Here is a 72089-nt window from a genome sequence, read left to right on the forward strand (position 1 = left end):
ACAGAGAGAGTTGGCACTGACTCAACACCTGCACCCTTTTCCCAGCCTATTGAAGAGTTTCAAGTTTTAGGATGCATAAGGATTGTCTCTTTCTGATGTTTTGCAGGTTAAAAGGGGCAAACCTCATGTTCTTCATGGTTTATTATTCATAAACACCCTTTTTTTTCTTGTAAATTAATTATATAAAATTATGTTTGTGATTTGTATCAGATTGAGGCTTTGAAGTCTATAGGAGTTACTGAAGTGGTTCTGGCTATTATAAAACTATCAGCCAAAGGTAAAGTTTGAAGCTTTTTATTCCTTTCTTTTGTATATTATTCAATTTATGCAAAATTTAATATTGTCATTATTTTTCAGGCGATGCTTAACTTTTTGAAGGATTTTGAGGTGAAACTTGGGATAAATATACTGTGTTCACAAGAGACTGAAGCACTTGGAATCGCGGGCTGCTCGCCTTAGCCCGAGACAAGCCAATCGATGAATCTGGAGAACCGTTTTTTGTTCGTAACAGTGATGTCATCAGTGAATATCCCCCAAGATGATTGCGTTCCACCCAATCTCACAGTGGTGAAGCTTCTATAATGGTTACCAGGGTAATTTCGTGATTAATTGTGGTTATTATTGTGGTGATTCTAATTTTTAATTATGTGTATAGGTGGATGAACCTTCAAAATATGTTGTGGAGTTACGGAAGAATCAACTGGTCAAATTGAAAGATTAGTTGAAAAACCAAAAATGTTTGTCGGTAACAAGATTAATGTTGGGTTCAGTTCTTGACCAAATCGAATTGAAGCCCACTATAGACACTTAACTTGACACCTTGTTAAGCAACAACTTAGACATGTCTATTTTAACTCTTTATATATATATATATATAGTAAGGTTATAATAAAAAGACAATTTCATGAGAAGTGTAGGAAACAATATAGACCCTTGGATGGATTATAACACACAAGGATAGGATGGTCCATAGTTTTTTTATTATTTTTGGAATTAAAATCAGTAGGTTAAGACATGCCTTAAATTTTGGTAGCTTCCATATTACTAGTTTATTATTAATTATATTTTAAAAACCTTCCAAGCATCATCATCTTCATCTGCAGTCATCTTCCTTCATGGAACTTTTTGCAAAAATAAATCGACTTATATATAACCAAGAGAAAAGAAAAGAAATTATAACAATAATAACTATAAAATATTGATTTAGTTGTCTATTTGCGTCACGTCCTTATTTCTAATGCACACATGAAACAATAAATAATAACTTATTTTTGGGATAAAAATGTTGTGATTTTATTGTGCTATGTCATAAGTCATAATAAGAAAACAAAATTAGTGATCCTTTATTGTGTTTTAGTTTATAATCACTTGTAGTTTCTGTAATTTATTTTGTTTTAGTTTATATGGATCATGGATAAGTTCATACTTTATTATCATTGTGTTTTAGTTTGTTATCGGTGTGTTTTAGTTCTAGACAAATGTTCATGATGATACACAAATTCTTTTAGTTATTTATGTTGTGATGGTCAAATGAGAACACAATATTATTTAAATATTTAGTTGTTTATTTGGGTGTTTTTATTTTTTTATGTTATAGTGTTTTTTTTTTTTGAAAATTTTGATTTTATCTATTCTAGGAGAATTAAAATTATTAATTAAAATTGATACTTTCCATAAATAATATAACATACTAGACGATTATGTCATTGGTGTGTTATAAAACAAGTACAAAAATATAACACATCATAAATTAGATCAACTTTCCATTTTGACCATTGGATAACTATATCTAATGGTCAAGATCTTTTCCTACACTTCTTAGACACTTTGTATTTTTTATAATAACCTCACCCTATATATATATATATATATATATATATATATTAGGTTCATTTCAGAAGTTTTCTTAGCGCGAGAAGTGCGAGAAGACATTAGAACCAATCAAATTTTTTTTATATAATCATTAATTAATCATAGGGGTATAATAGTAAAATTTTTAGATTTTGTTTTTGGTAACTAGCAAATGTTGTAGGGAGTTTCAGATTGTAGTTTTTTTATTTGTTCTTTATCAAAATTTGCTTTCACAATTTTAATGATTTTATCTTGACTTTACGCAACATGTTCGTTTACCGCAAATAAAAATAAGATCAAAAAACATCAAACATAATTATATCATATTATATAATTTAACATGATCATGTACATTACATACGATCCTCTTAAAATAATCATTCACTAAACTTTTATACTAAACTACCTATTTATTTTTTATTAGGTTAGGTTGTGAAGTGCTTATATAAACTTAAGCTTACATAACTCATATACATATACATACCTACACATATGTATGTATCATAATAGCATCAACGTAATCGGTGCTCGAATTACACAATTTTAATTATAAATACATCGTAATAACAAGTCATAAGATAACATGTCGTTTTTACTATTTACCTACACATACACACCACAAAGCATATATGATATATGTTAATTCGGTATATGATTATAATGCTCCCTACTATCCTACTCAATGTAAACTATTAATTTTAATACCACCTACACTGTACATATATGAACCTACAGACAACAAAATTTACACATACACAATTCAAAATATCACATACACAATACATATGAACCTAAACATGATGATAAAGTTTACACGTACACAATTCAAAATACCACCTACACAAAACAAAATAAACTTTTTTTTTCACATTAAACTACATATAATAAATAGCGGATCATGCTAATAACCTACAATTATAAAATCTAAAAAATATATTCATGATACCATCTACACAATATATATATAAACCTACACAGTACAAAATAAAATTTACGCAAGTTACATAATTTAGTGTAGGACATTCTTTTTCAGTGGCAACTTTCATGAGAAACTAATATAAAGCTACACAATTCCTACACGGTATTTTACACAATTCCCAATATTTAAACTAACAAATAATGTTAAAACCTAAAGAAACATGTATAAAATGTAGGGAATCACCACACAATACACAATTATACATACATTTATTCCGCCTACACATACAAATTTGAATTCAGTAGGTAAGTACACATTCACAAACCCCATACACAGATTTGTATGTTTCTAAATTTGATGTGTAGGTAGTATAATCCATAATATTCAACGTAATTCTGCAAAATTTATGTGGTTTATTAACAAATACTAAAAAACTTACAAAACCATAATTCCCAAAAGAATGATAATTTTATTTACACAATTTTAATGAAAGAAATAAAATAGGAATAATCATATATGACTTTGTGAACATTGATTGATTAGGCATAAAAAATGAAACTGCGAAATGCATTAATGGTTTGGCTTAATGAGAGCTACATCACAAAAGACATATGCACCCTTTTAAATTAAAATTATTTCATAAATATGTATTTTTAGTTACGGATTTGTCATTTCTTTTGTAGACCATTGATTAAACACAACCAATGTAACTTCTCGCTATAATATGACTTCTCGCATGATTCATCCCCTATATGTGTGTGTGTGTGTGTGTGTGTGTATAGGGTAAGAATCCACCATTGGGTTTTTGAGAACTATGAGAACCAATATGGGCCACTAACTAAATAAATTTAAGGGATGGATAATGGTATTTCTGTAAATAAAATGAAATTGAAGGGGCAATGATGTAAATTCATTTGTTATGTTTACAAAGAGATCTCAATCCAACTTTGAAGAACAAAATCACTATCTTCTCTCTCATGCATACGATTATACGAACAACCACATGCTAGGGTTTCTCTAATAATCACCTCATCGATATGTTGAAACCATCTCAGGCTAGAGGTTAGCCGGAAATAGTTCACCGGTGGAAATGGACGGGATGGTTTAGGTGTTTTTATAGCGAGATGTTGCGGAGTTCGATTTGAGAGGGCAGGAAGATAAGAGGCATACTGGGAAGATTAATATGTCGAGCTTTCAGGTACGATCTTATACTTAATCTTTATATGTTCGTTGCATAATCGGGATCTGGAAGGTTTTATTATCTGGAATTTTGAGGGATTAATCGAATTTTTGTAGATTGGTTTATCTGAAACTGCGATTTTGTTCGTGTTAAAAATCTTCCGGTGTTCCACCGGTTCTCGCTCTCGCTCTGGTGATTTTCATAAAGTTTTTCATTTATTAATTTAATTATTATAATTGAACTAGAAATTGAAATTTTTAGCATATTGTATTTCTACTGTTGCTAATTTTTACATGCATTCTTACTGAGATGCGGTAACTTCTATGAATCAGATAACTGATTTAGTTGAGTGGTGTTGTGTGCATCTATTAAGTGGTGGACACAGGGCTCTAATATCAAACCCTACATAGATATGTTAAGTAGCATAAATAAAGCTTTAATATCAATTCAATAAGGTACAATGAGCCACATACAAACTGAATATTGAATATACATATATGTATATATATTGAATAAATGTAGAAATAAATATATATTGAATATAATGAATTGATTATTGACTATTGAATAAATGGTTGTTTATAACATCATAAAAGCTATACATATATATATATATATATATATATTATGTTTGGTTTGTAGCTTGTGTATGCTATACATATGCGTATAGTGAGCTATAAGTTTTGTTTGTGCACATACATATAATAAGTTAGTGTTTAGTACTTATAGATTTTGTATGTTGTCGTTATATATATAAAGAGTAACAATTATAAGGTTAAAATGTTTGTACATATGTGTATATTCATCAATTGTTATGGTAATTGTAGATTGTGTATGTAATACATATGTGTATAGTGAGTTTTGTTATATTTGTACATAGTGTATCATACGTTGGTATTTGGTACTTGTAACTTTTGTATTTTGTACTTCTATGTATAATGAGTAGTAGTTATAAGGTTAAAAAATGTGTGTACATATGTGTATAATTATAACTTGTTATGATAATTGTAGCTTGTGTAAGTTATACATATATGTATTGTGAGTAATCGTTTAGTTTGTACATATATCTATAATAAGTTGGTGTTTGATACTTGTAGCTTTTGTATGCTTTATGTATATGTATGATGGTAGCAACTATAAGATTAAAATGCTTGTACATATGTGTATATTGATAAATTATGGTAATTGTAGCTTGTGTATGTTATCATACATATGTGTATGGTGAGTAATTGTTCTCATTGTACATATGTGTATAATAAGTTGGTGTTGGATACTTTTTGGATATGTGTGAGTTTGATTTTTGCATAGGGTGTTAATAGATCAAGTGTGACATAATGCACATATATGCATAATTTCCATTGATATGATAAATCAATAGTCCTACTAAAAATGTTTTAATAAATATAATAAATTTATACAAATGTATAATTGCTAATACACATATAAGGTAGTGTTTTGGTATTTGTAGCTTTTATGCATTCTACTTATATGTATAATGAGTAGTAGTGATGCAGGAGCATCTCTTAATTTAAAATCTGATTTTTTATTATCTTTTATTATTTTATGTTTATCTAGTTTCCATGTTTATCTTTTCCTGTCTAGTATAAATAGGATTAATTGTAAACGTTTTCATTAGTTTTTTTGATTGATTATGAATTAATAAGAACTTTGTTCTTGGAACCTTTGGTTCAATTATCGTCTTTGATTATCTTAAAGTGTCTCGAGCCATTGATTGCTTCCGAAACTGCATCAGTTGGTATCAGAGCTTTTGGTTCTCAAATGGCTCGGCATGGAGGGGAATACTTGCTTGATCGTAGAATCGCCGACAGAGGAAACGATAGAAGTGTTTTCTATTCACGTGCTCGTGTTGAAGATCGACGTCCTACTCGCAGAGTCCCCAACCGAGGCAATGGTGGAGTCTATTCTGATCCACGGGATATTAAGATGATCAAACGGCTCCGGAAACGAGTCCGTGATATGGAAATAAAACAAGAGATCAAACGGCTCCGCGAACGAGTCCGAGATGTTGTGTTACAAAGGGCGATGCAAGATAAGGAAACCGAATTGAGAACTATCGTCTGGGACGATGTGAACGAGGAGGAGGAGCATCCTTTCAACCATCCCCACCCTTGGTTCGATGAACCGATCTATGAACTTGAATCTGGCCAGGAGTTCTTGCCGGACGAAGAACCTTGGTACGATGAAGACGGGTCTTGCCCTGATGAAGAAGAGTGCTTGTTGGTGCATATGGTTCTTAACGATTATGCCATTCAAGAGGCCGAACAAAACGAAGATGGTGAGGATTGCATGTATTCCAAAAGAAACGTAAGTGTTGATGATGAAGTGGTTTCCAAAAGTTTGCTTTCTACAGATTGGTGGTGTTGGTATGGAAATTTCCTTATGCCGCCGATTGTTATGGAGCCGCCAACTGTTATGAAAGTTCTAAATAATTGTGAGATGAATCTGGAAGCTCCAGTATTTCGGCATTCGATTACGAGTGAAGGCTTGCAGGTATTATCTCCTAAATATGTGGAAATTCAAAATGAAATTAATTTTGAAATTAATGAAATTGATTTTGAGGTTAATGAAATCATTGATGGAGATATGGGTGCGATTTTGCGGCCACGTGGGGTAAATGGAATTGATATTCAATTTAGAGGAAAAAATGCTCTTGTTTACGATAATGATTACCATCCATATTTGAAGGACATTCAATCACGTGGGACTCTCAAATGCATGGAATCTTCAAATGGTAGTGAAGTCTATGTGGGGTTAAGCCTTATAACTTTGGCTCAACAAAATGCATATGATATTCCTAATGGTGGGTTTCATGGGAATACGGCTAATAAAAGGCCTAGCCCATATGAGTTAGAAAAAAAGAGCACAAACCATGAACAATAATCACGTGGATGTTCCTTTTGACCCAGGTGATAAAAGTTTAGAGTTGGATGAGATGAAACCTGAAGTTGAACCGTTTAGGTGGGTCGTGATAACACTGAATGAGAATCATGTTGTCAATGATTTTTGAGTCTTTTCCGAAGATGGGGAGAAGGAAGTGGAGAGAACCGGCAACCCGATAAACCTAGGCGGTACGAATTTAGATCCGGGTGAGACGACCCGTAAAGTTGAACAGTTTGGGCGGGTAATGGTGTTGATAAATAAGGAGCGAGTTGATGTTCCTTTCGATCCAAGTGGCTTTGGTTTTAAGGCAAAACTCGAGGACGAGTTTTTTCGAAGAATGGGAGTATGATGCAGGAGCATCTCTTAATTTAAAATCTGATTTTTATTATCTTTTATTATTTTATGTTTATCTAGTTTCCATGTTTATCTTTTCCTGTCTAGTATAAATAGGATTAATTGTAAACGTTTTCATTAGTTTTTTGATTGATTATGAATTAATAAGAACCTTGTTCTTGGAACCTTTAGTTTAATTATCGTCTTTGGTTATCATAAAGTGTCTCGAGCCATTGATTGCTTCCGAAACTGCATCAAGTAGTTATAAGGTTAAAAATTGTGTGTGTATATGTGTATAATGAACAATTGTTATGATAATTGTAGTTCGTGTATGTTATACATATGTGTATAATTTCTGTTTGTACATATTTGTATAATAAGTTAGGTGGTGTTTGTTTTTCACTAAAAGCACTTCTCTACCTCTTTTGTCTGCGCCGCGCAGACATTGAGCTCTGCAGTTTGTTTGTTTTTTAGAAGATATTTCATTTAAAAATGTCTGCGCGTCATCTTCTCCTAGAAGTATTGCCCCTGTCACTTCTCACCTCTTCTTCTCTTCTTATTTCCATTATCAACAACACTAGCAGACCTCCACCCTCCTCCTTCTCCACCCAAACCCTAGCTGACTCCACCCTCGACACCACCGCCGGCCTTCCTCCTCCACCGCCGCCGTCTATCTCTAAAGATCCGTCACAGTCCGCCTCTCTCTCTCCAAAGATCCGCTGCCTCTCTCTACAACACAGATCCGTCACCGTCTCTCTCTCCAACAGGTTATCTAATTGCATGATTAATTTGTGTGAATTTGAGTTTGTATCTGTGTTGTGGAAATTAGGGCTAATTGTATCTGTGTTGTGGAATTTGAGTTTGTATTTGGGGGAAGACGGGTTAATTGCTAAACTAAACAGTTGAGGTAATTCAATTGTTGTTTGTGTGTGTTTCACCATAGTCATCCAAATTTGTGTGTGTTTCCCTCTGAGGAAAATCGGGAACAAGTCTGTTAGGTTATATTATTTTTTGGATTCCAATTTGTATCTCTTTCAAATAATAATAATAATAATAATTTCAGTTTATTTTAAAAGTCGGCAGATGTTAAAAAACAAACAGTCTTCTTGTTGCAGACTGCAGAGATTTGGTCCACCTCTTCTGCTCCAGATGTGGTCCGCAGACTGCAGACATTTTACCTCTGAAAAAACAAACAGCACCTTAGTATTTGGTTCTTGTAGCTTTTGTATGTTGTAATTATATGTGGGGTGAGCATATTAGTCGTCATAACCTTAACTGAACCGTAACTCCGCAACTGACATAACCGAACCGAATTTAACCAATGGGTCAGTTTAATGAATTTTTGAAAACCGTCAAATGCGGGTCGATTTTGGTTAAAGGTAGTTACAAAACCACCATAACCGAACCAACCTATTTATTTAAAATATTTTAGTATGATAGCTTATGTGCTTTGTTCTGTAGATTGATTGACGTGTTAATTGTTTGGTAAATTATACATATTGATGCATATATGATGTGTTTTTATGTTCTTATATGCATAAATTTTTGTGATAACATGACAGAAAATATATAATATGTATGTAGGTTTTTAAGCTTGTGTAATAGTTATTATAGTAAGTTGTTTGGTAAGTTATACATGTATGTACATATATGATGTGACTTTATATACATATATGCATAATATTTTTAATAAATGATTGTTTATAACATGATAGAAAATATACATATGTGTATATAGGTGTTTAAGATTGTGTAATACTTAGTGTAGTTATAGTTGTTTAGTAAATTGTATAAATAAGTAGTTAACAATATGATGTGACTTTGTACACTAATATACATAATATAAATGTTTTTAAATAATTAACAATAAAAATGACTTTTTTATGCATAGGTACGTATATGATTTGGTATATACTCATACATGGATGTTTGTACATATATGTATAATAAACTATCGTATATGTATAAAAATATTATACATACATGGATGTTTATAAAAATGTTGTTAGTGAGTTTTTGTTTATTAATTAGGTGCACATTCAGAAAAAAAGAAGCCTCTACGTAAGTAGTTAAACATCATGTTAATTATATATTAATGGGAATGGTTATGATGTTATTTATATATTAGTGTTAATGATTATTTAGGTAAGAAAAATGAAAGGATAGCTATGAAACGAGCATGCAAATTTTCTAATACATATAAAGACCCAATTGAAGTTGAAGACGTTGAAGACATAGTGACAACAAACTCAAAATTACAAATAATAACACAAGGTAATTCTTAGTTATATATATATATATATATATATATATATATATATATATATATATATATATATATATATATATATATATATATATATATATGTGTGTGTGTAATATGTTTAGCTGCACAAGGTTAAAAGCTATCAATGTTATTATATATTGTTTGTATATATGTGTATAACGATGTTTTGTTTTGTAATTGTAGCTTGTCAATGTCAGTATGTGTATGTGTACCGGGGCGTAATAGTTTGTCGACTGTGGAATCATCACCATGAGGCATATGGAAACATGGATGGGAAAAAAGAAGTTAAATGGGATTGTGGCTTCCTAATTCAAAGAAGATTAGAATAAAACTTGAAACTTTTCTAAAGAATATGCGGTTGCTATTGTTTTATTATAATCAAGTAAAGAATGAGATAATTTTAAAGGAAGCAAAAGAATTGGCATGTCAAAAGAAGAAATATATGATTTTTGTTTTAATTTTGTTTGGAGTTTTATGCGTCGTGCTATTGTATGTTTAAATTTTTCATTACGAAATCGATCGCATAATTGCATATTTTGATTATGTGGTACTAAAATATACTGATGTGATTTGATGCATTATATTTTAATGAATTGTTGTTTGTTTATATTTGTTTGATTTTTGGTACATTGTGAAAAGGTCAAGCGTGACATAATATACATATATGTATAATTTGTTAAATATATATATATATATATATGTATAATTAATATAAGTTTTACACTAGCCTATTGTAATATACGAATATGTATAATTGGTTTCACCAATGCTATATGCCTAATTCGTATCTTCGTGACACCTTTATCACATAACTAAAAAATAGAAAACATCATATTCTTATCTAATGACCATCACCTTCTTTTGACAAACAATAAGGTTTTAACTTTATAACAAATAATCTGACTCAAAAGTTAGAGAAAAGTTAGAGAAAAATATTTGTAATCGAAGTCTAACTTGAGTGTTTATCACTGCAGAAATATAATATACACATATGTATAATATGTATAATATACATATATGAATAATCTATATAATATACACATATGTATAATCTGTGTAGGATTATAATATACATATAAGTATAATGTGTATAATTTATGTATCATAGCATAACTTTATTATTGATAGAAACATAAAAGCATCATGTTCTTGCCATTAAAATGCAATAACTTAAAGTTGAACACAACACTTGCTAGACATAGTAGTGTATAAGTTAAACATCAGTGTAAAACATTTTCTCCTTACTAGTTTGTTACAAAAATTACATTTTATCTTCTTCTTCTTGCTCTTTTTCTTAGTCTTCTCACCTGGACCATTTGAATGTTTATTTTTTCAACAACCTTTCATCCGTATTCATTTTGGTGCTGTAATTGAGACTTTTGTGTGTTTTGTATGGTACTTCAATTGTATATGCTTTGTTGTATAGAGGCTCAAATGGGAATTCTTCAAAAATATTATCCTTTCTTTCTCTAGTTTTCATATTAAGTTCTTCAAGTTTATTGGTAGTGTATCACATCATATTAGTGCACATCTGAATATTATCACTAACTCGATGTCTGATTATCGATCTTTGTCTTTGGTCGGCATACAACCTGTTGAATTCAAAAACAAAATTTAGTTAAATAACCTCATAAATATACAAAATAAATGAGAGTAAGCATATAAAATATAATATACATAAATATACATATATGTATATTATTTGATAATTTTAAACCTTGTACCCCTAGACAATTTTTTTTCGAGTGTTCTAGGTGACAAACAAGATAACTATGTATAACATCTGATTCCTCTCAAGAAACAGTGTAAGTCGAAGTAAAAGTTTTGTACATGTTCTTCTAGACTACAAAAGAAATTTTTTCTAGTGTAAATCTCGCATGTCGTTCAATAGGGAACGGTGTCTTGAATTTTGGTTCGATCTTTTCTAATGAGCGAAATACAATAAAACATAATATTATCATAAGAGAGAGTAACAAAAGCAATCGTAATTAAAAATTACCTTGTTCAAAGTTGTTGGCCTCTTCAACCGAATGAGATGATGTAGAGTTTGACTTTGGTTGGTCAATGAAGTTTATGAGGTTAAACATCGGTCGGCTGAACGCTTGTTGGATTTGGAATATGAGGAATAGACTTGTGCTTTGTATGTAGCCTTGGGAATTTGTTTCACATCCATATTGCATCATCTTCAATCAATTTTTAAAAAATTCAAATTTTATAAATAATATACAAGATGAACAAAGCAAAATATAACTTCTTTTCTCATATTTGACACAAATTATTTGGTCAGAACACAGGAACAACATAATTATACCTGTTTTGGCCCGACCACCAGACCCATTTAAAACACACCATTTTTGCCACATATATAGAGAATAATAAAATTTCGAACAGAATGTATGTTGGGTCAGCCGATGATATTATTTTGACCTGGCCCGTTACCCAACCACCCAACATAACCCCACTTAGTATGACCCGACCCATTAACCAGCCCACCCTTCTCGCCACATCTACCAAGACTCATATTTGAAACACTATTAATACTAACAAAAATTATAAAAAAATAAAATATCACACAGAAGGTCATCTCAAAATAACCCTACCTATATTAACCCGACCCGACCCGACCCGTAGCCCAACCAACCCTTTTTGCCACACATACCAAAAAAAAACACATTTGACACTAATATATAAAAAAATATAAATAGAACAAAGTTTCACAAAGAAGGTGTATTGGGCCAGGCAAACATAATTTTGTTTATTTTGACCCGACATATTAGTCAACCCGCTCTTTTTTCACATCTACCAAGAACAGTATTTGACACACTAATTATTTAAAAAAAAGGAATAAAATTTCACACAGAAGGTGTATCAGGTCAGTCCAACATAACCACACATATTTTGACCCGACCCGTTGCCAACCTGTCAGTTTTGCCACATCAACCTAGAATCATACTTGACAAACTATTACTAAAAAATTACCTTGTTCAAATCATACTTGACAGACTATTACTTCGAAATTGAACAACGATTGTAGCTTCAAATATACAATTAGTAGGAAAAAACTAATTAATGTTCTAATTGAAGGTCAAATCGATACTTGAATCATATTTGTTTGAAGGTTACCACTTACTAGATTAGAATTGAACAGAGCAAACACGAACAGTAACTACTACGATTTGAAATCTGATTGAACTTTGAATCAATTTGAAATTGAACCCTAGTTGCACAACTGAGACTTGATCTCAATTGTGTTGATGTGAATCGTGATAGGAATATGGAATTCCCAAAATTCTATTTTGATGTTAAATTCCTTTTCTACCCTTAAAAGGAATTTTAAATCCCCCATCTTCAAAGGAAAGTTAGTGGCTAAATAATTGTTCTCAAAGTTCTCAATTCTTGAAAGGTTCTCATATGATCCCAATCTTATATACACACACACACACACACTAGACGGGTGCCTGCGCAATGCAGCGGGTGTGTTTGAACCTATTAATCACGTAACAAATATAAGTATTTATGGTTTGGTTAAAACCTTGAAATCGTTTAAACCGGTCATTGGTTTGACTTCTTTTTTCTTTTTCTTTTTTTAATTTCGGTTTGTTGGTCGGTTTCAAAATTTTCAAAATGTAGTGAACGGTCGGTTGAATGCATTTTAATGTTTTTTATTATTAATTATTAGATATGTTTAATAATATATATCAGATATAGTTAAAAATTTAATTGAACATAATCTTTTATTACAAATAACTTGGCTATACAACTTCAAATTAACCTAATTGCAGTATGATTCATTTTGTGATATTTGTTATTATTTCACGTCCTAGATCTTCCATTAATATTTATCATTTATGTGGCAAAAATTATTATTTTTTATTTATGATCCTCTCAAGTATTATATTATGTTGGTGTTTAGTTAAAACTGATGGTACATTTAAATTAAAAAATTATTTTAAACTATATTTATTATTAAAGTATTGTGAAACCAAACTGGAACCAGGCCGTTAGTAACGATTTGGTTTCAACTTTCAATAGTTGAGTTTGGTTTTGGACAACAAAAAAATAAGTATTAACGGTTGGGCTCACAAGTTTAACTTAAAAACCATCAAAATCGACACTGAACACCCCTACGTAACATATTAATTTATTTAAAATGAAAAAAATTATAACAATATCATATCCAAATTAAAAATAATAAAATGCTCGTTTTTATGGTGTAATTTTTTTATAAAAATTTTAAAGGCTATAGTCGTTTTAAAAACATGGATGAAAAGTTAGTTTACAACTTAATTTATAAACATAATATAATTAAAGATGAGAGACCAAACTTGTAAGTTGAATGAATTGTATTTAAAAGACAAATTTACCCATATTAACACATGTATCTCATGCTTTAAGTGCTCTAAATTACTTAAAAATAGGTGACTTAATTTGCCTTGTTTGGTGTATTATATATAGTTTAGATATATACGATTGGGATCATGAGAGAACTATTTTGAAATTGAGAACTATTTTGGACCACAAAAAACCCAAAAATAAAAAAAATCATAAAACAAAAAAAAACGTGAAAATAAAAAAAGTAAAAAAACTAAAATTCTTATTTATCATCCCCGGTTTCATAAAATAAATAAAAAAACATCTTGGTTTAGCAAAATTATACATATATGTATAATATGTACATATATGTATATGCACGTTTTTTTATGCACATGTGTACAATTTAAGGTAAATGATAATATGTACATATGTGTATATTACGTAACTAAAGACTAAATGAAATTATACATATGTGTATAATACGAAGTTTTATTTATTTATTTTTATTTATTTTTACACTTGCTACGTCATCCCTTTAACTGCCTTTCGGCAAGGTTAAAGCTAACTGATTTTGGGCAAGATTAAAGAATTTATTGGTTTAAGCTTTCCCGAAACAAGGGTACAAGAAAAATGTATTCCATTTATTTGCAGAGAAAGTAAGAGGTCATAAAATTTTAGTTTCGAGTAGGTTGTATTACATTTTACCCGTGCTGAGTTTTTTATGGGAAAGGATTTTGTTACTTTCTTGAAAAATCATCACAAGCTCAAAGACATCTTAAAATCAAATTGGAATCTAGAAGTAAAAAAAAATTGCCGATGAGCTACTGGGAAAGACTCTTTTAGTTCGTTGTGACCGTGTGGTCAAAGCCGTACGTCATGAAAAGAGAAAATTGTTAGCATGGCCCTCTCATTTAGAGATTTATTTTTTAAGTTTTCATACTTCTTTCTCTCACTTGCGTTTAATATTTTCTTGAAGTGCTTACGTCTAAGTTTGTAAACGAATTGAGCATTCAGTGAATCATCATTTATTTAATAAGTGAACAAATACGAACACCGAGTTTAGTTTATTTAGTTAGAGGAATGAACATGAAAACATGGCTCATTCATTCGTTTATGTTCTCGAACATTCGCTCCTTTTGAATTTGTTGTCCTTGTTCATTCTTCACGTTGATTTCTGTTAAACTAAGATTTAAAATAACAAACTTAAAATAGAAAGCCAACACTGTAGATGTGTATCATTACTTAATATGTTATGAATATATATCTTTTGTAGTTCACTGGCATTCAAATCCAGTATCAATATGAATCATGTGAATATTTGAAGAAAATGGATAATTTAACATTAAGGATGGCTAGGATAGATTCGTGTCTCTGTGTAATCAAATTGGTGACACTGTTGGGAACGCTTTGGAGGTAAAAGATGTCATAGCAAATTTTTAACATCTAAAACAAAATATATTTTTTTGCCAGTAGAAAGAATGATTTTATAGCTTATATAAAAGAGGAACAAAACCTAGGAAGTTTTGAGTTATTAAAGTAATGTATTGCTAAAACTATTGCATCACAATGAGAACAACATAGCTCCTAAATCCAACTATAAGCATACTAATCTTAATTAAAAGAGCCCACATTTAAAAAAATATAATGAATGTAACAAACTATATATACGTATCAAATCAAAACAAAACTCGGTTGAAATGAAACAAATCATTACAAAATATAAAACATCAAAACTATAAAAAATAAAAACTTAAATAAACCCCCATAACACGGGGGGCTAAAAGCTAGTATAATGATATTTTTAGCTAGCCAGAGTATATATAGCCAATTCAACGATAATAAAAAGACCACAAACAGAAAACTAGCCTTCCTGAATTTAAGATCCTCCAAGGGAGCACCAGCTAAGTTTAGTAATTCAGATCTAGTATCATATGTTGTTAAATACCGTAGGTAAGTACTACGTTTAAACGTAGTTTGAATTAATGGTAGAAGTGTTTTCTGTCGCTGATGATATCCTCGAGCAGATACTGTTAAAACTGGATGTTGAGGATTTGATACGTTGCAAGAGCGTATGCAAGTCATGGCTAACGCTCATCTCTCACCGTCGTTTTATCAAAAACCAACTAAACTACAGTTACAACACTGACCGCCATAATAATAAATATGGACATAGAAGGATTGCTCTGGTCGTGTCACTCTTTGGGTTTACCTTTATTGACCATTATGGACCTTTTTGTTATATAATCGGTTCTTCCAATGGCCTCGTATGCAACTGTTACTCCAATGCTGAAATTATAGTAATTAATCCCTGTACTGGAGTGCATAGGAAACTGCCCCAACTCCCTGGTTACACGCCATCATCTTTTTGGCCATTGTGTTGCGGTTTTGGTTATGATTCATCAAGTGATGATTACAAGGTTGTAGCGGGAATGAGGAAAAGTGAATATGTGACATGTTTTTTTATGTTAACTTTGAAGTCAAATGTTTGGAAAGTTTTTGCTGATGTCAAGTACATGTTTAATAGCAGAAATGGTGTCTTATGCAATGGTGCGCTTCACTGGGTTATGTTTGCCCAGACTCACAATACTAGTAATGGTGATGGTAATAACAAAATGAACAAAAAGGCGGTGATCCTTTCTTTTGATTTATCCCAACATATTTTTAAAGAAATCCCGCAACCTGATGATGATCCATTATATCAATCACTTGGTGTCGGTGTCCCGAAAAGGTATTGGAGGTATATGACCGATATGAGTTTGGGGATTATGGGAGAATGTTTATGCATATTTCCTTTTACATCGATTCCCAGTCATATCATATGGGTAATGAACAAGTACAATGTCAAGGAGTCTTGGGGGATTGTGGGACCACATGATTGCGAGATATTAGAGTGTCAAAGTATGCACTTAATGACAACCTTAGAGCTATCCAGTCCAAGTCGTGTCGATTTATTCACCATTTTCGGTAGAAGAATGTGCAGGAATTGTGAATTTATTGGCACCCCTGTGTTTGTGCGCAGCCTCGTATCCCCTCATGATCCGTTTTTGAACTCGTGAAATCAATGCTCTTTTGTTTCTACTTTTGGTACGTCTATCTTACACGCTCACGGCTTGAAATTAACACTTAAATGACACTTGTAGCTGCGACTTTTCAGATCAAGCCAAATAACATGTCGTGCTTCTGGAGCCAAGTTGAGTGCTTGAAAAACTTAAATTTTTTGTTCCTTGCTGTTTTGAAGCTAGGCATTTTAAATGCTCGTACTCTTGTTTAAGTTTTAAGAGTTTTGTGTTTTAAGGTTTTCAAAGTTTGTTATGGAGCCTTATTATGTGGTTGATGGTATTAAATAATATTTAACTTTATGTATCATTTCGAAACTCGAAAAATTAATCAACATATTCACATTCCTTAAAGGTTTTCAAAGTATGTTTCACAGAAGTTTGATTTCTTCCATTCTGTTGCAGTGTATGTTCTCTATCCCAATGAATAAGGATGTAAACAAGATGAGCCAAGCCGATATAGTTAAGGCTTGAGCATGATATGGGAAGCTAGGGCTTGAGTTCGTTTATTAAATAAGCCACAATAAATGCTCGAGCTCATTTAAGCTCAGCTTGATTTGAGTTTTTAACGAGCCGACCCAAAATTGAGTAGCTCACAGCAGCTCGGCTAGGTAATTAACTCTTATTGAAATTATATTGCATACAATATAGAGGTACTGTGATCTTATATTCTTATTCATGCTACGATGTGATATAAATTGCATTGTTTTAACTTGTGGATGTGGTAATTTTCATTCATCAGTTTTTCATGCTACAGGACAAGATTCCTATGGTGAATCTTGTTGCTCCTTTTGCAAATGATGGAATTAACATCACTATATGATGGATCTCACCTGAAGTGTAAACACTTTTAGGGAACATAGAGTACCGTGTGACAGAAGAAGTTTGATGGACCGGTTAACTACCAAAACAAGGGCAGCATGCCAACTAATTCCCCAAAACTGCAGGTTTGTAACTTCTGCCAGTTGTCTTGTTTCCACAGTTTGTCTGAATTCAATATTCTTTCTTGTGCGATGTGATATAATTTTGTTTGTAACTTCAGTATTTAATTGCAATCAAATGTCGAGTGTAATGGTTTAAAAGGTTACTCAATTGCATACATATGGTCAAGAGCTAATGATAATAATATTATTGTCACAACATCACTATGTGTATACAGTTTGTGATTGGTCTAATGATAATACTATTAGGCTGAGGGGTGTGGAGCGCTAGGAGGGGCGCAAGAGGGCAGACGCTCGCGCCCCGGGGCGCGAGCACCACACCACCGGGGCGCGAGAGGGGCGCGAGAGGGGCGCGAGAGCGGAAAACGAGGCAGTCGCCAGGAGGCTCGCGGGAGCTGTAGCGCGTGAGGGCTTGGGGAATGGTGAAAATAGCCGTTGGAGACCATAAAATGAGCCGTTGGCTCTTAAATTTAAAAAAAAAAAAAAAATTTCTACTCCTATATATTACCAAACTTACCCATTTCTTTATACAACACTTCCTATATATTATCCATTTCTTTCAAACTTTTTTAAAAAAACCTTTACAAAATCCTATATAATACCCCTAAATCAACCCATTTTTACCATATCAAACACAACTTCAATCTCCAAACAACCCATCGTCACTTTTAAAAATAATGTCGTCGTACTCGTCTGATTCCGACTCCTCCGAAGAGGATGATTTGCTTCTTCATGTAGGGGGAGTTTTGACCGCAGCCGTGGTCAATCTCTTGCCAAAACTACCAAGGTGACATTCCGCCACAACCGTCCACAATCAGTGATCAACAAAAACTTCATAACATAGCAAATATCAAGAGCCGTGAGATACACGGGGATCTTCGACACGAGTTGGTTGAACATTTGTGGGCGAGGCGACCAGATGATCTTGTATTAGATTAGTTTTATTATTAAATATTATTGTTTGTTTAATTTTTAGTATGTTTTTTTTTATTATGAATTTTCAAAAAAATGTGTGTTTGTTTAAATAATTTCTTGTTTTTTTAATAATACGTTTTTTTAATACATTTATAAAAAAATAAAAAAATAAACCGCTCGCGCCCCCTCTCGCGCCCCTCCACACCATGGCCCGGGGCGCTATCACCACTACCAACACCCATCTTATCAAGTTTCTCTCTCTGCCACACGTCACAATATTATTGGATGGCGCCCCCACTCACGCCCCCTCTCGCGCCCCCCCACACCCCTCAGCCTTATTGTCACAACATCGCTATGTTTAAGTAACAAGAAACATCTAACCTGGCAGATTTCATGATTTTTTACTGTACATCATAGGTGGTTGCAACACCTCGTGTCTTTTTAATAATCATTATAGGTTGCATCATATTGTAAGATAATATAAAATATTTCATAATCTTACTATACTACTCCTTCCGTTCCATTATAAGTGATTAAGTGTTCATGTTTGAAAAACACAAAGTTTAAGGTGGATTAAATGATTGCATTTTTTCTTACCAAATGACAATAATGTCATTGAAAAGTGGGTCCATCAATATTGTTTATTAATATTAGTTATGTGTGTTTAAGGGTAAACTTGGAAATTGACTAATAAATTATGAAAGTGGACACTTATAATGAGACAAATAAAAAAGGAAATGTGAACACTTGTAATAAGACAGAGGGGGTATTAAAGCAAACTCAATATCCACAGGACATTATTCTAGGGTGTCCACATCATTGTCACCTCAAAGCCAAATCACCTATTTACTTTTATACTCTTGCCAAATCCCATAAACTATATTTAAACTTAACAGTTTTTAACCATAACCATTTAATCTCTCTTTCTATATCTTCTGCTTTATTCTTCCAACCTCTCATATATTCCGGCAATCCAGATTGGTATTAATATTTTTCCGGTAAGGTTATATTTTATAGTCTAATGGCCGATTTTGTTATATGTTTTTCCGGCAAAATTATATTTGTTTCCGGTAATGTTTTCCTCTAACGTTTTAAATTTATTTTCATTGTTATATGATTTTCTTATAATCGCTGTAAAACAAAAACGACGGTGTAATTGATATGTGGACGTTATTACGGTCTTCTGGTAAGTTTTTCCGGTGATGTTTTATATCTATAATAATCGTGGTTTTATATTTATTTTAAGGTTTATATTTTTCCTGTGATTTTGTTATACATGTTGTTCATTTAGGTTCTATATCAAAATCGGAGATACCATGGACATTATCATTATTTCATTTTTTCGGTAAGGCCATTAAAATTTTCCGGTTATAAATTATAATTCAAATCTTCCATAATATGAATATTAATATTCGACTTTATCATTTCAAGTTATTTTCCCAACTGATATAAGCTAATTTCACTTTAGGTTCTAAATCAAAATCAGAGATACCATGGACATTATCACTATTTAGTATTTCCGGTAAGAGCATTCAAATTTTACGGTTATAAATTAAAATTCAAATCTTCCATAATATGAATATTAATATTCGACTTTATCATTTCAGGTTATTGTCCCGACAAATATAAGTTAATTTCACTTTAGGTTTTAAATAAAAATCGGAGATACCATGGTCATTATCACTATTTCGTTTTTCCGGTAAAACCATTCAAATTTTCCGGTTATAAATTATAATTCAAATTTTCCATAATATTAATATTAATATTATATTAATATTAATATTAATATTCGACTTTATCATTTCAGATTATTGTCCCGACTGATATAAGCTAATTTCATGGATTGAGCATTAGTTAATAATATGTATTATTTTTGTTTTTTTAATATTCATGTATATTTTATTTTTAATATTCATGTATATTTATTTTCACAATATATGTAAGTTAAATGATTATGTTATATTCAGGATATGAATTTTAATTGATTATTCTATAATAAACTATGTACCGCCACCTCATTTCTATCCTTAATTACCCACAAAACCACAAACTTACAGGCAACATGTAACATCCTGTTTTCTCATTTCAGTTATTAAAATAAGTTATGAGTTATTATGAGTCGGGCTTGTGTTGGGTTAAATAGATATGAGTTATGGACTTGGGTTAAAAAGGAAAGAAGAAAGGATCATGGGCTTGAGCCCATGACCCATCATATATAAATAATAATTACTCCATAATCCATTCATTTTACATATTCCATAAACCACCCTAAACACACACTTAAGCTCTCTCTCTAGTTTCTCTCTTTTTCTTAGTCGAACCAAGAAGGAAAACCAAGCACCGACCCGAGGTAATGAAAATATGATAGTGTACGGATCTAAACCCGCTAGATTTAGTCGCGAACGACGAGCCTTAGGGGTCACCCTAGCTCAGATCTGGATCGAAAGGGACGAAAAAGGGTGAAAAACGGTGCGAAAATACGTTTTTCCAACCACCGCCCGTTTTTCCGGCGATGATGGCGCAAGAAAAGCGGCGCCGAAAAAGGTGTACGAGTTAAGGGAATGTCAGAGAATGTTTCTGACATTCTCTGACCTAACCCTAATTCGTTAATGGAAGTTTAACGAACTAGCCTTATTTCGTATTCAAATTCGTTAAGGAAAGAATGACGAACTAGCCCCATTCGTTAAGGTCCAATTCGTTATGAGGACTAGCTCGTCCCAATTCATTATGAGGACTAGTTCATCATAAGGTCCAATTAGTTATGAGGACTGGTGCGTTATAGTAGCCAACTCGTCATGAAGGCAGATTCGTTATGAAGTAACGAATGATTTCATTCGTTATGAGCCCCCATTCGTTAAGGACTGGATAACAAACTGAAGTTTGAAGAATGACAGAAAGGTCACTGAACATAGAATAAAATGGATAAATTACAAAGAAGCCCTCGAACTTTTTAAGTTAGTGAATAAAATAATAATTAAAATGCTAATGGAAAATGTGTTAAGACAGTTAATGAAAATAAAAGTTTTTCAAGCTGACCTGGCAGCTCGACCCAGCCAGGGGCTATGCCTCTTGGACCCTGCTAGGGGCTGCCGCCCCTAGAACCCCACTGCCAGGGGCGCTGCCTCCGACCCCTGTTCGTTGAGGGTAATAATAAAACCAGAAACACGATATGGATAGTGATAGTTAAATTGATACGTGTAATTGTTATACACTTAGTCGTGCACAGCTCAAGAAAGGAATAACCATAAACAGTGAACGTAACCGCATTCAGGTGAGTTTCTAGCCCCATTCCTTGTTATGTTTTCGGGGCTGTGTGCATACTTGATGTGATAGTTAATACACTTACCTTAAATGGTAAGTGTATGCCATGTATGATTTGTATGTTATTTATGTATATCTTAAATGTGAATGAAAGCTTGTCGGTGCATGAACGATCTTCGGATATTGCATACACTGCCAAGTGATGGTTTGATGATATGATTGTTGTATATGATGGATGGATGAATGAGGTATGTACGTATGAAACTTACAATTATATATATAGAAAGGTATGACATGATAGTAGAGAAGAAAGGGAGACCAGATCCTAATAGTATCCGAGGATGGAGGGTACCGGACCCTAATAATATCCGAGGATGTAGGGCATCGGACCCTAATAATATCTGAGGTATGTAAGGCGAAATGCTCTTTATAAATGTAAGGTTAGTTATGAATATATCGGAAGAATGATGCACAAGTTAAGTATGTAATGCGTACCTTCGGGCACGTATATTGATGTGCAAAACGCGTTCTATAAAAACTTAACCTAACCTAGACACTCTAGTTTTAAATTTATAAATCTAGACTACCCTAATGCTAGACCACTAAACAGGCAAGTGCACCTATCAACTGTAGTAAAGCCTAATGAAGTCCGGATGTCGAACCCAAAGGACACTAGCGACACCTAAACTAGACTCTGACTAATAACTTAAATAAATTGATTTTATTGGTTCTTGTGTTTTTTAATTTTTAAAAATAAACTAAATAATACTTACTCTAAAACTAAAAACGAAACTTTATATAAATTGGGTTTAACTAATATGCGAGAAACGACTACCTAGGTAATGGAATCCTACAGGTTAAAATTAATAGTTAACGAACTTGAATGGTTGAAAAACAATATCTTAAAATATATGACACTAAAGACCACTAAAAAAAACTAGACCGCCTCCCGGCGTCACCAACGACACCCTATAACTCTAATGACATGTGAAGCTCAATTTTTAAAGGTTTGGATCACCTCCCGGTCTCACCTTGCCTAATAATACTATGGTACCCACAATCCAAATCACCTCCTAGTCTTTTCGGATACAATATATATTAATATAAAGAGGGTATTAATAATTAACTTAAACACAACTTGTATCACAATAATCTAAGGGACCTAGGATAACTCACTCCCGTGCAATTTGTACCAAACTCGCAAAAGACAAAGATGACACAACACTAAATTGCCTCCCGGCCTCTATAGTGAAAGAACCATAAAATCTAATAAACTTTTATATGACTGTACGTGTTTGTTGAAGACACGTTTTTCGGCTACCCAATAATATCTAAATCCTAATCAATGTTGGAGACTCGCGACCATCACAATTCCTATTTCTATGTTTCCCGAACATGTATGCATCTCCCCAAGAAAATATTCTAGGCGTCTGGTAATGAAGGTAAAAGTTAGAGCACTAGTGTGTTACTTCTTCGTTAGATGGAGATTATTCTTGAAAACGACAGTAAGTTTATGAGTGTTCCTAGTCGCGTTACCGGTATAGTTAACATTTAAATTATTAAAATTTAAGCTGGTTTTAAATTAAAATTCTAAAATTATCCATATTTACTTAAAACACCAGTGTATTACATGAGTTCATTTTATTTTCTCTTTTTTCCACCTTAATCACTTCTCTTTCACAATCACTGTCAGGTCAACATCACCACTAGTCCACTACTCACTCCCTCCATGATGTCTCAATTGTTTTAGCCTTTTAGGTATCACTTTTGGGTTATAACTCGAACACATATTTTTTAAACAACTTCTTTGACATTCAAACTAAGATGATTTATACAAACATGACAAAAATTTTGTTAGGGTATATACGCATTGTGTTATTTTGTTTCTTTTTAGGGTACAATTTGTGAGTGTTCTTGATGCAGAAGATCATGATAATATCTTTTACTTTTTATTTCAATTGTATTTTCGGTTTTTTAGAACGGCTTCAATTGTATTTCCTATTTTATGTTATTTAGTTTCCTAGTTATACTAGGTTACTTAATTGTAAGTTGAGCTCTAGGTTTATCGTTTAGTTAATTTTAAGCTTTTAATATTGAAAAGGACACATTAGTGGTATATTTTAGTTTTAATTTAGGCGGTGGTATTAGAGATGACTATGACTAATGAATAATGATAGTGCTTAAACGTAATGAACATTTATTAAAAAAGTTAGCATTTTAAATGTATAAGAGTATGACAAATTAAGACAAAGTTATTTTAAATGATTTACAAGCTATACAGCATCTCGTCTAGAGAAGGCTCACTAACACTGTATTCTCGGGTTTAAAATACAAGAAAAAAAATAATAAGATTGGATAGGAGAAGAAAGGAAAATAAATTATATACTTAAAGGAATTCTCGAATTAAAATAAAATAAAATAAAAGAAACTGTTAATTACATTCTTGAGTTATATCAGAAGGAAATGATAGAGAAAAGAAATGTAACTTTACAATTATATCCTCATAGCAACATGGAAAAGAGAATTGAGATATGATAAATTAGTAATATTGTAATGAGCTATAAACTTTCCTTCACAATCATGCAATATTTGAAATGAAAGTTTTTAAGGAAAAAATGCCCAAGTTTTCTTTCCATTCTCTTTCTTTTCTTTTAATGAAAATACTCAAGAATGAAAAAAGAAAAATTTTCTTATCTTTTCCTTTTCAAACCCTTAAATAAGAATGTAGCGTAAGGTATTGAGGGTGGATCCAAACCGCTATTAAAAAAAGAAGCAAATTTATCCTCTTGTTTATTTATACCATATATAATGTACGAGATGAGGAAAACCTAAGCCATTGTGATTTTAAAGAATTTACAAATTATTAACATATAGTACAACGTACAAAACATGTTGAAGAAGAGCAAAATAGTATTTCAAACATAAAACCCAAGTGAATATTCAATTCTTTGAAAATATTAATATTTTTTCATCCTCAACTTTACTATGACTTTTGAAAAATCAAAGAGTACTTGCAAATTTAGTCTCTCATCCTTTACCACATACTGTTTTTTTTATATTAGTTTTAATTTTAAACCAACTGAACCTCCCTTTTCAATTTTTAAACGACCGAAATTTTTTCATACGTTAATATATATTTTTTAAAGTTACACCATAAAAACGAGCATTTTGTTCTCTTTAATTTGAGTATGATATTGTTGTAATTTTTTTAATTAAAAAGAATAGCATGTTACATACGAGTGTTCATAACTTAGTTTTCACGATTTTTAAGCTAAACCTGTGAGACAAACCGTTTGTATCTATATATTTTTGACGAAAACCAAAACTAAACTGTTATAAATTGAAAACAAAATTAAAGAAAAAACCAACTGTGAAACATAACCAATATTCAATTTAAATAATTTTAAAATTTTAAACCAAACCATAAACATACATATTTGTTACATGGTCCGTATTCAAACACCTGTCACACAAAAAAAAATCAAGACAAAATGGCAAGACAGGTTCTTTATGTTTTCATGGTTTTTCAATAGTCGTCCTTTAGAAAACTTAATGATTGAAATCATATTCTGTGTTCCAAAATGTTTCAGATTATGTCCTTTTCTACTAACCCAGTTAAATTTTTTCGTTAACTTTGGTCATGTGCAAAGCATGTGAGGGTAGTGTTGTAAATTTACATATTTATTTATTATTAGAAATCTATAATATATATAAACAAAAACATAAAAATCATACGTGTCGCGATATGGTCGTTTCCCCTTTTTTGGAGTCACCAGATTTGCTTGATTTTTAAATGGAGGTTCTCATGCATTTGACCCGAATTCATGGGTATGGGTCTTACCAAACCCAGATATTCCTTAAACGAGTTATAACGTCTCATTCAATAAAAAATTATTCTCACCAAATTATTGATGTAAAAATCCTATAAAATAAGATATACTAAAAATCAATATTTTATTTATTTTAAAAAAGATATATATATATATATTATTTAAATTAAGAAACCAATTTTATAGTAAAAAAAATAAATAGGTCATGGGTCTCATCAAACCATAAGTATATTATTAACCTTCATAAATATTATTTATAATTAAAAAAAACCAATTTTATACTAAAAAAACGGGTATTAGGTTTCATCAAAACCATATAACTTTTAATCCGGGTTATAACATCTCGTTTATTTGTGAAACAATTTATCATCAAACCATAAATATAATATTATTAACTTTCATACAATAAAAAAATATAAATTCAAAAAATAAATAACTATTAGAACAAAAATATAAAACAACCCCCGTAATACAGGGGATAAAAACTAGTAAATTAAATAAATATATATAAAAACAATTAAACACACACTCTCTCTCTCTCTCTCTCTCTCTCATATGCATCATCATCATCTTCTTATCTATATCTCTAACATCGAAAACCACCACCACCCAACAAGCACCACATGCCACCGCCACCACTTGCCTTCGCCACCACCACTCTTCACCTGCCACAGCGACCACCAACCAAAAAGCCTCACCGTTAAATCTCTCTACAATCTATATGATAACGCCTCACCGGAAAGCCGAACAGTTGTCGCAGGTGATCCAACAACTGCTCAAAACCAAAACCCAATAAAAAATCCAGAACCCAGAACCCAATAAAATATCCGACATACTAATCGGTACCGGGTGTAAACCCGACCCAGATCCATCTTCAAAAAACATCATATTCCAGTATGCGAACGACCACTAAAGACGATAATCTGTCGCCGATCTCCTATTATCAACGGTGTTATATATATCAGCTGCCGGAAATGGGTTTGGTGAGAGTCCGAGAGAGTGGGTTCGGGTTATGAATCTCTTCAACGAATCCGCCGTTGAATCGGAGCAAAAAACAGATTCGGTGAATCGGCCGCATATGTAGCACCAGTTGTGATATGCGTGGTGGTGGTGATAGGCGGATATGGTGGTGGTTGCTGGACGTTGGTTGGTGGCAGGACGAGGCGGGTGGCGGTGGTGGGATCTGTGAAATATTTTGGAAACACATATTATGATTTCAGTCATTAAGTTTTCTAAAGAACGACTATTGAAAAACCATGAAAACATAAAGGACCTGTTTTGCCATTTTATCAAAAATCAAAAGGAAAATGTTGGCCCACCGAGTGGCTAGACCCCACCTTGATAGTCGTTATGAATTTGCAGTCGTTTATGGCCATGCACGACTAACAATAAGCAGAAATACGTACTACAATAATAATAATAATAATAATAATAATAATAATAATAATCTTTGTAATTTTGGATTATTAGCATTCCATTCCATTCCCAAATTAACGTAACAATTTGCATTCTACATTCTACAAACTCACCCTAACCAGTAAGTAATTAAGCAGCAGCAGATGATGACGACTCCAAGTGAGCATATTCGCCGCCGAACAATGCCGTCGAGTCCGACTTACAACTAGCTTACCATCATCACAATCGCCACCTCCAATCTCAATTCACGACGACGTTAACCTCACAGACTTCCAAACCCTAGAGCTTGAGAAACTCGCAACAGAAACCAATAACCGCCTCAAAATCATTAAGGACTTCCAAACCCTAGAGCTTGGGCAGTACCCCCCAAAACAACAGAAGACAACAAACATTTTGGATCAAGTGAATCTCCTTCGTAAAAGTTTCATATACTGCGAGTTCTCTCTTATTGATCGTAATGATGTTAACATTGCGTTTAAGCTTGCAAAAGAAGCAATAGAATCTCACATAAGCAAGGTGATACCAACTCAAGAACAATTGGACAATTGTGTGATATGCTTAGATGATAAGCCTATACACCAATTCTTGTCAATTGAAGGTTGTACACACAGATACTGTTATTCTTGCGTGAAGCAACATGTTACCAAAATGCCCTCATGAAGGTTGCGGGAATGATTTGAGATTTGAAAGCTGTGAGAAATTCTTGAACCCAAAGTTTACTGAGATGTTGAGACAACAGGTGAAAGAAGAGTCAATTCTGGTTACAGAAAAAGTTTACTGTCCTTATCCTAAATGTTCCACATTGATGTCAAGAACTGAAGTTATTGGGCTTCCTAAATTGGGTTATGGATTTGGAGCTAGAATGTGTTACAAATGTCACGGTATTTTTTGCATTATTTGCAAGGTTCCATGGCATAATGATATGAACTGTGCAGAATATAAACGAAAACACCCGACACAACTTGTGGAAGAATCGAAGATCAAAAGTATGGCAGCAAGGAATCTGTGGAGGCAGTGCATAAAATGCAAACATATGATAGAATTAGCAGCTGGTTGCTACCACATGACTTGCAGGTACATTATTTTCACCAGTTAATCTTTAAAATCCATATGATTACTATATAATTGCAATGATAATCTTTAAACAATGTTGATGCGCGTTAAAAGCATTTAATATACTGTTTAGGCATGTCCCTGACCCGTCTTGAAAAAACCTGTTCCTAAAGTTGTTTTTACTTGTAACATAAGTCCTCTACTAAAAACAAATTACCTAACAGTTTATGTAACGTTATTCAATGAGTTAAAGTGTTACTACTGAGTAGTGCTGCACAAACCGGCTAGTTGAAAACCAGTTATATTCAAAACTGGTTAGTGGTCAACGGTCAAATAACCGGTTAGACCAGTTAATCGGGTCGGTTACTAATCAGTTTTGAGACAAGAAATCCTTACCTGGTATAAACGGTTTCGGGTATAACCGAAATGGTTATCCAGAAAAAAATTGGTTTTAAAAAAACAATTAGAAAAAAAACCAAATAACCGGTTCGGTTAACCGGTTTCGGAGATCAATAATATAAACCGGTTAGTGGTGGACCGGTTACTAACTGGTTAGGATTTCGGGTTGGAAATGGTTAGGAACCAGTTAACCGGGTTGGCTGTGCACCTCTACTACTGAGTGAGCAATAAGGATCATAGATTTTATTCTAAAAAGTTGGCCTGAAAGTGCAACATGATCTTATGCCTAGTTATACATGTTAGGTAAATGTGAATATGTGTGTGATAGGGTTTGATATGTTATAGATTGAATTTAGAAAAGATAGTAGGGATAAAAAGGAAGAATGGTTATATTATCGAAAACGTAAAGAAAGATTACAAGATATTCCCGGGCCTAGCCCTCTCTCATCGCATACGCGGGAGCCATGGCAATGCCATATTCAACAATCAACATAAACCTATTCCCCTCTCCCTATTGGCTATTGATGCCTATTTATAGAAATATAATTACACTTAACCCCTCCTAAAATAGCCAACTGACATTTAGAGTAGAAACTAGATACGATTCCTATCAGTGTGTCTAATGCTTTACTGAAACAAGTGTAATGTATTTATTTTTATTTTCCAAAAAGTAAAAATGTGAGTTGATACTTTTTGATAATTAGTTTTTGGGGCGTCGAATTTCAAAGATCTTAAATGTGGCAATGTTGTTATTGAATGACTTTCAAAGTTGCACAATTGACAGTTTTTTGTTTGTTTATTTTTGCAGATGTGGATATGAATTTTGCTACACGTGTGGAGCGGAATGGAAGAACAAGAAGGCTACATGCAATTGTCCTCTTTGGGATGAAGAAATCATCGTGGAAGATAAGTTAAATGATTTTAAAGATGAGGAAGCATGTGCTGGTTTTAAGTATCATCTCAACCATCAGAAACATGCTAGCGAGATTTCTCAAATGCCGAAGCGCCCGTATGGTGAAGGCTCTTCTTCTTCGAAGAGCGAAGTTCATCCAGAGTTATTTAAGGGTTACTTTAAAGGTTTACTGAGTGAGGAAAGAGTTCACGGTCCTAGTTCAACAGTAATAAAAGTGACTATGGCGGGAATTGGTGTGGCCATATACAACTCGAAGGATGAGCTGATTTTTGAGCTGAGGAAGCCCTTGGATTTGATTCAAGGTGATCCGATTTGCACGCAGTGTGTGGAGGGGCAGGCATTGATTGAGGCTTTGGACGCTGCAACTGCTTTGGATCTCAACAGAGTTGTATTTTATTGTGATTATTCTCCTCTCTATCACTTTGTGAGTTGATTTTCCCCTCAATTGAATAATCATCTTGATAGTACTATACATGATCTATTAGACATATTTATAAACTTAGCTTTAATTTATTATGTTTATGTATTTAAGTTTATTAATATTTGTAAGATTATGCAATTATATTAGGTAGGTAGAATATGACCGTTTATGAGTATTTACTGTTTAGCATTTGGCGGTTTATTGAAACTGCTTTTCGATTGTATAACTGTCAAAAAATGTATGTATATCTTAACTAATGGTGGCCGAGAATAAATCACCAAGTTATTCTTGTTAGAAACGTTGTTCTCCTCAGGGGATGATTTCTGACCGTATGGTGCCATTTTTTATACCAAGAAATATCACAGAACACGATTGTCACGATTTTGACAATCGAGCAAGGTGAAGAACTGGAATATAAACAAGACAATAGAATACAATAATTTTGTGATGCTTACAAACTCTACCGTTTACAAACCGATGATAATTGGGAATTTATAGGGTAGGAACCGGCGTGTTGAGAAACGTCACATCGTTTCACAGATACCTTGTTAAATAACCCGTAACCGGAAGATGCGGTTTGCTTCATAACCCATCCAATTACAACATTTAACACATGGGTTTTATTAATAACTAAAGGCTTAATTAAAGCCCATATTGAATATAACTTAAACCCAAATACTAAATATTGTTTTCAAACACAAACTTTATTAACAAAAACAACATGCAGCAGCCCATTAAAGCAACCAGAACAATAATTAATGTTTAAGAATTTAATAAACTTATTCGTTTAACCAATATTTTCCAGTATTTTTTGTTTCATTCAATCTTGTGAGAAGTGTGTTTGATATCCAATATGGTTATCATACAATTTCAGGTTAGTGGACGGTGGCCACCGAAACAACAGAAGACTAAAAACATTTTGGATCAAGTGAATATCCTTAAGAAAAGTTTCATTGATTGCGGGATCTCTCTTATTGATCGTAATGATGTTAACTTCGCGTTTAAGCTTTCAAGAGAAGCAATAGAATCCCAAATATGCAAGGTGATACCAACTCAAGAACAACTTGAAAGTTGTGTTATATGCTTAGATGATAAATCTATACACGAATTCTTTTCAATTGAAGGTTGTACACACAAATACTGTTATTCTTGTGTGACGCAACATGTAGAGGTGAAAATTCTTAATGGCGTGCTACCAAAATGCCCTCATGAAGGTTGCGGGAATGATTTTAGATTAGAAAGCTGTGAGAAATTCTTAAACCCAAAGTTTACTGAATTGATGAGACAATGGGTGAAAGAAGAGTCGGTTCTCGTTTCAGAAAAAGCTTACTGCCCTTATCCTAATTGTTCCACATTGATGTCAAGAACTGAAATTATTGGGCTTCCTAAATTGGTTTATGGATTTGGAGCTAGAAAGTGTTACAAATGTCATGGTATTTTTTGCATTATTTGCAAGGTTCCGTGGCATAATCATAATGATATGAACTGTGCAGAATATAAACGAAAAAACCCGACACAACTTGTGGAAGAATCGAAGATCAAAAGTATGGCAGCAAGGAAGAGGCAGTGCATAAAATGCAAACATATGATAGAATTAGCAGCTGGTTGCTACCACATGACTTGCAGGTACATTATTTTCACCAGTTAATCTCTAAAATCCATATGATTACTATATAATTGCAATGATAATCTTTAAAAAATGTTGCTGCATGCTAAAAGCATTTAATATACTGTTTTAGGCATGGCCCTGACTCGTCTTGAAAAAACCTGTTCGTAAAGTTGTTTACTCTTGTCTATGTAATAAGTTAACATGTTATATATGGACTTATCACGGGACCGTGTAATTTACTCTTGTCTATGTAATAAGTTAATATCTGAAACAAATTTAAAGAATTTTATTTTTATTTTCCAAAAGAACAAATGCTAGTTTTTTTTAAGTTAACAATATATTATCCTATTTCGGATATTATTATTATTGTTATTATAAATTTAGAACTTAATACTTTATGAATGAATTTCAAACTTGCAGAAAATGATCATTTTAGAGGTTTATATTTGTTTTATTTTGCAGATGTGGGCATGAATTTTGCTACGCTTGTTGGGCGGAATGGAAGAATAAGAAGGCAACATGCGGTTGTCCTCTTTGGGAAGAAGAAAACATCATGGATACCGAAGAGGAAGACTATGAGAATGATGAGTTTGAGGATCCGCTTGACGAAAGTTGGTATTATATGTATTGGTAAATTGACTTGGTGATTCTTGTTTGGGGGGGGGGGGGGGTGGTTGTTTATACTGAAAGAAATCATCATTCTGATTAGACATGATGGACGACTCATGGTACATTTAGCTTTTAACAAAAACGATATTGTCGTAATATCGCATTAATCATACAGGATTAGGCGATTAGCCTTGACAACATTCACATTGAGGTGTTTAAATGTTTTGAGGGATAAATGAGTTTACATGTTAACAAATTTGTTTAACAAACGGCTTTTGATTAGAAATCAGACGGAGTAAAGGTTAAAACGGCTCGATGTCTAGGATCAATACATATATTTAATTTAAAACAACCACTGCACTGTAATTGTTATTGATCTTACTTAACTTGTAAGTCGAATTACATCAAGAGATTACCTTTATGCTGAAATCATATTTCAGTATTTGATTGTACATTACAATTTAATCGAGTGTAGGTCTAATGTTATACATCGAACTAATTATGACTTTCACCTACAACCACTAGTCTGATCTAGTGACAAATGTATGACCGTTATCCAAATGGTTATGGGTTCTAATCTCATTTGAGATATGAGGGTAAAATCTCACTTTGTTTAAGACATGGGGGGTAAAATAGATGGGAAAAAAATTGTTGTTAAAAAAAGGATATTGGTTTTTAATACCCCTAACTTTCACTCGTTGGTTGATAACACTCTCAACTTTTGATTTGTTACCCACCACTCCCAAATTTCATCAAGAGTGGTAATGATTGGGGTGTGTTATTGGTTCAGACAGCGAAAGTTTTTTTTTTTTTAAATTAACGGAGTCAGGGTTCGTTAAGTTCGGGAGTACCAGAAACAAATTTGGTGAGAGTTGGGAGTGGTGGGTAACAAATCGTAAGTTGGGAGTGTTATCTACCAACTAGTGAAAGTTAGAAGTATCAAAAATCAATATCCATTAAAAAAATTGTGAATTTAACCTAGAACTAATTCTTATTCTTTATGGAAACACATTTTGCCTTATATAATTATTTATTTTGTGGGTAAAGTTAAAATACAAAGTACAATAAAAATGAGAAGGGTGAGCATGAATCTTATTCATTGATCTTAAATTTGGATGGTGGAAATTAATGCAAAAATGAAAATTGATAAGAAGAGCATGAAGGTAAAATCATCATTCTGATTAGACATGATGGACGACTCATGGTACATTTAGCTTTTAACAAAAACGATATTGTCGTAATATCGCATTAATCATACAGGATTAGGCGATTAGCCTTGACAACATTCACATTGAGGTGTTTAAATGTTTTGAGGGATAAATGAGTTTACATGTTAACAAATTTGTTTAACAAACGGCTTTTGATTAGAAATCAGACGGAGTAAAGGTTAAAACGGCTCGATGTCTAGGATCAATACATATATTTAATTTAAAACAACCACTGCACTGTAATTGTTATTGATCTTACTTAACTTGTAAGTCGAATTACATCAAGAGATTACCTTTATGCTGAAATCATATTTCAGTATTTGATTGTACATTACAATTTAATCGAGTGTAGGTCTAATGTTATACATCGAACTAATTATGACTTTCACCTACAACCACTAGTCTGATCTAGTGACAAATGTATGACCGTTATCCAAATGGTTATGGGTTCTAATCTCATTTGAGATATGAGGGTAAAATCTCACTTTGTTTAAGACATGGGGGGTAAAATAGATGGGAAAAAAATTGTTGTTAAAAAAAGGATATTGGCTTTTAATACCCCTAACTTTCACTCGTTGGTTGATAACACTCTCAACTTTTGATTTGTTACCCACCACTCCCAAATTTCATCAAGAGTGGTAATGATTGGGGTGTGTTAATGGTTCAGACAGCGAAAGTTTTTTTTTTTTTAAATTAACGGAGTCAGGGTTCGTTAAGTTCGGGAGTACCAGAAACAAATTTGGTGAGAGTTGGGAGTGGTGGGTAACAAATCGTAAGTTGGGAGTGTTATCTACCAACTAGTGAAAGTTAGAAGTATCAAAAATCAATATCCATTAAAAAAATTGTGAATTTAACCTAGAACTAATTCTTATTCTTTATGGAAACACATTTTGCCTTATATAATTATTTATTTTGTGGGTAAAGTTAAAATACAAAGTACAATAAAAATGAGAAGGGTGAGCATGAATCTTATTCATTGATCTTAAATTTGGATGGTGGAAATTAATGCAAAAATGAAAATTGATAAGAAGAGCATGAAGGTAATAATAACTCACTTACGATGACTTTCTCTCACCACATGCAAGACACATGTCAATTCCTCCATCATTTTAAAACGTCTATAACTTTTTCATACGACATTTTTTCGAAAATTTGTTTACCATTATAGCAAGTGTTTTTTTAATCTTTAATATGAATATCATATTGTAATATAAAAATAAAAATAAAAAAAATTGTGGGTTTTTTATATTGTTTTATTTGGTTGTCCATTGTGTTTTTCAATTGGGTTCTTCTTTGCATTATGTTAAAGATTTTGATCATTGTGTTTTCAATTGTTACTTATATTAAAAATAAAATTTTCATATTTTCGATTAACTTCTTTAGCACCAATCGATTCCATACGAGCCCTACATCATAGGGTTGTGGCCACCTAGTGTTTGTTTTGTCACAAAAAGGTCCAACCGTGTTAAATGGGTCGTGATTGCATGTCAGATAAGGAAACTTGACAGAACATAATCCATTGATCATATATGGGCTGATTTTATTACAACTACCGCTAACTAGCTAGCCAACTAGGCATACAAAAATCACTGTAAGCCGTCTGCAGTCTTACAATTCGTCTATTTATGATGTTAAGTAATAAAACAATGTGATTCGGAGATTTACAGGGCTACAGTTTGATATTTACGACTTGCTCAATCCACAGTTTTTCTTGACCTTTTGTTACTATTTCGTTTTTTTATATTTTACATTGTTATAATGTCATTTCAGGTTGACATGTTTAGTCCGTTTAATTATGCAGGTCACCATATTAACCTGTTTAACTAAACGCGTCAACCAATATGTTTAACTCGTTTACTACAGCCCATTTAACAGGCTTACTACTTTTTTTTATAATCTGTCAACCCATAACAATGCTTTAAATATGCTAACATCTATTGCTAGTCAACCATCTATCAACAGTACCAACCCTGCAACCTACAGTTAAATGACCCGGTGGCCGTTATTCTTATTCCCTCTAAGCACTATTTATGTCATATGTAATAACTGGTGTTGCATACTTGTAAATTATATTTAACATTGAAAATTTAATCTACTGTAAATTATACCAATAACTATCATCTTAATCTACTGTAAATTATATTTAACCTTGAAAATAAAAGTGGAGAATCGGTGAAGCATTGGGAAATTTTGCCATTCAAAACGTTAAGTGACACAAACATCGAATATTGAAACTTTACATCTATGGGATTTGTCATATCTTCGTGTGTCCTGCGTTCAGAAATAATAGTCATCATCATAAACATCCTCGCCATCCCCATAATCATCATAAACATCCACATCATCCCCATAATCATCATAAACATCATCAATCATCATATACGCCATCCTCTAAATCATTACCGCAGTCATCTTGTTCTTGTTCTTCTTCAAGGACGTCATCCTTGTTAAACTTTAGGCGGGTGAATCAAGAACACGAACACGAGATTTGATCAACACACGATCAACTCTTTTATTAAGAAAACGACTAACGAGAAAAACTTAATAATTCTGATACAATGTATGGCTTATATAGAGCCTATACATGACTAATCCTATACTAACTCAAATACACAATTTGAATCTAAAACAAATAGGATTAAATAAAATAAGACTAACTTATCTTATAATAATAAACTAATTATTATATTAATTACTCTCCAAGATTTTAGGAGTCTTCAATATGGTTTGGTGTTGGACATGTTTAATATATCCTCAAGGACTTCATCCTCAAGAAGAGCTTCATCCTCAAAATCATCATTCTCGTGAACATCATCATCAAGAAGAACTTCTTCCTCAAAATCATCATTCTCGAAATCATCACCCTCAAGGACTACATCATGCCCAAAACCATCATCTTCAAAAACATCATTCTCATGGACAACATTATGCCCGATGCCATCATCCTCACGGGCAACATCACCCCCAAAATTATTATCCTCAAGATGAAGATAATGCCCAAAAACATCCTCAAGAACAACATTATGCCCAAAATTATCATTCTGAAGAACAAAATTATGCTCAAAATCATCTTCCTCGTCCTCTTCTTCCTCAATATCCATGATGTGTTCTTCATCCCAAAGAGGACAAGTGCATGTCGCCTTCTTATTCTTCCATTCTGCTCCACACGTGTAGCAGAATTCATATCCACATCTGCAAAATAAACAAACCTAAACTTTTAAGAATACGATGTTGCTGCTATCCATGGTTCTACAATGCCAAATTCAAAATCTACCTAGAACTCCCAATCGTAACGCGACATCGGGCGTGTGTCCGGTGTCAGTACACGTTTGACGCAACGGTTGTACATGCGCAATCCGGTGTCGATACGCGCGTAACCAATCTCTACCAGACCTGAACCAAATATTTGTACCCATCTTGTTACAATTTTGTTTGAGTTTGATTTCTTTCGGTTCGAATTCATCTGGGTTCGGGTTCCATCAAGACTGATCATTCCAGTTTTACATTCGGTTCGATTTCAACCAAGAGACTAATAATTTATATAGATGTCCAGTTAGGCTTTCAAGGTTCATTCATTAGATTATGCAACTGCTTTCAAAAAGTAGATCAATTTTAAAATGAAAGTAATAATTTCACTATTTTCCTGTTCGATTACATCTATTAATTATGTCCATTCAATCTTTTCTTCATGATCAAACCAAATTTGTAAATAGAGGGACGTTACAAAGTTTCCATAAACGTACAGTTATTTTTACATATAAATATTACACAATTTAGATTAAGCAAGGATACAAGAACAGATAAAGTGATACAAATTTAGGTGTTAAGATTACATTGACTGCCAGGTTTTATTGCAAATTGTAGTCATCGTTGCAACTTCAGGTACCTTCCCTATACAACATTTATGTTGAGTTTTGTTGATGATTTGTTGTCCAACACAAAATATCCATGAATCAACTACAGTGGTATTTTTGTCATCCCACAGTTTCTGTGCAATTCTAGCTCACCCAAATATCGTAAAATGCTTATAGTGTCAATATCCAACGATAGACACTAACATCAGAAAATTGTCTACTAATGAACTCTAGGGGCATTTTAGTCATTCTACAATTCCGTTCCAAGTTTCTGTTGCTAGAGGATTACATACAAAATATTAATTATAACATTTTGGTACCTATATGCCAACGAAAAAAACCGTAGAATAAAAAAATAACCATGAATCAATCTAGTGTCATTTTAGTCATTTTCTGTCACCCAGAGTAAAATGTAAGCTGATGATGGTCACCTTGAATCAAGAAAATATGGAACAAAATAAAAATTATTATTGGCTTTATAACATTTTGGTTGCTTGTCATACACCCCTGGAAAAACCAATTAGCACAAAATTAAGGATTTCATATAATTACCAAATTAGCACAAAATTAAGGATTTCATATTTTTTTACATTCGCATTTCTTTAATGATTTCGGGTTTAGGGTTTCGAGTTTCGGGTTTAGGGTTTGGTTTTCGGGTTTATGGTTTAGGGTTTAGAGTTTGGGTTTAGGGTTTAGATTTCCGGGTTTAGGGTTTCGTTTTCAGGTTTATGGTTTAGGGTTTAGAGTTTGGGTTTAGGATTTAGGTTTTCGGGTTTCGGATTAGGTTTTCGGGTTTCAGGTTTAGGGTTTAGGGTTCGGGTTCAGGGTTTAGGTTTTAGGGTAGTCACTTGAGTGTAGATGATGGTCACTTGAATCAAGCAAATATGAAACAAAATAAAAATTATTATTGGCTTTATTATCTATGTGTGTAGATCCAAGTCCATTGATTAATAAACATATGAATCACAAGTTTGGGAAGTACAAAGAAAATATGAAGTTAGGTGAACCGTTTATATTACGTATTTGTATATTACAGATACTTACAGTTGATTAACAGTATTTTGATGTTAGATATTGATATTATTTCATTGCCATTGTTATATAAAGAGAAATAACATTTTGACTAGCTAAAAATGACCAAATTTGTGCCACCGCAACGTGTGGGCTCTTTCACTAAGATTTTAACGAACAAACATAAACGAACATGAACATCTTATTTTTTTTTAACAAACATGAAAACAAATATTTGGTTCGTTTAATTGTTTAAAGTTATATGAACGAACGCGAACATGTCCTTGTTCGTGTTTATTCGGTCCGTTTACTGGGACACAAATTAACTTGATAGCCCATGTTGCATTGCAAGGCAATATTAATTCTGAAGAGCAGTCTCGTGTGGATTTAGGGTTTTTTTTATATGTATCTACATGTGCCAATTCTATGCTCCTGTTGATTTAGGGTTTTTCATATGTATATACATGTGGTTATAGTTAATTTAGGAAAGACGAGTGTAACTCATGAAATTGATGTGTGAGAATTTGGTTAAAATTGATGCGTGATATAAGGTTTTGATGATTATGTCCCAACCGCAATGTGCGGACTCTTTAACTAGAATACAACTAAAACAACAAATAATTGATTATGAACCACAGATACATAGAAATGAAGACAACTGACTTGATCAACTTGCCAATAATAATACAAGACCAAACTTGTAGTTTACTCTTATTTCTTAGAAACTATAGATGCTTACAACAATATATATTTCTAGTCCTATAGGCAGTTGAAGCAACCTAATCCTTGTGCTTTAGAAATTAAAAAATGATATCAATAATTTATATACAATTTTTTAAAATCATTAGTCTCAACCCTCACTAATTAAAACCACGATATTATTAGTCTAATAAAATGACACGGGTGTTACCAATTACTTCATGTTTGATCTCATGTGACATGTCACGGAGAAGAAAAATAATAAATTAATTCACCTAGCTACACCTCTTCTTGTCGGTTGATGCCCGTCTACGAGAGCTTTCCCTCCAAAGGCGCCCGGTTTCAGTGTAACCCTTAGGAACAGTGCAGCGAGCCTGCGAGGTAGGTTACGTGCACTCGCACAGCATCCAAAGGCCCATTAAAAAAGGTCTAAATAACATAAGGTACTTAATTAGAGATATGCTTGATGCAATTAATTTAATCCAGACATGTAGAAGAGTAAGTTAGCAAGCTAATTGTTATAAAATAGTACATTTGAAAATACGTTGTATTTATTTCCATTTCTTGACTAAACAATCCAGCTAGACAGCCTAATCAAATTCTTTGTAAAATAGTACATATGATCTCATTGCCTATATATAACGATTGTTGCTGGTTCAAATGAATCATAACTGTAGGGGTATGGTACATAAACCCTAAATTTATTATGTTTGGCTTATTTTATTATATGGACTAATACAATGTTACTGGGCTGAGGGGGTTTTGTGGAGGTAACTCTAACTGGGCTAGGCCCATTAGGGTACCATGATGGTGGCCATGAGGCTCCCTATATAAGGAGGTCTCCACCTCCTTATCAAGGGTTGGTCGTTCTCAATAAGAGCCACCACCATATTTTTGTGTCTGTGAACAAGAGTTCCTGGAGATCTCTTAGCGGTCACCTCCACACCCCCAAAAGGCCATTGCAGATCCCAAACCGCCGAAGAAGAAGATCAAGCAGTGGTTCGTTCATCTCGAAATCCGTGGAAACATCGTCTTGGGTCAGGTAAGATTCATTTCGTGCTTCGACATTGGCGCCATCCGTGGGACGGCAACGAACCATACTTCGCTTCTCGTCTCGGCCCTCCGATCTGTTCATCAATATCTCAGATCTACGGTTTCTTCTTTCAAATATCCGTAGATCTAAAAAAATATTTTCAGATCTGTTCATCAATATCACAGATCTACGGTTTCTTCTTTCAGATATCTGTAGATCTAAAAGATACTTCCAGATCTGGAAATACACAGGAAGAAATACCACCAAACTTTTGGAGAAAACCCTTAGATCTGTGTTTTTTCTAAGTGAAATACACCAAATCTAGTCATGATCTTTTCAGATCTGGATTCGTTTGAGCAAAGAAGGCACAGCCGGCTGAATAGTATTCATGTTCTACCAACAGTGGGCTAAGCACGAGCCATGCTGGTTGGTAGATAGGCTGCAGCTGATAGTGACAAGGCCTGCTGTGTACTATTCCTTTTCTGCCAGCTATGCACTGTTCCACCAACTGCAGGCTACGCACCACAGGCTCACGCATGCTCAAGCATCGCGAATGCTCACGCATGCTCAAGCATCACAAATGCTCACGCATGCTCACGCATGCTCAAGCATCGCGCATGCTCACGCATGCTCAAGCATCACAAATGCTCACGCATGCTCAAGCATCACAAATGCTCACGCATGCTCAGGCATCACAAATGCTCACATGCTCGCGTATCACGTATGCTCATGTATATCAGATGCTCACGCATCATGTACGCTCACGCACCACATCTGCGCATGAGAATAAAGGTTGGGAATCCTCATAATATCCCATATGGCTACGCGCCAAACTTAAAAGGTTGAGAATCCTCATAATATCCCATAGGCCTCGCGCCAAACTTAAAGGTTGGGAATCCTCATAATGTCCCATAGGCCTCGCGCCAAACTTAAAGGTTGGGAATCCTCATAATGTTCCATAGGCCTCGCGCCAAACTTAAAGGTTGGGAATTCTCATAATATCCCATATGGCTACGCGCCAATACTTAAAGGTTGGGAATCCTCATAATATCCCATAGGCCTCGCGCCAAACTTAAAGGTTGGAAATCCTCATAATATCCCATAGGCCTCGTGCCAAACTTAAAGGTTGGGAATCCTCATAAACCCATAGGCCTCGCGCCAAACTTAAAGGTTGGGAATCCTCATAATATCCCATATGGCTACGCGCCAATACTTAAAGGTCCGGCTACGAGCCGTACAAGCACCTATGACATCATTATTATTATCTGGCCATTTGTGCCTCCATTATTATTTTGAAGACAAGCCTGTATAGTCATCCTGCGCAGAAGAGGCCTATATATAACGATTGTTGCTGGTTCAAATGAATCATAACAAAAAACAACCATGGCCACCATTGTAAGCACACCACTGCTAATGTTATCAATCTTTTTCATACTCAACTCCATTCCAATCCCGTCATTCTCTGGTCCTCCCCATAAAAAACAAGCACTTCTTCACTTCAAATCCACCCTCACCACCATCATCAATTCTAGCATTTTTCATCCCATACAACTAAAATCATGGGACCCGATTTCCGATTGTTGCTCTTGGGAGCGGGTTGTATGCGCCAAAGCCAAAACTGTCACGGAGCTCCACTTGGATGGCGTAGTCATTTACTCTACTCCTGATATCAAACCGGTTCCAGTATTTTCCAATCCTGTATTTTCCAAAATTTTAGCTCCGCTTTTTCATATGAGGTCACTGGAAAAACTTAACATCTCCAACAATTCATTGCAAGGAGAGATCTCTGGAGATGGGCTTGCGAATCTCACCAAACTGGTTCACCTTGACATGCATTTCAATTTGTTCAAAGGCTCCATCCCCCGCCAACTTTTTGGGTTGACGAATCTACACTACTTGGACATGAGCTACAACTGGCTAACTGGGAAACTAGGACCCGAACTCGGGTCTTTTTGGAATCTGACTACATTGCGGTTAAGTTTTAATCATTTCAGGGGTCCGATTCCTTCTCAACTTTTCAAACTCCAATCTCTACGTGATCTTGATCTCGGTTATAATATTATCAAGGGGATACTAACACCCGAAATAGGTTCTTTTAAGAATTTGACATCTCTAATGTTACGTGGTAACAAATTCCAAGGTCCGATTCCTTCTCAGCTTTTCAAACTCGAATCTCTACAAGTTCTTGATCTAAGTTATAACAAATTTGAGGGGGAACTATCACCTGAGCTAGGGTCTCTTAAAAATTTGAATACACTATTGTTGAATATGAATCATTTCCATGGTCTGATTCCTCCTCAACTTTTCGAGCTCAAATCTCTTCAAAATCTCGGACTAGGTGACAATATTCTCAATGGGGTTTTAAGCCCGGCTCTTGGTAAGTTTCGTTATTTTGAATCACTAATGTCCGTTATATAGGTCAACTGTTGTAAAACTTTGGTGATCAAACAAACTTGATATAATAACAAGAATAAGAACACGATGATGATGAACGAATTCTTATTGATAATAAATATTGTCTGATACAAATCAAATGGATCGATGAGGGTATATATAAACCCTATCAATACAGTCACGACGTTTAACAACAAACGGTTATCACATATTTACAATTCTAACCCTAACCTATTTATAATGACACTATTAATCCTAAACATACTTTAAATAAATAACATACAAGCCCTTATAACTTATAATACTACTATTATTTTGTTTAACTTATACTCCCCCTTAAACTAAATATAGTTCAAGTGAGGTCTTCAATCTTCTTCAAAGTAGAGTTGGTTCCTCGTCCTCCTCTTGGATCAGATTCGCCTCCTCCTTCTTTTCCCATGTTGGACATTCATTTTTGTAATGCCCAAGTTCATGACACTTGTGACACCGTATGTGACGCTTGTCCTGTTGTACTCGACCATCGCCTCGACTTCTACCGGAACCCCGACCTTTTACATGGCCACGTCCAAAGCCCTCCCGATACGAGTTCCCACAACCGCAATGCTCACATTTTTGGTGTGCCCATTTCCTTTTCATTCATTTTAGTGAATAGAAGTTTACATGACACGTCTTCCTCCTTAGTTTGCTTCTTAGTGTGTTCCTCGAAAGCCTTCAATCTCCCAACTGCTTCTTGGAATGGCATAGTATTAAGATTTGCAAACTGTTCGATCGCTGCTACTACCTGAATGTATTTTTCTGGTACAGACCCCAAAAGCTTTCGAACTAATCTTTTATCATCCAAAGTGTGTCCAGGACTACTTGCTTGTGATGCGATTTGACTAATCTTTCCGGCATAAACATCGAGTGATTCGTTGACATTCATCTTTAATGATTCAAAATCTGACTCCAGTGTTTCAATGCGTGCTTCCTTAACTCTATCAACCCCACATGTCGAACCTTTAATGCATTCCAAATATCTTTTGCATTTGACTAATCTTTCCGGCATAAACATCGAGTGATTCGTTGACATTCATCTTTAATGATTCAAAATCTGACTCCAGTGTTTCAATGCGTGCTTCCTTAACTCTATCAACCCCACATGTCGAACCTTTAATGCATTCCAAATATCTTTTGCTAAATTAAGATTTGCAATTTGCAAAACCATATTTTCTGGAAGTGCTTGATATAGAAATGCAATTGCCATATTATTTTTCTTTTCATCCAATTCCGCTTCTGTTTCTGCATTTGGTTCCACTACTTCCCAAATTCCATGGACATTAAAAATTGCTCGAATCCTTACAGCCCAAATTGTGTAATTTATGGAATTTAGAATTGGACATTGGAAAGTCATTGACGTTCCTCCTTCCTTAATCGCAACCAGTTCTTTGTTAGATGATTCGTCCCCCATAGTGTGTGCCTACTTTCTATTCTAAACTAAAAACCCTTATACTAAAAAACTTTCTTTATCTTCCCACAAATACTAATCAAACTATGATAATACTTGTACAAGATTTAAGAAAACAAAAAAAACTGGTTATCCTTTTGGTTCCTAATCTGATCAAACCCGATTCGCTGTTGAAAATCAAACCCGCCTGTTGTTGATGCCTATCCCGCCAATCTGCTGTTGACAATCAAACCCGCCTATCTGCCGTTGACAATCAATCCTGCTTCTCCTCCGTTGATCACGATTCTCCTTAACCAAAAACTAAACCGTTTGTTTTCCTATCCTATCAATGCTCCCCTTTTTTTTCAACCCAATAATCAACTTGCAATATCTTGATGTTAATCTTTCTCTCTCAAAACACTTCATGTTGTTTTCTTTATCTAGATAACAAAACAAAAGAGTGACTTTCCCTGTATTGTTTGCCTTCTTCTTTTTCGACCAATCAACAACAAAACAACAATCTTTGATGATGGCCCTTAAACAACAAAACACTTTCTGCCCCTTTTTTCAAATCCACCAAATATAATTTTCAAATTAAGAATTCCAATCAAAAGTGCAGAAGCTTATTCTAATAACAATAGCCACCAAAAAGTAATAATTTGATTTATTTACTTGTGAATTGAATAACCCCTTACGCAAATTAGACCAAAATCAATCGAACAAAAAATTCTTCAGTAAAGATCAAACCTTTTATTTTCAATGGATGATTACTCCGTATTTGATTAAAATATGCGTCTGTTATGATTACTTAATCAAAACAGCCCTTCCAATTGACCGAAATCTTTGTTACGAGACGCTTTTGAGTTTAATCGATCAATTTATGAAACACCGTACAGTACTTGAATGAACGAACACCGCTTCTGATTTTGATTGACTTGCGTTTATGTCGATAATCCTTCCAAAAACGATCGATTAACCGCTCTGATTTTTGATTGAAATTTTCGTTGATGTTAATACTCCTTCTCCAGATCGATTTTGATAAAACTGGCTCTGATGCCACTGTTGTAAAACTTTGGTGATCAAACAAACTTGATATAATAACAAGAATAAGAACACGATGATGATGAACGAATTCCTATTGATAATAAATATTGTCTGATACAAATCAAATGGATCGATGAGGGTATATATAAACCCTATCAATACAATCGCGACGTTTAACAACAAACGGTTATAACATATTTACAATTTTAACCCTAACCTATTTATAATGACACTATTAATCCTAAACATACTTTAAATAAATAACATACAAGCCCTTATAACTTATAATACTATTATTATTTTGTTTAACTTCAATATCAACCGGAATAAATTCAGTAGATAGTAAAAAAAAGTAATGTATATTTCATTTTAATCACTTATATAAGATAGGGTAAACTATATATATTTTTTCTTTTAAATTAGCTAAAATACAAAATTGGTCATATATCTGCATATTTTGCTCCATCTCTTTCCTTTGAGCTAACTGATGTTAAATTTTTTAGTTAAGTGGATGCGTGCATGTGCACTACACGTAAGAGCTTTTTGGTCATTTTACCCCATGTAGGTTCAAATAGAAAGTTGTATTTGTTGAGTTGATAGGAGTTCTTCACATGGGTCACGGTCATATGGGTCATGGTCATTTGGATAGGTCAGCAGAAGTTTTAGTTTTTGATTTATTTAGTTGGTAATGGTCTAAGTTGGTTTCCTTTCTTTCGGAATAAGTGTTATACTATTTTTATAACGTAACTTTGAGAGTTAATGAAAATAGGGGAGTTGAAGTAGTAAACATAAATTTACTTCTTTCTGCAATTCACTTTTTGCATACAATACGTGAGTGAGTAACTGTGTGTGTTTTGGGCCTGATCGACAAACATTTGGTATAAGAGCCTAGGGCTTGTAAGTTGTAACGGGGAAGCCTCCAGTCCATCGCCGTTGGGTGTCGGTCAGTGGAGGGCAGTCGAAAGGGTTTGATCGCAAAAGTTTCGGGACAACACGTGTTGTTTCGGGCCGTTTATAACAGAAGACAGATGTGTTAAGGTGTTTCAGGTAAGGCGTTGTCATGGTAGAAAGTACTGGCTTAGATGACGGGGTGACGAATAGTAATTCGGACCAATCCAACGGGCTTGTAATCCAGTTTTGTTGAACGTCAAGTCTCGGATCGATAATCAAACAATTAAATGACTAACTCCTTTTATATTAATCAAAAAATATAACTCAAAAACTAATTACAACTCTCAAACCTTAACTCGGTTTGACTTTTGATAAACCTAAGTTTGGTTGCATCATCATATTTATAATGTTAACTCTAAGTTAGCTAGCAAGAAACCTAATAACCCTAACTTGGTCATTAAACATCCCATTAATAACCCCTTTTAATTCTTAGGTTGGACCCTACACTTAGGCCAAACAACATTTGAGCCAACAATCACGCCTCCCCCCCCCAAAAAAAAATTGTTGTTCTCGACTCACCCAACTGATCACCCCCTAATTTCCTACTAAAAATAGGCGGGTCTTCAACTTCACACTTGTCATCATGATTCTGTTGGGGCTTTTTTTGATCTTTTGCAATATTCTTTGGGCTTCACTTAGCTTGAAGAAACACTTGCTTTGTTTGATCATTACACATCATCCTTTGGGTTTGAATCACTTTTTTTTACCACGCATTTAGTTTCTTGAACACTCTTCTTCCGACTTTGAATTTTGGAACTTGAATCTTTAATTGGAATCTGATTTATACTTGGATTATCTTCTTTCTTTCCAATTCTTTGAAGATCCATACCAACAAAATACTTCATTCCAATGGTAGCTCGTTTACCGAGACTTGTCTTTGTCACCTTCATCAATATCTTACATGTATCATCTTTAATGGTTAGCAAATCATGTTTAATGTGAATCTTGCATCCACCTTCCGTTTCTTGACCAAGACATATGATATTGCATCGTAAGCTCGGGATGTAGTAGAAATCGGTCAACATGCGCTGCTCCCCTGTCTTTCCTTCAATTAAAATTGACCATTTTTCCTGAATATCAATACAAAATTCATCTCCGAACTTAACGCTTCCCGTGACACATTCATTCAAGTCACAAAAGTATGCTTTATTACCCGTCATGTGATTCGATGCTCCGTTGTTGAGATACCAAACATCTTTCGCAATCAGTTCGGTTTCAAAACGCTTTAAAATCACCCATCTTCATTCAGGAAACCGTCTTTTAATCACCTTTCATCATAAATAGGGCCAGATCAAAATGATCAATTTTGTTCAAAATAACTTAAAATAACTTTTTCCTTTTTCTTCATAAATAGGACACATATACGCAAAGTGACTGAATTGATCACAACGTTAACACTGAACTTGTGATCTATCCTTTCAACCTATTTGACGATCATCCGTTCTTCTATATGCATACCTTTGACCCACGATATTGACCATCTCGGTTGTCATAACCATCTTTATCCTCATCCTCTCGGTCTTGGCCTCCAGTTTTCCCGCCTCTTCCACATCCTTGTGATATTGGCCGGCCAACCTTTACCTCGGCTACCAGACGAATCATACGAATTGTCTTTGTAACTACTTTCCGATCGACTGAAAAGTAAATGACTTTGCGGATATGAAGTGTGTTCTCTCACTCTAGACGTTCCTCAAACGCCTTAAGTCTTCCAACAGCATTTTCAAACCTCATACTATCGAGATCAACAATTTTCTTGATTGAAGCTACGAGTTGGAAATATTTGTCTGGAACATCATCACAGTAACTTCTTCACCAAGACATATTTCTCGAATACATGACTAGACTCGTTGCCTTTGAAAGCGTACCTGTTGTTTTTCCCTCAAACTGGTTGATAGTTTCGTCTTCTGTCATCTTAAGCTTTTCAAATTCACTTTTCAACGTTAGCGGTCGAGCCTTTTGGACTCACTCGGTCCCAACATACCTTGCCTTATAAAGCCGTCTATATTTCTCAAGCATTCTTGTATTGAGAAATATGAAGAAGAATTAATATCACCTTCCACCACTTAATATAAAAACAATCTTGTCATTTTATTCTTCTTCGCATCAATAACCGCACCATTTTCCGGTTGGACGACTTCCCAAAGCCCTAGATCATCCAAGATCGCTTCCATCACAATTGCCCATGTGATGTTATTTGTTCAGGTCAACTTTGGAACTTGCAGTGATACCCCGGTCGTTTTGGGTTGGATTATCATATCTTCTTTGTCACCCACCATTGACGGTGTCAACCCCCTTCTTCCACTTTATTGGAACAAATACAAATCAAATAGTCCGGAACAACTTTAAAGAACTGAACGTGCTTGCTCGAGAACAAACTCTGATTTGAATGGTCTTGTTCCACCTAAATAAAACCCGAAAATAATGGTTAAAACTTCTTGTATAACCAATAAAGAATAAATATATCAAACCTCACTTTTTTGATTTTCTTGAACTCTACATAGCAAAATAAAAAATTATGAGTAGCTTTCTTTTCTTTGTAATATGTGCAAACACAAATTATGATGTGTAAATTGTTAGTCCACGAAATTTCCTTTCACTACTGGAAAATAAGTCATTTTCTCATAAAAAAAATCCTATAAATTTCCTACGACAAGTAGTTCCAACAGATTTCCAACAAAAAATAAGCTCCAACTTTTCTACAATATTATCTAATAAACATTATGTCAAGTCAAAACAGTTTTTTTGTAGGAAAATTGTAGGAAGTTTACAACATGTTTTTGTAGCAATTTTGTAAGAAAAGTTGTTGGAAAACGGTTGAAAACGATTTTCAAGCATGTGTTTTTCCAACATAACTTTTTGTTGGAAAACTGTTCGAAAATGGATTTTCCAACAAATTTCCTACGAATTCAATTGTAGGAAAACATCTCTTTTTCTAGTAGCGTTTTCTTTCTTTTTTTTAATAGCAAAAACAAAGAAACTTGATCGGTGAAATTTTCACCGCCAGCTTTTGAATTTGGTAACACCTATAATTCTTTAATCACAAAAGAATTAAATCACACAAACGACATTTCCGATTAAAACCCCTTTCACGTTGAGTTTAGCCTGTTGCAAAACCAGAACCATACACCCTTATCTGATTTAAATAATCCTTTGTAACACTCTGATAGGAAGCCCAACTTAGTTCGGATATGCGCTGTTTGATAGCTTCATCTCAAGCCACCGCTTGTTGTCATCTTTGTTAACTTAATTATTGATTTCTTGAACTTGGCTATGATGCCAATTCAAGTCCCGGATCGATATTAAACATGAATTAAATGACTAACTCTCGTTAATATTAATCATAAAATATAACTAAAAAAGTTGGTTACGACTCTCATGACAAACCCTAACTCGATTTGACTCTTGATGAATCATAACTTGGTTGCATCCCACATTTATAATGTTAACTCTAACTTTGCTAAAAAGAAATCTAATAACTCTAACCCTTTTAATTCTTAGGTTGGCCCTACACTAAGGCCGAACAACAATTGAGATAACAAAAGGAAGAAGGGATCGTGTCTTTTATTATTTGGACACTCTTTCACGCCTAGGAGCAAGGAGGCGTCGAATTCTTATGTTAGAAAAAACCACCAAGTGTAGAGTGGTAAAAACGAAAAAGCGGGTGGTTGAGATATTTGTTTAGCGACTCGAAAACATGCGGCTAGTGTTTAGTTGGTGGCTGATACGCATGTGGTGCTTATCAATGATGGGTTTGACAGAATACCGAAGTGATGATTAGAGAGATAGATCGTTGTATGTTATGGAGGTGGTGGTCGGGTGTCCGGGACAGAGAGAAGACTTTGGATGTGAACAAGGTGAAGTTTGGGTGTCCGTGAAAAGTCGAGATGGTTCGAGAAGACAAAAACGTTGTAATGAATGATGGTTGAACAAAAACAAGTAAGGGGTGTTCACACGGGTCATGGGCCATTTGGAAGGATCAACCGACGTTTACGATTTTAGTTTCTTCATTTAGTTAGCTTAGACCAAGTTTATTAATGAACTTTCTTAGTTATAGGTCGTTGACCAAATAATAAAAGGAAATAAAACAGTTATCAAAACTCTACAGTCTGGTTGGTTTGACAACCCAAAGTTGTGATGGGTTATGTGACACGTATCAACCCAAGAGTGATTGTGATAAAATCTCTCTCTCTCTCTCTATTTTCTTTACTTACAATTAGTATTTAAAAAAAATTAGCAACTTATGTCATTTAACTTTTTAAAAAAAATATAGAAACACAATTTTGTTTAGTTTTTTTTATGAACATTTGGAAATGAATTTTATAAAATGTGTAGTACTTTTAAGAATATGTATATTTTAATATGAGTTCGTAAGAATTTTTTTTGTTAAACTTGTATATAAATTATTAGGTTCAAAATAAAATTAATTAAGTGTTTAGTTTTTTAAAATCTAAAAGCACGGTGTTGTTTAGTTTTTCATATATAAACAAATTTCATTTAAAAAAATAAAAATTTTATTATTTAGAATAAAATATACATAATAAACTAAAACTAAATCATATTTATGTAACAAAAATATTGGTTTAGATTGGGTTGTGAATAAAAGTAAAAAAAGGTTGAATTGGTTTGAGTTTGGCATGTTAAAGAGAGACATTAGTTTTTATGAAAGGTTGTGTTGATGTAGGTTGTGAATAAACATAGTAAGTAGTAGTGATAATTCACTTTTACCAACAATAAGTGAGTGTGTAACCGTGTGGTTAAGGGCTTGAACCAATAGTATTTTAGTAGGAAGGATATGAAAGAGGATACTTTGCTCCATCACAAATACACAATTAAAACCCTACATCAATTCAACATAAACAAGTGATCCTCAACTTCCCCGGTTATCATAGTCCAAACCAACTCTACACAATTCCTCCGATTCCTTTCTAGTGGAACACCAACATGTGAATCAAGGCCACAAACTTTTATTAAGATATGATGAACATAAAAAACTTTATAAAACTGATACAATAAACGTATTCTACCACTTGGTTATATGATAACCTTTACTTGCCCCTTAAGCTGTTAACTCCTAAACGTACTCGATCTCAAAAACAATAAAAAGGATAAACTAGAAACTTAAATAATAAAATATTCATTTTTTTAATGTCTTCTCCTAACTTATAGGATAAGCATAAAATCTTCCTTCCCACGAAGTAATTGGTATTGCCAACTTTAAGACTCCCTCTCAATATCAATACATGATACCCAATTTTATTCGGTCGAAACAACCACCCAAATTCTTGAACCCATTTGGTGTTTACCTTTCTACACCCCCTCTCAATACCGAACTTTCTCTAGTCGTGACATGCATGGATAACCTCGACTCGAAAGCGACTCAATGAAACAAATCGTGTCTTCCGACTTCATTTCAAGTAAGGGTGGCAAACCCAACCCAAATGGATTGTTTTGGGTCAATATGGATAAACTTTAAAAGTAAGATGGGTTAGGATGGATCATAAAAATTCTTTAAGTGGGTCATGATAGGTTGGAAATATACAAGTGAGTTTCATTTATAGGTTATAATGGGTCAAAATAAAATATCCAAGTTATCCAAAATTTATTTAATTCAAAGTACCCAAACTATCACGTGCGAAACAAAACTCATCCGAAACTCAAAAAACGATCAAAACGAAACAAAAATCCCGAGCCGACTAAAACGAAACAAAAAAACTGAACCGAAATAGAAAAACGACCAAAACGAATCACAAAAAACCGGAATGAAACCGAAAAACTGACTAAAACGAAACAAAAAAGCGAAATGCAACCGAAAAACTAACCAAAACTTAACAAAAACACCGAATCGACCGAACCGAAACAACACTGAATCGAAATAAAAAAACGAACAAAACGAAACAAAAAAACCGATATGAAACCGAAAAGTTGACCAAAACAAAACAAAAAAAATGAAATACAAATGAAAAGTTGACCAAAACAAAACAAAAACACCGAACAGACCAAAATGAAACAAGAAAACCGAAACGAAATTGAACTGAAATATAAAAACGACCAAAACGAAACAAAAAAAACAAAACGAAACTGAACCGGAATAGAAAAACGACCAAAACGAAACAAAAAAAATACGAAATGCAACTGAAAAGCTGACCAAAACAAAACAAAAACACTGAACCGACCAAAACGAAACAAAAAAACCAAAACTGAACTGAAATAGAAAAACGACCGAAACGAAACTGAACTGAAATAGAAAAACGACCGAAACGAAACATAAAACTGAATTGAAACTGAAAAACTGACCAAAAGAAAACATAAAAAACTAAATGCAATTTAAAAACCGGATCAAAACGAATCAAAAACACCGAACCGACCAAAACGAAACAAAAAAAACTGAAACGAAACTCAACCGTAATAGAAAAACGACCAAAACGATACAAAAAACTGATATGACACCGAAAAGCTGACCAAAACGAAACAAAGAAAAGCGAAATGCAATCAAAAAGCTTACCAAAACGAAACAAAAAACTGAAACGTAACCGACTAAAATAAAACAAAATGAATCAAAACGAAACAAAAAAAAACTAAATGAAACCGAAAAAACTGACTAAAACAAACAACACTGAAAGCGAAAAAACTAAGAAATCGAAGCCGAAATCGTTGAAACCGAGCAAATACCGAAACCGACCGAAAAGAAAAAAACAAAACCGAACCGAAATAAAAAAACCCGAAAAACTCGAACCTGAACCAGTACAAAACGTTTTGTGTTTTTTTTAACGAACGAGGATGACGGGGGAAACATTTTAGTTATTTTACATTTTGCATTTTTTATTTATATTTTGAGTTATTATTTTTTTAACTGTTTTTTTGAATATTTTTTTGAGGGGTTTTTAAAACCTTTTGTATGACAACCTTAACTTGGTCAAGATAGGTTAGCTTTACCCATCTTGACCCATATCTATCCCAACCCTCTATTTTAAATATCCATCCTGACCCATACCCATCCTGACCCATCACCCAAATCCAACCCAACCCAACCCACTCACTTTGCCACCTCTAGTTTCAAGTGTTGAATTCCAACACTCCATCTAAATTCATACTTATTCATCTGAGGACTTTCATGGTCCGCATGTAACATCGGACGAAACGATTGTTCAATGCACACGACACCAATTAAAGTGACAATATTTATAAAATTCATATAATTAAAACATTCATCACAAAACATAAATCCAAAACAAATACCATATTTCAAACATTATCAAGTCTTAGTAAATAAAGTTCTAAAGTCCAACTAGGCAGTCTTCATAACTTGTGCATCCTTAACATGTAGCATGCATGTAGAAAATACTTGTCAATACAAGGTTAATGAGCAATCATTGGTTTAATACAGTATCTATATAAATCAAAATTCACGAGTCATATATCATTATGAACAATCTAATCATAATGTAAAATGCAATAATATAACTGAAAACTTCTGTTACCCATGGCACATATTGTCAATCTACTAGGAAGTGGGTACGTCACACTGTCACAGTGGCCATCCCACTATTGAGTTTGCCTTTGTGTTTGTGTAACCATCTCCAACATTAGCAAATAAACACCACCTAGTACTCAAGTAGCATGTATAGCATGAAACAATATGAAAGATAGCACAATAATCATACTAACATGAATCGTGTTTGAATATGTAAATCATGGAATCAATAGATTTAAATGACGGGTACATGCTACACTTCAAAAATATTAAAATAAAAAATAGGGCTACGAAATACTCGCCTCTTTATAGCAGGTGAGAAAGATAATAATGAGAATAGAGGTTGAATTATAATAAGAAGATTAGTTTTCCTAAGAAGGATAGAAAATAATCTTGTCCATTCATTTTAAAATTGAATGGTTGAGATTAGATTAGAGAGATCATAAAGTGTAAAACAAGTGTAAGAGCATAATAGGGATAACACATTTGTTGACTTTCTCTCTCCACATACCAAATACCCCCATCATTTTAAAACGCCCATAACTTTTTTATACGACATTTTTTTAAAAACAATTTCACCATAATAAAGAGTGTTTTTTTTATCTTTTATATGAATACCATATTGCTATATCAAAATAAAAAAAAATTTCGTGGGTTTTTTACAAAGTGTGTTTTACCAAAATTGTGTTTTACAAAATTGTGTTATACAAGTGTGTTTTATTTTTTCATAGTGTTTTTTTGCATTGTGTTTTTTATATTGTGTAATTTAATTATGTTTTTCATTGTGTTTTTGTCGTTGTATTTTTATTTTCATAGTGTTTATTCCATTGTATTTTTTACATTGTGTCTTTTTTATTTTGTTTTTCATGGTGTTTTATTTTCCGACGAAATTTTCGAAAACTTTTCCGTCAATGTGGTGGCGGTGGGCGGTGGTGGCTGTAGGAGATAAGTGAAAATTTAAGTGGGTTTTAGTTAAGTGGGTTTTTGAAATTAAATTAAGTGGGTTTTCAATAGGATATTAAGGTATTAGACAAAAATACCATCCTTCCTAGCCTTCTTAGGATAATCAAACTTCTTATTTGATCTGTTCTCATGAAAATAGACTTTAAACCAATGAGACGGCTTGATTCGGCTCAACAAGAAGCCCTACGTAATTAAAATATGGATCTTAGAAAAGAGTAAACGAAACAAAATAACGAGTATTGAATACTAGAGGTTCAGTTCGTGTATCGAGGTTTTTTTTGTATAAAACTAGTTTAGTAATTAAGTTTAACGAAAGAACTATTTAGATGAATATTATGTTTTAATTTCTTTAATTTTAACTATAAAATTTAAGTTACAGTAATTATTAATTAATTTTAAATGGTTCGGTTCGATTAAAATAAGCAAATCGAACAAAGTAGATGAAGAAAGTATGTTAAGAGAGTGTTTCTAGATGTAACTTACATATAATACATAAATATATTTTTAAAATATATATTGTTTCGTGAAGTTCTTTCATGTTACCAAAACTCAAATAAGCTATCAAATGATGTCATTTCTATATATATAATATTGCTGATTGCATAATTGTATATTTATCATATTCGCAAAAAATTTATAATATTTATATAAATAGTAGGCTCGTTTAAATTCATAAGCTTAGTCAATTGACTCGTTTAAACCCGTCATTGTAAAATCTCAAATAACTTTTAGAACTAAATTTGTCTTAATGTTTTCTCAAATGCAAATTCCAACAACCACAGGAACGTATGACGACACTTAACCTGAGCTACAACAAGTTTACAGGACAAATAGCATCATCGATGCAAAACTTGAGCAAGCTAGTGTCCATTCTGCTAGATGAGAACATGCTAAGTGGGGAAATCCCAACTTGGCTATTGAAATTCAGAACCCTTAAGGTATTACGCATCAGTGGAAAATGAAGTAATTTGATCCGGAATAACAAAGTTGAGATTGTTCCAAGATGTAGTCTACGAGTTATCTCTATGCCTTATTGTGAAGTTTCAGGATAAAGATTTGGTTTATCTTGATTTGAATGGGAACAAATTGGAGGGAAGATTCCCAGTTTGGCTCGCCAAGAGAAACCTTCAAGTATTATCCCTTTTTGGAAGTATTCCAACAGAGATATCAAACATTATAGGGATGATCATCCACGATATGAACATTTCAACCGCATTCCATGTTTACCATGATGTTACTGATTTCACTGCTGATCAGATTGGGGAGTTGACTGTAAATTGGAAGAAATCTTTTCAAGGCCTAGCATATCGTAACCTTATTGCCTATTCTTTGTTGGATTTGTCACACAAAAGAATACATGGTGAAATCCCGCCATCACTAGGCAAACTAAAAGCCTTAAAACTGCTTGACATTTCACACAACATGATTTTTGGGCACATTCCAGCATCTTTCGGCGATCTAGAGAACATAGAAAGCTTGGACTTGTCACACAATGAAATCTCAGGTTCGATTCCCCAATCACTAGTGAAGCTTGGCGAACTTTCAGTTCTAGATGTGAGCAACAACAAGTTAACAGGTAAAATCCCTTTTGGTGGGCAAATGACCACGATGAATGAGTTGAATTATTTTGAAAACAACAGTGGGTTATGTGGTATACAGATTAGGGTTCCGTGTCATGAGGATATCCTACGGCCTGAAGGAAGAGACGAGGAAGATGAGATTAAAGAATCATGGTTTTTATGGGAAGGGATTTGGGTTGGTTATCCAGTTGGGTTCTTCTCATCAATTTTGGTCACGGGCCACTTCCTTGATTTTCTTCGGCTCTTCAAAGTTTGGTGAAGGTAATTAAGGATAATTCAAATTCTTGATCATGTGAGATGCGTGTGATCTTGAACGGCTTTGGAAGCTTCTGCATGCAGGTGTTGTTCAACTTTTTAGTTCTTTTGAATAAATCGAATCATCTAGTTTGTTAGATGATGTTCGTGTCGTATGATTTGCTCGTTTGTTATTTCTACTATTTAAGCGTCTGTACTTGTTTGCTTCATAGGCAGTTTTCATAATAAACAAAAAAGCTTCCAGCCATGTTTTGCTCTTTTTTTTTATCTATACTGTGTAATTGTGTTCCTGTAGTTTTGATAAACTATAAATAGGAAGTTGTGATCCGTTCGGAAAATGTAAACTTTATAGTATATGTTGATTTAAAGAAAACTGCATTAATATTTGAATATTTCTTAAATAATAAAAAGGAGGATTTCGAATCTTTAATTCATCGTGATCAAACCAAGTTTTTATAACCTATAAACAAAAAGTTGGTCACTTTCCTTTCTTTCTTTTTTTTTTTCAAAAATACCATGTCTATAATCCTATAATGATCGTTTTTGATTAATAGCAATCATACCTAGTGTTTATAAACTATAATAAAAATAATTGTAATCAGTTCGATAAATGTAGACTTTATACTATCCGTTAATATAATATTAAATAAATTTACAAGTTTTTTTAATAAAAGATAGGATAATTAAGGACATGTATACGTTTTAAGTGTAGCACCTAAACTGAAATGCTTTGATGGGCCACTATTGGGTCTCAAGGGACATGGTCTGGTGATAATCTATTTATCCTTTGTTTTAGAGATTGAGGGTTTAAATCTTATTTTAAAAAGTATGGGTTTAAATCTTATAAAGTGCACGTATACTAGTAAAAAAAATATAGAAAAGAAAAGTATTAGACCAAGCCAAAACATAATTATATATATATTATAGTATTGATGAACTAAATTTGCGAATTAAATGTCTCATCTACCTATTCTAGTAAAGTAAAATAATTGTAGACAAGTGTCGGTTTGTTGTTAATTCTCATAATTTTTTCCCTCCAAACTAATATATGTATCTATAACAATAATTATTCACTTTCCTTTTACACTCCATTTATATTATATCTATAACATAATTAAATTATTCATTTTTCTGTAAACTCTATTTATATTATATTTATACACTTTTACAAAAATAAATATTTACATATTATACTATTATATATTGTTTGAATAGATTTCACAACATTCTTGATGAAATCCAATTAACAACAAACCGTGTTTGTTAAATATTAAAGAATATAATATTAAATGTTATTATTAACATATCATACTATATATATTGTTGAATGTATATTGTTGAAGAATGTAAATAAAAAAACTCTAATATGCTTTCAATTTACGAAGTAATTTTTTTAATTATTAAATAATAAATATATGCTTAAAAGTTGATCCATTTTTTAAAAATAAATCCATTTATCTATTAGTTTTTTTATACATTGTCATATAACTTATAAATATATGATTTAAATCTATCTATTTATTTTTTCGGTTAATTTAGTAAACTATACATATATGTGTTAAATTGTAAGGATAGTATCTACCAATCACTTTCAAATATAATAAAGTTTATCGTATTTAGTTTCTTGGTTTTTTTATCAAGGATTGCTTCGGATTCTTTGTGGAACTTAAATTTGATTGTTACGAGATAAAAGTTGGTAAATAGATCGTCTGGTACAAATTAACTACATATGGTTCAAATTTGTTGTAGGTAAATGATGGGTAATTTGAATATTTTTAAAATTTTGAGAATGCAATGTTACAAGTTCAAAGTTTTGACTTGGAAATGTAAAACAAATGAAGGTTAGCTATATAAATGTGATTGCGTTTCGAATTTAATTTTTAAGGATGTTTTTGGAAATAGTCAAAAGATTCAGGATTTTACACATTAAGTATTTTTCCATGACTATTAAAATTTAAGAAAAATTGACAAACACTTCTGACATGCCTCCTACAAGCCTATGTGTATTTGCGAAAACAATTAATAAAAACCATGTAATTATCATTTCTATAAGTTACAAATGCAAATATGCAATATGTAACACCGTAATGTGTATTTGAGGAGATGATACTATACATGTAACTCATGGCATTTCCCAATAGGAATAAGACTCGATAAGTGATCTACAAAACCAATACTTTTTGCAATAAGAAACAATAAATCGAATAATAGCTTACACTCACAATCAAAAGTTACTTTTTAATATATAAAATACAATAAAACGGTTGTTTGAGAGATGGTCCGCCAATATCAGCATAAAATCGGATTGTAACTATATCGGGTTTGATTTAGAAATGGTACAATGAGTTGTACTGGGCGGTACAACCAGGTTGACTAGTTAACCTAATTTAAGGTTTTAATCTAGCGGCATTTGATCAATTTACCATAGAATCGACTTGCTCTCAATATTGCCACTTGGCAACTTTTGGATTATTTTTTTTTATTATGGATTAACTTTTGGAGTACTTTTTATTATAAACTCACGTACTTTTTATTTTTTTAGTAGAAGTCGTATTTTTATGAAATTATAGAATTGAAAACGTTAACCTGGTTGAACCGTCCCAATACAAACGGTTGTATCATTAATAAGTACAACCCTCTACAATTATATAATTGGTTTTTAAAACATTGGTACTCAGGTTGCTTTTTTTTAACCAGCAACACTTAATATTTCATTAAAATCATAAACAAACAGTGTAAAACAACTCAGCAAGAAACTGAACACATGCAGAATAGGAAATTACTATATGACCAGCCTTTATAACCTGTATACTTCCCCTAACAAACTGGATTGTTGTCACGGTTTGCGCTCGGAACTTTGATTCATTTCTTTAGTACCAATCGATTCCATGCGAGCCCTACATTATTGGGTTGTGTCGCCACCTAGTGTCTGTTTTGTCACAAAAAGGTCCAACTGTGTTAAATGGGTCGTGATTGCGGGTCAAACTAGGAAATTTGACAGAACATAACCCATTGATCATATATGGGCTTATTTTATTACAATTACTGCTAATAGCTAGCCAACTAGGCATACAAAAATCACTGTAAGCCCATCTGCAGCCTTACAATTCGCCTATTTATGATTTTAAGTAATAAAACTAAGCGACTTGGAGATTTACTGGAAATTATACCAATAACTATCATCTTAATCTGCTGTAAATTATATTTAACCTTGAAAATAAAAGTGGAGAATTGGTAAAGCATTGGAAAATATTGCCATTCAAAACGTTAAGTGACACAAACATCGAATATTGAAACTTATACATCTATGGGATTCGTCGTATCTTCTTGTGTCCTGTCTTCAGAAATAATAGTCATTATCATAAACATCCTCGCCATCCCCATAATCATCATAAACATCCACGTCATCCCCATAATCATCATAAGCATCATCATTGTTCCCAAAATCATCATATACGTCATCCTCAAAATCATTACCACCATCTTCTTGTTCATGTTCTTCTTCAAGAACGTCATCCTCAAGGACTTCATCCTCAAAATTATCATTCTCATGAACATAATCATCAAGAAGAACTTCCTCAAAATCATCATTCTCGTGAACATTATCATCCTCGAAATCATCACCCTCAAGGACTACATCATGCCCAAAACCATCATCTTCAAAAACATCATTCTCATGGACAACATTATGCCCGAAATCATCATCCTCACGAGCAACATCACCCCCAAAATTATTATCCTCAAGATGAAGATAATTCCCAAAAACATCCTCAAGAACAACATTATGCCCAAAATTATCATTCTGAAGAACAAAATTATGCTCAAAATCATCATCCTCGTCCTCTTCTTCCTCAATATCCATGATGTGTTCTTCATCCCAAAGAGGACAAGTGCACGTCGCCTTCTTGTTCTTCCATTCTGCTCCACACGTGTAGCAGAATTCATATCCACATCTGCAAAATAAACAAACCTAAACTTGTAACAATACGATGTTGCTGCTATCCATGGCTCTACAATTCCAAATTCAAAATCTACCTAGAAATTCGAATCGTATTCGGTACATTAGAGGTGTCGGTTTCAACTTGTTGGTCTTTAAATTATTTATCAAAGAGTATTCAGTTCTAAATTATTAGTCTGATATAAACTGAAAGAAGTAAAATATATTGTTAATTTACAAACAAAACAATTTTAATTTTGAAATACTTTAAACTCGTTTCCAAAAAGCATAAGATACACAAATTTACATTTATTTTACAGGTATGGTGGTATGGTAAGACCATATTACACTTGCAGACCAACTTTTCAGAGATAACATCTATGGTCCTCATCAGCAGCAACACATTAACTCACTAACTGATGTTAAGAAATATTTAAGGAATTAGAAAACCATATATACTACAAGAAAAATTAAACTTTAGGAATATTCTGTCTCAAGATGGATCAGGGCCATGCCTAGACTGTATTGTAATGCTTACAACATCATGTAACAGTTTTTAGAAAGTATCATTGCAGTAATAGTTTTAACATATCTTCTTAAAGATTAACCAGTGAAACAAATGTACCTGCATGTCATGTGGTAGCAACCGGCTGCTAATTCTATCATATGTTGGCATTTTATGCACTGCCGCCAAAAATTCTTTGCTGCCAGACTTTTGAGCTTTGATTCTTCCACAATTAGTGTTGGGCTTCTTCCTTTATACTCTGCACAATTCATATCATTATGCCATGGAACCCTGCAATTAATGCAAAAACTACCATGACATTTATAACATGTTACAGCTCCAACTTCATTAATCATTCCAGGAAGCTTAAGAACTTCAGTTTTTGACATCAAAGCGGAGCATTTAGGATAAGGGCAGTAAACTTTTTCTGTCACTGGAATTGAATCTTCTTTAAGCCGTTCTCTCATCATTTCAATAAACTTTGGGTTCAAGAACTTTTCACAACTTTCAAATCTCAATTCATTCTCGCAACCTTCATGAGGGCATTTTGGTAACACGCCATTAAGCAATTTCACCTCTACTTGTTGCCTCACGCAAGAGTAACAGTATCGATGGGTACAACCTTCAACTGCAAAAAATTGGTCTATGGACTTATCATCTAAGCATATTACACAATTTTCAAGCTTTTCTTGGCTTGATGCTGCATTGCTTGTCTCGGAACTTATTGCTTCTCTTGCAAGCTTAAACGCAAATTTGACATCCTTACGAGCAATAAAAGAGGGCTCACAATAAGTGAAACTTTTCCTAAGGAGATTCACTTGATCCAAAAAGTTTATAATCTTTTGTTGTTTTGGCCGCCACTGCCCACTAACCAGAAATTACCAACACCGATTTTATAGTTGCAACCTTGGCCCAAGAGTCAATTGATACAGAGATGAGATACATTGAACAATAAAATCAGCTTGTAAATTTAGAGGCGAGCAATAACCTAAACCGAACCAAGAAAAAAAACCAAATTAATCGAAGACTGAGTTACTTGAAAGTCGGTTATTAGTGTTTTTTTTACCCTCAGTTAATTGAAATTAACCGAACCATCCATAGTTTCATGCAATTCTAGCTTTATACCTCCTTTTCATGTTTTATACCTTCTCTTCGTGTTTTAGTAAGGGGATATATGTAAAAATCCCTTTATTTTATACCTTTATTTCATGTAATTCTAAGCAAAAATTGTAGCCCAAGTTTGGTTTTGGTAATTAACCGAACCGAATCGAAACCGACAAACTAACTGAACAAACCACACCGATTAACCAAAAACAAACTGATTAATAAAATAGATTAACGCATGACTTCGTATTCGGTGGAGTCTATTAATTGAACCGAACACCAGGGGTGTGCACAGTTCGGTTCGGTTAATAGCCTCAACCGAATTAACAAACCGGTTTTTGGTTAATCAGTTCGGCTCATTCGGTTTTCAGTTCAGTTCGGTTAATAACCAAAATCAAATGTGGGCTAAAATTTTAACTTAGATGCATAAATACATGAAATGAATGTTTAAATGCATGAAATGGAGATATAAAAGCTACAAATATACGAAATTATGAATGGTTTAGTTCGAGAGTACAAAAAATAACCAATAACCGCCTTTCGGTTATCTGTCAATTTCGGTTCGGTTAACACCTACATTGTAAGATGATCAATTGAAAATGGGGTAAATGAACTCACAAACTGATACAGTGGATAATAACCACAATACAACACAATTCGCTTAAGATCCAACGCAACCGCGGCACGCAAAGCCTCGATCAACACCCGCTCCTCCACACTCCGCCTGCTCACTATATCACATTCACTCAAATCCAGAGGCTTCTTCAACTCATAAATCAACTCGTCTTTCGAATCGCATATGGCGACACCAATTCCAGCCATTGTAACTGTTTGGTTAATAAAACTAGAGTAATAAACCCTAAATGTTGTTGTCTCTTCGTTGTTCGAATTAGAATTAGAAGAGCCTTCGTCTTGAATGATCATGCGGTGTGTAATTAGTTTCTCAAGCTCCTCTACGGTTTCCATGTAGCCGTTGATCTTTCCCGCCGTTGATTGAGAGTGAGTGGACTTAATAATAATAATAATCAAGTGCAAATTAATAGCCCATCTGGTGAGATATCATATCCAGGTTAAAATATGGAATGGCAATTCATTTGTCATAAGCTATAATAAATAATTATGGTTTCGGTGCGGTTTTGGATTAAAATCGAACTGAAAACCAAAGTTTCGATTTTATGATCTTTCAAAACCGCTCGGTTTTTTTTATTTGGGTTAAAAAAAATCAGATTTGCTAATCGGGCTAGAAATTTCCGGGTCAAAGAAATCTGACCAATGATATTTTGAGATCGGGCCTAATATTTATTTAAGAAAAAAAATCAATTAATAGAATATTTTTGGCCTAGGATATTAAGAGCTAATAAAATATACTTACGTTTAAAATGATTAATCTCATCCATATCGATAAAACATAAACGATTAACATTAAAAATAAAACAAATATTCAAGTTTTTAAAACTATAAAAACATAAATGATTCAATAAAAAAGTAATCCAACAAATCGGTTTTTTCAGTTTTGTTTTTACTAAAAATCAAAACCGAACTAAAACCGATATTTCTGTTTTTACTAAAAATCAAAACCGAACCGTTGGTTTTTAATTCAGTTTAGTTTTTTTTGTTCGATTTCGAGTCAGTTTTTTCGATTTCGTGCACACCTAATAACAATTTTACTACACAGGTTTACAATTGAACAGCCTTCTTCAATTATGACAAAATCAGATTATGCCCCTTCTCTCTTTAGTCATGTGAGAGTTAAATTCAGTTTTCCTAGTTTTTATGATAATATTATATAAATTTCATATTCTAAATATACCGACCACAAATTTGACTATGCAAATGCAGATACTTTAACGAACCAACACCTACCGACCGAATGAATCCATTTAACACGTTTACTACTTATTTGTAATTCGTCAACATATTTACAACATGCCAATCCATTTAACTTGTTCAAATAAAAATGTTAAGCAGGTGATGCTTGGGTTACACAAATTTAATAAGTGTGTATTGACAAGATTAAATGGTTCTTGTTCGGATACAAAAGATTTGATGCTCCAAGTGATAGGCAAAAGGCATCTAAAAGTTTACATCTATGATATTTGGGATATCTTCTCGTGTCATGTCATGAAAAAGAAAAATAATACTCATCAGCAGCAGTATATTCATATCTAGACGCGTAACCCTCTCCGATTACTAAACACTTAAAACAATGTGCAAGTATGCTAGCACATATTGCTAATCAACCATCTATCAACACTACCAACCCTGCAACCAATGACTCATCAGCATCATTTTAGTTATATATTTAACCTTGAAAATAAAAGTGGGGAATTTGTACAGCATTGGACAATATTGCCATTCAAAGTGTTAAGTGACACGACATGCAGGTTATATTAAAACTTTACATCTACAGGATTCATTATATCTTCTTATGTCCTGTCTTCAGAAATAATAGTCGTCATCGTCGTCGTCATCATCCCCATAATCATCATCAACATCGTCATCATCGCCATAATCATCATAAACATCCTCGTTATCCTCAAAATCATCGCCAACATTCTCATCCTCAAAATCCGTACTATCGTCTTCTTGTTCTTCTTCCTCAAGATCATCATCATCGTCATCCTCAAGAACATCATCTTCAAGAACATCATCCTCATGATCATCATTATCCTCAAGAACATCATCCTCAGAATCATCATCCTCAAGAACAACCTCATCCTCATGATCATCATTATCCTCAAGAACATCATGCCCAAAATCATCATCCTCTAGGACAACATCATGCTCAATATCCATGATGTGTTCATCGTCCCAAAGAGGACAAGTGCATGTTGCCTTCTTGTTCTTCCATTCCGCTCCACATGTGTAGCAAAACTCGTATCCACATCTGCGAAATAAACAAACCTAAACCTGTAAGAATACTACGCTGCTGCTATCCATAGTTCTGCAATGCCAAATTCAAAATCTGCCTAGAAATCCAAAACGTATTTGACACATTAGAGGTGTCGGTTTCAACTCGTTGGTCTTTAAATTATTTATCAAAGAGTATTCAGTTCTACATTATTATTACTGATATTAACTGAAAGAAGGAAAATATATTGTTAATTTAAAAAGTAACAATTTTAACTTTGGAATACTTTAAATTTGTTTTCAAAAAGCATAAGATACACAAATTTACATTTACTTTACATGTAAAAATAAGAGTAAATTACATAGTCTGGTGGTATGGTAAGACAATATATTACACTTGCGGGCCAACTTTTCGGAAATAACATCTATGGTTCTCATTGTGCACTCAGCAGCAACACATTAACTCACTAACTGATGTTAAGAAATACGTTATGGAATTAGAAAACCATATATACTAGAAGAAAAAATCTACTTTAGGAATATTCTGTTTCGGGACGGATCAGGGCTATGCTCCAAGTGATAGGCACAAGGCATACTAATAATTTCCAAAAAGTATCAATGGAACAGTTTTTGGAAAGTATCAATGGAATAATAATTTTAATCATATGTTTTTAAAGAGTAACTGGTAAAATAATTTACCTGCATGTCATGTGGTAGCAACCAGCTGCTAATTCTATCATGTGTTTGCATTTTACGCATTGCCGCCACAAATTCCTTGCTGCCAGACTTTTAAGCTTTGATTCTTCCACTATTAGTGTCGGGTTTCTTCTTTTATACTCTGCACAGTTCATACCATTATGCCATGGAACCCTGCAATTAATGCAGAAATTACCATGACATTTATAACATGTTATAGCTCCAACTTCATCAATCAATCTAGGAAGCTTAAGAGCTTCAGTTTTTGACATCAATGCAGAGCATTTAGGATAAGGGCAGTTAACTTTTTCTGTCACGGGAATTGATTCTTCTTTCACCCGTTGTCTCATCATTTCAGTAAACTTTGGGTTCAAGAACTTCTCACAGCTTTCAAATCTCAATTCATTTCCGCAACCTTCATGAGGGCATTTTGGTAAAACACCATTAAGCAATTTCACCTCTGCATGTTGCTTAATGCAAGAGTAGCAGAACCGGTGTGTACAACCTTCACTTGAAAAGAATTGGTCTACTGATTTATCATCTAAGCATATTACACAATTTTCAAGTTGTTCTTGACTTGATACCACCTTGCAAGCTTAAATGCAAATTTGACATCCTTACGAGCAATAAGAGAAGGTTCACAGTAGGTGAAACATTGCCTGAAGAGATTCACTTTGTCCAAAAAGGTTATAACCTTTTGTTGTTTTGGCCGCCATTGCCCACTCACCTGAAATTGCCAGCAAGTGTGTTATTATTGGAAACTTAACAAATAGTTAATACAGAGAACGAACATAACATTAGGCGGGAAGTTTGTTTATGTTCGTTCATTTTATAAATAGATGAACATGAACAATGAATTTCGTTCGATTAAATAAAAGAACAAACACGAACATAACCATGTTCGTTCAATTGTGTTTGTGAACGTTTGATAATGTGTTCGTTCACGTTCGCTAATGTTTGTTCATTTATGGTTTTTAATACAAATTAATGACTTTTATAATCTTATCATTTAGATATCAGCAAAATTATTATTATTATCTAAAATACATAAATGGAAAGTTTGGTGCCGCTAAGCAGCCATTGGGCCACTTGGCGGCACTTACTTGCCCATGTCATTTTTTTTTCTGTTTGCTACCGTAACGACATAATGCCAGCTAACCGAATGGCAATTTTGTTTCTTCTTTTATTTGTTTTAATTTCGATACCATAACGAATGTGACGAAAACCAGACGAATTCGCATAAACTCAACGTCTCAATGCCCGGGACTGACAATTTTCAGTTTTACCAATGTCCGAGTTTACTGACCGACATCACCCCATTGGTCCACTCAATTTTTATATTTTTCCGTTTTTAGCTCTGGTACCGTAACAAATGTAGCCGAAACCGACCTAGTACGTGTCCAGTTACCGCCTCATTGTGCGGGAACGACACTTATCAGTTGTCACCGCCCGGGTTTACCAACCAAACAAACGTCGTTTTTAATAATTTATTTTTATATGTTAATTTGACAAATATATATATTTTGGACGCTAAGGTTTTACCAATAATGTCTATACTCTATAACGTAAACGATACTAATTGATTCGCGTCAACTCACCGACGCAACGCTCGGTCTTTACCAGCGTTCGAGTTTTTACCAACACCCATGTTTCAACGTTAAGGTTTTACTTTTACCAATTGCCCCAGCGCAACGCGCCGGTAGAAAATCTAGTTTAACTATATATATATATATATATATATATATGAATATTAATGTTAAGAAAAACACCAACACAAACTTGATATCCGGACCGAACCGTGGACACTAACCATTATCGGTTAGCCAAATCAAATAAAACATTGTTTGTGTTCATTTAGTTCTTATTGGCTCATTTTATATTTCACAGAAACATCCAAACGATTTACATTGAAGTGGCAGGTAAGCGGGCAACAAGCTGCGCCGCAACCCCCTTTTGGATAGCAAACCCAATCCGACTTAAAACAAAGTTTTGATTCTTATGGGCTGATACGTTACTATACACAACTTTCTGAACCCTATTCAAAAGGTCCACAGCATCCGGAGCTAAGAAACCAAAAGTGTCAAAGGCGAAGGGGATAAACACGTGTTGATTCTCCAAACAAGCTCTCTCGTGTTTAGCAACCTTGCCCGATGCCGCCTTCAATGCTGCCTGGCCTGCTACAAATCCAGTGTCCCTAATCCCAACAAGAGGGGACACTCCTGTGAGGCCGACACAAGCGTGTTTTCCCCTTACCCACCCAAAAACAAGTATATTGGCCGGTCGTAATGTAGATCTTCCTTCTTGAGGATCCGTAAGAAAGTTTACGGGGGCTTCCTTTTTAGCCGAAATTCCGGCTCGTTTAAGAACATCGCATAGAACATCCCTCACCAAATCATGCTTGTACTTAAACCCAGACAACTCTTTGCAGTGAACTGCATGCTCGCCAAAAGAATCCAAATAAACCTTACGGCAAACCGGGCACGGCTCATCAACCGGAAACAAAGGGATCATTAACCGATACTTCAGGATGGCCCGGTACTCCAAAGCCGACATATGTTGGCCCAATCCTTCAATAGGGAGAACACTTACGAAATCTTGAGCCCGAGGAGCCCGAAGACACTCAAACACCGCTTTTTGACGAGGGGATAAATCAAACTTTATTTCCAAACTCTTGATGATTCCACTATAAAGGGCACTCGCCAAAGCATGTTGGGCTTTAGGGGGGGCGGTGTCTTTATTAGAGAAATCGCTATTGTCAAAATCGGGAAGTGAAATGTGCAACCGATCTATCGCACTCCCATAATCGGAGTCAAACCCATCAATACCACAACCTCGAAGAATGCGGTCTTGTAATTCCCAAGATTGCGCCCTCGAGGCCACAAACGCATAAGTAGAAACGTCTGAAGCTGAACATAAACCCAAACCTCCAAAACGAGTCGGAAGTGATGCCAACCTCCATTGAAAATCTCCAAAGAAGGGACCACCACAAACCACGATGTCCTTAATCGCCCCCGAAGGCCATTGTCAAACACAGAAACTGCTTCCCCTACATACATAGGTTGGCATGTTCTGAGACCAAACAACAACTTTCCAACTCCCATACATGAGCGGAGCAAAAGGAGCTCGCATTGAGGGTCCCGCAAATGCGGGAGATAGCTCATCAACTCCACAGCTCACGAAGCCCTTTTCATAGCAAGTTCACTGATGAACCCGGCATCCCGGCTAACGGCTCCCCGAGGAGTTTCACACCTAGCACCGGTCTTCCAATCTCACAGGGAAACACCCCCTCCTGCACCTTAACCCCATTGCACGACGGCCAAAATACTTCGGTTTTCTTAATATTAAGTTCAAGGCCCAGGCGGGGACCCTCCGACCTGATAATATCTAAAGCTTTGGCAACCTCTTTAGAGTCCCCAATAATTGTACCATCATCTAGGTACCAAGCATGAAAGAGAAGCTTATAGGAACTCTGGACTAGATGAATAAGTGGGTGCAGAACTAAGGCGAAAAGAAGAGGTCTCAAAGGGTCCCCCTGCTGAACCCCAGTGGTGGACCAAATGTGGTCATCCCCCACATATAGCCTGGCCGGTTGCCCATATAAAAAGTTCACCCATAAGGAAATAGATGGACATCGGGCCCGAACCTCATTCAGAAGGGCAGTCCTATCCACCAAGTTGAAGACATTACAAAAATCAATAGTAAGCATAGCCAATGACCCATCAGAATGGAACTTACTTAAAAACCTGTTCGCGCTATGAAGAACGGCCTCTGCACCACTAGGGACTCCCACCCCAAACTGAAAGTCGCACAGGTATTTAGTAATGTCTTTCCCAACACCCCTCATAGCCACCTTAGAGATCAATCTTCTCCAAATGACACCTACGGCAATGGGTTTAATCCCATTGTTAGGTTTGAGCAACGGTGTGAGAGGAGCCGACGCAATGAACTCTGCCAAAACCCTTGTGTTCATGAACCGTTAATTAACAAAAACGGACAACAACTTTTGTTCAGTTAGGTGTTTGCTTGTCTGATAAAAGCTTAACGTGCGAACATAAACAAAACCTTGTCTGGTTCGGTAACTTCGGTTAATTATCTGAAATACATGAAAAAGGAATCCACTCACATGTTGATACAGGGGATAATAATCACAATAGAACACAATCCTCTTAAGGTCCAACGCAATCGCGGCGTGCAAAGCCTCAATCAAGGCGTGCCATTCGACATCCCACCTGCTGATCCGATCATCTTCACTCAAGTCCAGTGGCTTCTTCATCTCGAAAACGGCCTCATCATCATTATTCGAATTGCATACGGCCACACCAATTCCAGCCATTGTAACTGTTTTGATTGAACAAGTAGGACTGTGGACTCTCTCATCACTTAACAAGCCCTTGAAATAAACACTAAATGTTTCTGCATTGTTAGAAGAAGAAGAAGAAGAGCAGTCAGATTGAATGATGATGAGGTCTTTAATTTCCTTCTCAAGGGTTTCCATTTCCATATAGTCAGTCGTTGATTGAGAGTGAGTGAGTGATGGTTAATTATTTTCTAACTAACAAAAAGTGCAACTGAAGATATTTTGAGTCACTCATTCGTCTTCACTCTTCACTGTTTACCTATGACCTATCGCGCTTAACGTCAAATAAACCGGTTAAGCACACAAAAAAAATTATTAATTTAATTTATTATGTGTAAAGGACATCAGGGCAATGTGATTTTATATCAACGCGGTTTGTTTAAGTTTGTTATTTTATTCTAAAGGTTTAAAATTTGATATTTTCATTCATAAGGTTTCATTTTCATTTAATGTTCGTTAACATATTTTGGACTGAAATAATATATTTTAACAAACCACAAGAACGGAAGTCACAGTGAAAACGAAATCTTATGGACAAAAATTGCAACGTAAATGATACCATAGGGACAAATATAGCAAATATTAAACTGTTTTACTAAATTAGTAAGTTTGAACAAACTAAAGAACGGAAACTACAGTTCTCTCACGATTTGAATTTTGACATGGGAGTCCAATATTGGAACCGTTGACTGAAATGAAACGAACCGAACCAAAACCGAATTAACTGAAAATCGGTTATTGGTTATTTTTTATACCACTGGTTGTATACATACATTTCATGTATTAGTGTTTTAAACCACCATTTCATTTATTTATACATTTATTTTAGGGTTTTTTCATCCATTTCATGTATATTTTTAAGAAAAGACTCTAACCCAAGTTTGATTTTGGCTATTAACCTAATCTAACCAAAAACTGAATAAACCGATCTAATTAACCATAAACTAATTGTTTGATTTGGTTGAGGCTAATAACCGAACTAAATCAAACCGTACACACCTTTATGTTTTTCTTATATACGTTTCGCATCCACTAACAACTTTTTGCGTTAAGCATGTTGTTAGACATAAATCATCATTTTACGCTATATTGATAGCGTGTAAGTTGTTTTCGTCTTAATTGTTTGGCAACTAGTTTAAACAAAATTATGTGTCTTTAGTAGCACAATTGTGGCTCGACTATATTGCAAGTATTACATAAAGAAGGAGGTGCATATAGTGACAAAGCTTGGACGAGAAAGTTGGGGGGGAGGGGGTCAAAATGTATTAGAAAAAATCATAAACGTGGGGGCCGAGAAGGCTCAAATTTTCAGTCGAAAAAGGATAAATTTAAATACGTATAATAATTTGTGGACGAAAAACGATTAAATTTATACTACTGCGCAAAACAATAGAGACGCCTGGTCTTAAAGAAGCTTCGCCAATGGGTGCATGTAGAAGATCAAGTAAGCATGTTAAATGGTATTTGTAACAACTTATTGTGACAAGCTATAATCTTTCTACTAAAGTAATTGTTTTATAGTATTTCTCCCTAACAAAACCCCCTCTCGTAAAAAACAAGCGTTACAAACAAGCACGGTAGGGGATCAATGTTGCATTGTATTGTTAGTTTAGTAAGGTGAGAAAAAATATAAACAAAGATTTGTGCATACGCTCTACCCTCTTCGTATGATGCAACGGTTAAGGATTACAAAGATTTGAACACTTCTTAGATCACTTAACGAATAAGCTGATAAGTTCTTAGTCAACTAAGATAAAACAAAATTGACCACCACTTTACAACTTCTATGCTATCTCAACATAATGACCATGTGTACAGGGGGTTGTGTGTGGCCCAAAACACCCCCAAAGCGTCAGGTTACACGGCCCCTCGGGTGCTTTGGGTTTTATTTGGGTGGGTGGCGCCTTCTACAAACGCCGGAAGAGAAAAGGGATATTGGTCAATGATTGATGTGTGGTTTTATTTGTTTTATTTTTAATAAAAAAAAGCGAAAGTAATAATAATGAGATAATGATTGGAAATTGTTTCATCTACCACACCATTTTGTCGTGAAATGCCCATATATTGACGTGACGTCACATAACACAAAACACACCATCAACAAGTCCCAAGGCTACGTGTAGTGGAGAGGCTACAAAATGAGACGATTTGCGCCATGTGTCGCCTAGTCAACAAATGGTAGATTTTGTTTTTGGGGTGTAATGATATTGTAGCCCTATATATATATATATCACACTCACAAACTTATATAATATTAATATATACAAACACAAGCACTGCGAGAAATACTCCCCCCCCCCCCCCCCACAAATCGCCACGGGGAAGGGGGGGGGGTGTTTGCACCCAATGTCGCCCGAAATCGACCAAAATCTTCACCCATTACGTTTAGCCTAAGAAATTTAAATAAAAGGACAAAATGAGAATCGACTCACAACGCATAATAAAATTAGTGGATGTGATGTAACAATTATGTGGCATAAGTTGTGATTATAATTATGAGCATAACTTATCATAATAATAGTTTTACTTTTCTAAATATAACATAA

General features: G+C 33.9%; 6 protein-coding genes and 1 pseudogene across 6 annotated transcripts in view; 3 read left to right on the top strand and 4 right to left on the bottom strand.

Moving 5' to 3' along the window:
• Window positions 1-15767: 15767 nt before the first annotated feature.
• LOC143591803 (F-box/kelch-repeat protein At3g23880-like) lies at window positions 15768-18721 on the top strand. The gene is made up of 2 exons (XM_077071896.1): window positions 15768-16818; window positions 18651-18721. The coding sequence occupies exons 1-2, from the start codon at window positions 15768-15770 to the stop codon at window positions 18719-18721; spliced, it is 1122 nt and encodes a 373-aa protein (XP_076928011.1).
• Window positions 18722-27841: 9120 nt separating this feature from the next.
• LOC143591804 (uncharacterized) lies at window positions 27842-30071 on the top strand. Its single transcript, XM_077071898.1, has 2 exons — window positions 27842-28278; window positions 29465-30071. Exons 1-2 carry the CDS (start codon window positions 27842-27844, stop codon window positions 30000-30002), a joined length of 975 nt encoding a protein of 324 aa, XP_076928013.1. The 3' UTR covers window positions 30003-30071.
• A 772-nt stretch (window positions 30072-30843) lies between these two features.
• On the top strand, window positions 30844-32233 carry LOC143591805 (E3 ubiquitin-protein ligase RSL1-like). Its single transcript, XM_077071899.1, has 2 exons — window positions 30844-31616; window positions 32062-32233. Exons 1-2 carry the CDS (start codon window positions 30844-30846, stop codon window positions 32231-32233), a joined length of 945 nt encoding a protein of 314 aa, XP_076928014.1.
• A 3006-nt stretch (window positions 32234-35239) lies between these two features.
• Window positions 35240-36694, bottom strand: LOC143591812 (uncharacterized). The gene is made up of 2 exons (XM_077071903.1): window positions 36179-36694; window positions 35240-35868 (listed from the first exon to the last, which is right to left on the bottom strand). The coding sequence occupies exons 1-2, from the start codon at window positions 36515-36517 to the stop codon at window positions 35785-35787; spliced, it is 423 nt and encodes a 140-aa protein (XP_076928018.1). The 5' UTR covers window positions 36518-36694; the 3' UTR covers window positions 35240-35784.
• Window positions 36695-59401: 22707 nt separating this feature from the next.
• On the bottom strand, window positions 59402-62606 carry LOC143591806 (E3 ubiquitin-protein ligase RSL1-like). Its single transcript, XM_077071900.1, has 3 exons — window positions 62269-62606; window positions 60657-61403; window positions 59402-60047 (listed from the first exon to the last, which is right to left on the bottom strand). Exons 1-3 carry the CDS (start codon window positions 62604-62606, stop codon window positions 59435-59437), a joined length of 1698 nt encoding a protein of 565 aa, XP_076928015.1. The 3' UTR covers window positions 59402-59434.
• LOC143591800 (E3 ubiquitin-protein ligase RSL1-like) overlaps window positions 59965-72089 on the bottom strand; it is a 34854-nt gene continuing 22729 nt past the window's right edge. Inside the window, exon 4 of the mRNA XM_077071895.1 lies at window positions 59965-60064. The gene's annotated coding sequence lies outside the window, so the exon portion shown is untranslated. The remainder of the gene's footprint in view (window positions 60065-72089) is intronic.
• On the bottom strand, window positions 63933-69613 carry LOC143591802 (E3 ubiquitin-protein ligase RSL1-like; annotated as a pseudogene).

The sequence above is a fragment of the Bidens hawaiensis genome, unplaced genomic scaffold, assembly GCF_021521415.1.
Source record: "Bidens hawaiensis isolate Kalapana, Puna unplaced genomic scaffold, B.hawaiensis_p1.1 tig00040074_1, whole genome shotgun sequence".
Taxonomy (NCBI): domain Eukaryota; kingdom Viridiplantae; phylum Streptophyta; class Magnoliopsida; order Asterales; family Asteraceae; genus Bidens; species Bidens hawaiensis.

Coding starts and splice junctions, on each gene's coding strand:
- LOC143591805 (XM_077071899.1), top strand. CDS start 30,844: ATGGTTATCATACAATTTCAGGTTAGTGGACGGTGGCCACCGAAACAA. Junction 31,617..32,061: donor TGCTACCACATGACTTGCAG/GTACATTATTTT, acceptor TTTATTTTGCAG/ATGTGGGCATGAATTTTGCT.
- LOC143591806 (XM_077071900.1), bottom strand. CDS start 62,606: ATGGAAACCGTAGAGGAGCTTGAGAAACTAATTACACACCGCATGATC. Junction 61,404..62,268: donor TATTGTGGTTATTATCCACT/GTATCAGTTTGT, acceptor ATTTCTGGTTAG/TGGGCAGTGGCGGCCAAAAC. Junction 60,048..60,656: donor TGCTACCACATGACATGCAG/GTACATTTGTTT, acceptor TTTATTTTGCAG/ATGTGGATATGAATTCTGCT.
- LOC143591803 (XM_077071896.1), top strand. CDS start 15,768: ATGGTAGAAGTGTTTTCTGTCGCTGATGATATCCTCGAGCAGATACTG. Junction 16,819..18,650: donor GCGCAGCCTCGTATCCCCTC/ATGATCCGTTTT, acceptor GCCGTGAGATAC/ACGGGGATCTTCGACACGAG.
- LOC143591804 (XM_077071898.1), top strand. CDS start 27,842: ATGTTACCAAAATGCCCTCATGAAGGTTGCGGGAATGATTTGAGATTT. Junction 28,279..29,464: donor TGCTACCACATGACTTGCAG/GTACATTATTTT, acceptor TTATTTTTGCAG/ATGTGGATATGAATTTTGCT.
- LOC143591812 (XM_077071903.1), bottom strand. CDS start 36,517: ATGGATATTGAGGAAGAAGAGGACGAGGAAGATGATTTTGAGCATAAT. Junction 35,869..36,178: donor AAGCTCTTCTTGAGGATGAA/GTCCTTGAGGAT, acceptor ACCCGCCTAAAG/TTTAACAAGGATGACGTCCT.